The following is a 54029-nucleotide window of genomic DNA, read 5'->3' as shown; positions in this document are numbered from 1 at the left end:
ACTCCATAGCTGCTACATCTTATGACTCGATATGAGACTCAATAGCTGCTACATCTTATGACCCAATATGAGACTCAATAGCTGCTACATCTTATGACCCAATATGAGACTCCATAGCTGCTACATCTTATGACCCAATATGTGACTCCATAGCTGTGTTGGGGTTCGTTTCCTTGTTTCTTGTCTATCATTGGCTCATTGGTGAAATTAGCATTATGACAATATCTTTAAGTAAATCATTAAAAAACCTTTATTAATGCAATTGCAGACAGAAATTGACAACAGGAACATAGCAGACATGTTTCCGAGTAAGTTCTGCAAAATAGTCAAGGGTCCAAGTTATTTTATTAAACCCAAAGTCCAGCCTTAGTGATGTCACTGCCTACATCATTACCTTCTACTCATGAGACCAAGCCCATGCATCCACAGCGACACAAACATAGAGTTTCAGTGTTATCTAGAAACTTAGCAGTAAATGTCCACTCCTCAATTTGATTTATAGTGGAATGTCTGACTAGTCTCTTATCTCTTACACTCTCTGGGGAGTTCTGTGTCTCTGCATCTCTTTTATCTTTTAGGCTCTTCTCACAGACACCCTGAACTCACACATTTCTCAGACAGTTTCTTTATATGAGGCAGAAACTAGAAAAGTACTGTGGAACAATATTACACCTCATAATATATATATATTGTTAATCTGTAGTCTAGGACCCTATAAATGTAAGAAGGGAGGGGTCTTATAACCCCTCCCCTTCTATTAATACAACATAAGCATAATCAATTACTATAATACACCAATCATTTAGTACAGCCCCTATCATGACCCCTAGGTGAGCCCCTGACAGCTGCTACATCTTATGACCCAATATGAGACTCACTAGCTGCTACATCTTATGACTCGATATGTGACTCAATAGCTGCTACATCTTATGACCCAATATGAGACTCCATAGCTGCTACATCTTATGACCCAATATGAGACTCAATAGCTGCTACATCTTATGACCCAATATGAGACTCCATAGCTGCTACATCTTATGATCCAATATGAGACTCAATAGCTGCTACATCTTATGACCCAATATGAGACTCAATAGCTGCTACATCTTATGACCCAATATGAGACTCCATAGCTGCTACATCTTATGACCCAATATGAGACTCAATAGCTGCTACATCTTATGACCCAATATGAGACTCCATAGCTGCTACATCTTATGACTCGATATGAGACTTAATAGTTGCTACATCTTATGACACGTTACATGACTCAATAGACAGAAGTGTTTACTTTCCTGTGGTGGACAGTGATGGCCAGAGTTTATGCTCAAGTGGTCCGAATGGATGGCAAAGATAAATCAAGGAATGCAGAGGGAGGAGGAAGAGGAGAATGAAGGCTGGTGTAAATAACTGTTGAGTTGAGGAGGGAAAGGAGAATGAAAGGCTGGTGTAAATAACTGTTGAGTTGAGGAGGGAAAGGAGAATGAAAGGCTGGTGTAAATAACTGTTGAGTTGAGGAGAATAAAGGCTGGTGTAAATAAGCGTTGAGTTGAGGAGGGAGAGGAGAATGAAAGGCAGGTATAAATAACTGTTGAGCTGAGGACTTCCGGCGCCGACAGAGATGGCCAGAGACAGAGATGGCCGCCTCGCTTCGCGTTCCTAGGAAACTATGCAGTTTTTTGTTTTTTTACTTGTTATTTCTTACATTAGTACCCCAGGTCATCTTAGGTTTCATCACATACAGTCGAGAAGAACTACTGAATATAAGATCAGCGTCAACTCACCATCAGTACGACCAAGAATACGCTTTTCGCGACGCGGATCCTGTGCTCTGCCTTACAAACAGGACAACGGAGTGGATCCCATGCAGCGACCCAAAAAAACGACTCCGAAAAAGAGGGAAACGAGGCGGTCTTCTGGTCAGACTCCGGAGACGGGCACATCGTGCACCATTCCCTAGCATTCTTCTTGCCAATGTCCAGTCTCTTGACAACAAGGTTGATGAAATCCGAGCAAGGGTAGCATTCCAGAGGGACATCAGAGACTGTAACGTTCTTTGCTTCACGGAAACGTGGCTTACTGGAGAGACGCTATCCGAAGCGGTGCAGCCAACAGGTTTCTCCACGCATCGCGCAGACAGGAAAAAACATATTTCTGGTAAAAAGAGGGGCGGGGGCGTATGCCTTATGACTAACGTGACATGGTGTGATGAAAGAAACATACAGGAACTCAAATCCTTCTGTTCACCTGATTTAGAATTCCTCACAATCAAATGTAGACCGCATTATCTACCAAGAGAATTCTCTTCGATTATAATCACAGTCTTTGCAAACTGGAAACCATTTATCCGGAGGCTGCATTCATTGTAGCTGGGGATTTTAACAAGGCTAATCTGAAAACAAGACTCCCCAAATTTTATCAGCATATCGATTGCGCAACCAGGGGTGGAAAGACCTTGGATCATTGTTACTCTAACTTCCGCGACGCATATAAGGCCCTGCCCCGCCCCCCTTTCGGAAAAGCTGACCACGACTCCATTTTGTTGATCCCTGCCTACAGACAGAAACTAAAACAAGAGGCTCCCACGCTGAGGTCTGTCCAACGCTGGTCCGACCAAGCTGACTCCACACTCCAAGACTGCTTCCATCACGTGGACTGGGACATGTTTCGTATTGCGTCAGACAACAACATTGACGAATACGCTGATTCGGTGTGCGAGTTCATTAGAACGTGCGTTGAAGATGTCGTTCCCATAGCAACGATTAAAACATTCCCTAACCAGAAACCGTGGATTGATGGCAGCATTCGTGTGAAACTGAAAGCGTGAACCACTGCTTTTAATCAGGGCAAGGTGTCTGGTAACATGACCGAATACAAACAGTGCAGCTATTCCCTCCGCAAGGCTATCAAACAAGCTAAGCGTCAGTACAGAGACAAAGTAGAATCTCAATTCAACGGCTCAGACACAAGAGGCATGTGGCAGGGTCTACAGTCAATCACGGACTACAGGAAGAAATCCAGCCCAGTCACGGACCAGGATGTCCTGCTCCCAGGCAGACTAAATAACTTTTTTGCCCGCTTTGAGGACAATACAGTGCCACTGACACGGCCTGCAACGAAAACTTGCGGTCTCTCCTTCACTGCAGCCGAGGTGAGTAAGACATTTAAACGTGTTAACCCTCGCAAGGCTGCAGGCCCAGACGGCATCCCCAGCCGCGCCCTCAGAGCATGCGCAGACCAGCTGGCCGGTGTGTTTACGGACATATTCAATCAATCCCTATACCAGTCTGCTGTTCCCACATGCTTCAAGAGGGCCACCATTGTTCCTGTTCCCAAGAAAGCTAAGGTAACTGAGCTAAACGACTACCGCCCCGTAGCACTCACTTCCGTCATCATGAAGTGCTTTGAGAGACTAGTCAAGGACCATATCACCTTCACCCTACCTGACACCCTAGACCCACTCCAATTTGCTTACCGCCCAAATAGGTCCACAGACGATGCAATCTCAACCACACTGCACACTGCCCTAACCCATCTGGACAAGAGGAATACCTATGTGAGAATGCTGTTCATTGACTACAGCTCGGCATTCAACACCATAGTACCCTCCAAGCTCGTCATCAAGCTCGAGACCCTGGGTCTCGACCCCGCCCTGTGCAACTGGGTACTGGACTTCCTGACGGGCCGCCCCCAGGTGGTGAGGGTAGGCAACAACATCTCCTCCCCGCTGATCCTCAACACTGGGGCCCCACAAGGGTGCGTTCTGAGCCCTCTCCTGTACTCCCTGTTCACCCACGACTGCGTGGCCACGCACGCCTCCAACTCAATCATCAAGTTTGTGGACGACACAACAGTGGTAGGCTTGATTACCAACAACGACGAGACGGCCTACAGGGAGGAGGTGAGGGCCCTCGGAGTGTGGTGTCAGGAAAATAACCTCACACTCAACGTCAACAAAACTAAGGAGATGATTGTGGACTTCAGGAAACAGCAGAGGGAACACCCCCCTATCCACATCGATGGAACAGTAGTGGAGAGGGTAGCAAGTTTTAAGTTCCTCGGCATACACATCACAGACAAACTGAATTGGTCCACTCACACAGACAGCATTGTGAAGAAGGCGCAGCAGCGCCTCTTCAACCTCAGGAGGCTGAAGAAATTCGGCTTGTCACCAAAAGCACTCACAAACTTCTACAGATGCACAATCGAGAGCATCCTGGCGGGCTGTATCACCGCCTGGTACGGCAACTGCTCCGCCCTCAACCGTAAGGCTCTCCAGAGGGTAGTGAGGTCTGCACAACGCATCACCGGGGGCAAACTACCTGCCCTCCAGGACACCTACACCACCCGATGTCACAGGAAGGCCATAAAGATCATCAAGGACATCAACCACCCGAGCCACTGCCTGTTCACCCCGCTATCATCCAGAAGGCGAGGTCAGTACAGGTGCATCAAAGCTGGGACCGAGAGACTGAAAAACAGCTTCTATCTCAAGGCTATCAGACTGTTAAACAGCCACCACTAACATTGAGTGGCTGCTGCCAACACACTGACACTGACTCAACTCCAGCCACTTTAATAATGGGAATTGATGGGAAATGATGTAAATATATCACTAGCCACTTTAAACAATGCTACCTTATATAATGTTACTTACCCTACATTATTCATCTCATAGGCATACGTATATACTGTACTCTATATCATCGACTGTATCCTTATGTAATACATGTATCACTAGCCACTTTAACTATGCCACTTTGTTTACATACTCATCTCATATGTATATACTGTACTCGATACAATCTACTGTATCTGCCTATGCTGCTCTGTACCATCACTCATTCATATATCCTTATGTACATATTATTTATCCCCTCACACTGTGTACAAGACAGTAGTTTTGGAATTGTTAGTTAGATTACTTGTTGGTTATTACTGCATTGTCGGAACTAGAAGCACAAGCATTTCGCTACACTTGCATTAACATCTGCTAACCATGTGTATGTGACAAATAAAATTTGATTTGATTTGATTTGATTTGAGGAGGGAGAGGAGAATGAAGGCAGGTGTAAATAACTGTTGAGTTGAGGAGGGAAAGGAGAATGAAAGGCTGGTGTAAATAACTGTTGAGTTGAGGAGGGAAAGGAGAATGAAAGGCTGGTGTAAATAACTGTTGAGTTGAGGAGAATAAAGGCTGGTGTAAATAAGCGTTGAGTTGAGGAGGGAGAGGAGAATGAAAGGCAGGTATAAATAACTGTTGAGCTGAGGAGGGAGAGGAGAATGAAGGCAGGTGTAAATAACTGTTGAGTTGAGGAGGGAGAGGAGAATGAAAGGTTGGTGTAAATAACTGTTGAGTTGAGGAGGAAGAGAACGAAGGCAGGAATAAGTAATATAAGTAATATAACAGTCCTGGAAGACCGGGGTTGGGAACCACTGTCCCAGACCAATGCCTGAATGAGAGAGGGAGTACTTGATGTGTACTATACATGACGTACCTTCTCATCTGTATGTAGACTCAACATGTCTACCCCTGAGCAAGTCAGGGGGAGGAGGATCCAATCACTATATCACAATCAATACCATATGTATTTGTTTATGTGTGTCATGTTAATGTGTTAATGTGTTTATGTGTGTCATGTTAATGTTTTAATGTGTTTATGTGTGTCATGTTAATGTGTTTATGTGTTTATGTGTGTCATGTTAATGTGTTAATGTGTTTATGTGTGTCATGTTAATGTGTTTATGTGTGTCATGTTAATGTTTTAATGTGTTTATGTGCGTCATGTTAATGTTTTAATGTGTTTATGTGTGTCATGTTAATGTTTTAATGTGTTTATGTGTGTCATGTTAATGTTTTAATGTGTTAATGTGCGTCATGTTGTGTTAATGTGTTAACCTCTCATGGATCGGCCCCTTTTTTTTCAGTTTTGCCCAAAATGTCATACCCAAATCTAACTGCTTGTAGCTCAGGCCCTGAAGCAAGGATATGCATATTCTTGGTACCATTTGAAAGGAAACACTTTGTGAAGTTTGTGGAAATGTGAAAGGAATGCAGGAGAATATAACATATTAGATCTGGTAAAAGATAATTCAAAGAAAAGAAAACAACTTTTTTGTATTTTTTTTGTACCATCATCTTTGAAATTCAAGAGAAAGGCCATAATGTATTATTCCAGCCCAGGTGCAATTTAGATTGCAATTTGGCCACTAGATGGCAGCAGTGTATATGCAAAAGTTTTAGACTGATCCAATGAACCATTGTAACTGTTCAAAATGTTTTATCAAGATTGCCTAAATGTGCCTAATTTGTTTATTAATAACTTTTCAAGTTCAAAACTGTGCATTCTCCTCAAACAATAGCATGGTATTCTTTCATTGTAATAGCTACTGTAAATTGGACAGTGCAGTTAGATTAACAAGAATTTAAGCTTTCTGCCAAAATCAGATATGTCTTTGCCCTGGGCAATGTTCTTGTTACTTACTTAATCGCATTAGACTACATTAGCTCAACCGTCCCCCAGGGGACCTGAAGAAATGTTAATGTGTGTTGTGTTAATGGGTTAATGTGTTAATGTCCGTCATGTTAATGTTTTAATGTGTGTCATGTTAATGTGTTAATGTTAATGTGTTAATGTGTGTCAAGTCAATGTGTTAATGTGTTAATGTGTTAATGTGTGTCAAGTTAATGTGTTAATGTGTTAATGTGTGTCATGTTAATGTGTTAATATTAATGTGCTATTGTGCGTCATGTTAATGTGTTAATGTGTTAATGTGTGTCATGTTAATGTGTTAATGTGCGTCATGTTAATGTGTTAATGTGCGTCATGTTAATGTGTTAATGAGCGTCATGTTAATGTGTTAATGTGTTCATGTGTTCAGGTGTTAATGTTAATGTGTTAATGTGTGTCATGTTAACGTGTTAATGTTAATGTTTTAATGTGTGTCATGTTAATGTGTTAATGTGTTAATGTTAATGTTTTAATGTTAATGTGTTAATGTTAATGTGTTAATGTCGATGTGTTAATGTTAATGTTTTAATGTGTGTCATGTGTTAATGTGTTAATGTGTTAATGTGTTCATGTGCGTCATGTTAATGTGTTCATGTGTTCATGTGCGTCATGTTAACCTCTCTGGGATATATATACTAGCGTCCCACCTGGCCGAAAGCCAGGAAAATGCAGAGGACCACATTCAAATAAATTACTATAAAAATCAAACTGTCATTAAATCACACATGCAGGATAGCAAACTAAAGCTACACTTGTTGTGAATCCAGCCAACATGTCAGATTTCAAAAAGGTTTTTCGGCGAAAGCAAACAATGCTATTATCTGAGGATAGCACCTCCGTAAACAAAGAGAGAAACCCTTTTTCAACCCTGCAGGCGCGACACAAAACGCAGAAATAAAAATATAATTTATGCCTTACCTTTGACAAGCTTCTTTTGTTGGCACTCCAATATGTCCCATAAACATCACAAATGGTCATTTTGTTCGATTAATTCCGTCAATATATATCCAAAATGTCCATTTATTTGGTGCGTTTGATCCAGAAAAACACCGGTTCCAACTTGGTCAACATGACTACAAAATATCTCAAAAGTTAACGTAAATAATCTATCAAATTGAAGACCGGTTGATCTGTGTTCTCGTTAATCCAGCCACAGTGTCTGATTTCCAAAAGGCTTTACAGCGAAAGCACCACAAACGATTATGTTAGGTCACCACCAAGTCACAGAAAAACACAGCCATTTTTCCAGCCAAAGAGAGGAGTCACAAAAAGCACAAATAGAGATAAATTTAATCACTGACCTTTGATGATCGTCATCAGATGACACTCATAGGACTTCAGTAACACACTACGCCGCCAGGGACTCAAATCCTGCAGTGCCAGACGTATTCCCCTGCTTAAGCCAGTACATGTCCAGGCCCATCTGAAGTTTGCTAGAGAGCATTTGGATGATCCAGAAGAAGATTGGGAGAATGTCATATGGTCAGATGAAACCAAAATATAACTTTTTTGTAAAAACTCAATTCGTCGTGTTTGGAGGACAAAGAATGCTGAGTTGCATCCAAAGAACACCATACCTACTGTGAAGCATGGGGGTGGAAACATCATGCTTTGGGGCTGTTTTTCTGCAAAGGGACAAGGACGACTGATCCGTGTAAAGGAAAGAATGAATGGGGCCATGTATCGTGAGATTTTGAGTGATAACCTCCTTCCATCAGTAGGGGCATTGAAAATGAAACGTGGCTGGGTCTTTCAGCATGACAATGATCCCAAACACACCGCCCGGGCAACGAAGGAGTGGCTTCGTAAGAAGCATTTCAAGGTCGTGGAGTAGCCTAGCCAGTCTCCAGATCTCAACCCCATAGAAAATCTTTGGAGGGAGTTGAAAGTCTGTGTTGCCCAGCAACAGCCCCAAAACATCACTGCTCTAGAGGAGATCTGCATGGAGGAATGGGCCAAAATACCAGCAACAGTGTGTGAAAACCTTGTGAAGACTTACAGAAAACGTTTGACCTCTGTCATTGCCAACAAAGGGTATATAACAAAGTATTGAGATAAACTTTTGCTATTGACCAAATACTTATTTTCCACCATAATTTGCAAATAAATTCATAAAAAATCCTACAATGTGATTTTCTGGATTTTTTTTCTCAATTTGTCTGTCATAGTTGAAGTGTACCTATGATGAAAATTACAGGCCTCTCTCATCTTTTTAAGTGGGAGAACTTGCACAATTGGTGGCTGACTAACTACTTTTTTGCCCCACTGTATATCAAAAATCTAATTTTACATTGGCGCATTATGTTCAGTAATTCTAAAACATCCAGTGATTTTGCAGAGAGCCACATCAATTTACAGAAATACTCATCATACATGTTGATGCAAATACAAGGAATTAGAGCTATACTTCTCCTTAATGCAACCGCTGTGTCAGATTTTAAAAAACGGTACGGAAAAACCAAACCATGCAATAATCTGAGTACAGCGTTCAGACAACAAAGCAGCCCAAAAGATATCATGTTAATGTGTTATTGTGCGTCATGTTAATTTGTTAATGTGCGTCATGTTAATGTGTTAATGGGCGTCAATGTGCATCATGTTTGATTTTTAAAGACACTGTGGTTTACTGGCGTATTGTTTATGTCAAATTTTGGCCTGAATGTTGGCTGTATGGTTCATATGCGAGTCCATTTCTTATCCCAATTCAAACATATGATTTTGCTCATCGGTGTGGGGAGATGTGTCCCTTTCTGTCCAATTAGGTCGTATCTGGACCAGTCCAGTTTGGCAACTCCATGATGCTAATGTAGCGGAAAGCCTGTTTAAATGGACAGGTCCTCAGACTGCATGCCTTGTGTGTGTTGTAAGTGAATGGTAGTCAACATCAAGAGATCAGCAGAGCATTGATTACCTGACACCTGCCTGCTGTAACACTAACCCTTGTCTTTTCTCCAAGGACTTCCTGACATGAAGGCCTTCTCCGGTTACCTGTCCCAGAGGAAGAGGCGAAGCGAGAGGGATAACTGGGTGCCAAAATCTGTCTTCTCCAGCAGGTGGCATTTAAAACATTTAAAAAACGGTTTTAAAAATGTGTTGCTATATGTGGCTTGATCGATCGAATAGAAGTTTGGTAATGATTAGACTGTTACGAGTGTACTGATATAAGTAGGACACGTGACATCCTGGTAACTTGGAGAAAAAACACTTGATATTGGACTTGTGGCAGTTATCACAAGGGTATCTGCCCACCCATTGGCTAGAATGGTTCCACCTGATCTTGCCTCCTCCTGACTGCCTTCCATTTTTAAATACATTTATTTTCATTGTTAGACTGAGCAATGGAGAATCGGGTCAATATAATGGATAATCTGTGCCTATCATTTAGATTGGAAAATGTTCCTGTTTGTCTCTATTACATTGTCATTATAGTCATTTAGCAGACGCTCTTATCCAGAGTGACTTTCAGTAGCATTTACAGTTAAGTGCCTTGCTCAAGGACACATTGACACACATTTCTTTCAGCTCGTTGGCTTGGGGATTTGAACCATGAACCGTTCAGTTACTGGCCCAATGCTCCTAACCTGGCACCCCATTACAACTGATCTCTGTGTATGTTGGTTTAATTATACTGTATCATACAGCAGCCTACTGCATGTTTACCCCTTTATACTGTGTTATATACTGTAAGTCTGTGCAGTAGGTTGTTAAATAGATGTTTTAGATGTTATATACTGTATATGCTCTCTCCCTCTTCACTCGCTCCCTCTTCATTCGCTCCCTCTTCCCTCTCTCCCAGGAGTCATCTCTCACTGTAATCATTCATTGTTGTCTCTCACTGTATTTCTGCTTCAACCCAGCATAATCCACCTCTATAATCTCAGGCCGAACAAGGGACACAATTGTGGGATGACGCAATTGATCTAACCTATGTACTGTAACCTGCTGGAGAATGAAAAGCAGTAGTATAATACACACACACACACACACACACACACACACACACACACACACACACACACACACACACACACACACACACACACACACACACGCAGTAACATTCATTATGGTTAGGAGTAGGGTTGCACATAGCCGTTTGACTGATGATTAAACACACCCCATGGTGGTTTCATTCAGAACAGTTGCACTACCACAACAATACCGTTACTGTTGCTTTTCCTCTGATTTATGGCATTATTAGGATTGTAAAATAGAATCATAAACCACTGTTGGATCACACAGTGTTCATTATGACACCCATGATCTGATGAATTCTTCCATACTAGCTGGATTAGGTTTTTCCTATTATTTATTTATTTGAACTTTATGAGTTATTGAAAAGATTTGAAAACATACATTGAGTGTACAAAACATTAAGAACACCTTTCTGATATTGAGTTGCACCCCCTTTTGACTTCTGAACAGCCTTAATTCATCGGGGCATGGACTCTACAAGGTGTCGAAAGCATTTCACAGAGATGCTGGCCCATGTCGACTCCAAAGCTTCCCATAGTTGTGTCAAGTTGGCGAGATGTCATTTGGGTGGTGGACAATTCTTGATACACACAGGAAACTGTTGAACGTGAAAAGCAGCGTTGCAGTTCTTGACACATACCAGTGTGCCTGGCACCTACTACCAGACCCCGTTTAAAGGCACTTACATATTTTGTCTTGCCCATTCACACTCTGAATGGCACACATACATGTCTCAGTTGTCTCAAGACTTAAAAATCCTCCTTTAACCCGTCTCCTCCCCTTCATCTACACTGATTTTAGTGGATTTAACAAGTCACATCAATAAGGGATCATAGCTTCAGCTGGATTCACCTGGATTCACCTGGTCAGTCTATGTCATTCTTAATGTTTTGTACACTCAGTGTATATTACAATGATGACCTGGTTATTAGGGTTGCGGAGTAATATCATATCATCAGCAACCAGCGCTCTGCCCCTGAGGAGCCTCACTACACCCACTGGGCCAACTGTTTCCTTGCACTGAGCAGCCTGTCACCGTGGGAACGTGGTACTAATCACCCACCCACCAGGCTGGGTAGGCCACCTTCACATTTCACATTGATGGGAGAGAGGAGGGATAATCGTATCTATAAAAAAAAGGAGGAGGTAATATCAACCATCTGCCTGGGCGAGGGGATTTCTGTTCATCTGACACGACACAACACTATGATCAGGGTTCCAGTAACCCGTTCCCTCTCTGCCAGTGTTTGGGCTCAATCAATGTTACCACTTGATTGGATCCTTTAATCTTGTTTGTTCTGGTTGAATTCAATCTAAAGTCAGAGGGAGGTGGATCAACTCTGTACTCACGTGATCTGGTGCTCCTGTGACTGTTACCCTGTGACCGGGGGTTCAATCCCCACGTCCACCCTTCATGCCCCCTCTCTGTCTGTTGCTCATGAGGCTTACCTCTAGTGAAAAGGATTCTCCATTTTTAAAGGGGAAATACACAGGTGAAACAGTAACAAAGTGTTTTCCTCACCACTGTTTCAGTAAAAAGAAGAGGGACGGGGCTGGAGAAATGTAACCACCCTCAAATTCATAGACAGAGCAATTGATGCAAGGACTGACCATCCATGATATCAACACTACGTGTTTATTAAATATGTTTTAACGCCATGAAGTGTTTATTTACCTTTACTTTGTTTACAAACATTGGAGGTAAACAAGCTTATATTCTGATGGGGTACGACAGTTAAACTAAGCTCGTGAAGCATTTATAAGTTATATTATTAAAAAATAAATTGGAACATGTCATTAAATTGATCTAGCAACTGCAGATTGCCTCTTTAAAGGAATAACTTTCAAAATAAGGTATGTTTCCATGGTGATAGCAGTTAATAGCAGTTTCCCACTCCTATAGAATTCTATGGGTATGAGAAGATCACACATTACAGGGAGTCTCTTAACCTTGGGCTTAGCAGATTACCTATCATGGTCAAGTTCAGGGGAGTAACATTTGTTATGTTTGGCTTCAAGTAAAGTATTATTGCTGTTTATTTGCAGCTACTATGCAGTGTTGCGTTGCTTCCCATTTTAATGAATTAACAATCCAATAGCAGAAGCTGTTCATTTCTTGTCCAATGATAGAAAAGTCCTTGATCTGAGCATCCAATAAAAATAGTCCTTACAAGGCTATCAATGTGGTCAGTGGTCGCCTCTGGAGAGACTGACCAACAGTGACCATTATAGCAGGCAGAAAGGGAGCAACAGAGGCATCTCAAGTGACAAACAATGATTTGGCAAACCCCAGTTGCTTCAACCAGCTCCACTTACTTCCTGATTGGTCGCCAACACCAATAGCCCCCTAAAAATAGTCATGAAATGGCATATGAGTAACTTTCAAACATCAACAAGGACAATGGGATCCCCACATACAGACACAGCAGACAGTAGACATAAACAACGTGTAAAAAACTCTTACTCACACCCTTCCTTCTCTCCTCCTTGTTGACATGTTCACCTGAACCTCCACACACACCCATCACATCAACACCTCCACATTACTCTAGGCAGGTTGGCATTTATTGGGATGAATCTTTTCCTGGAGGCAGCTCTGCAGAGTGGTCACTAGCTGTCCTAACCACAAAGTCATAACATCTGATTTTAAACATAACCCTAACCTTAACCACACTGCTAAACTTAAGCCTAACATTTTGGTTTTCATGCATGTTTTATGATATAGCTGGCCCATCTAGTGGAAACCACTCAGCTCTGCCTCCAGGACAAGATTCATCCCAATAAACGGCAACCTGCCTTATCTACACCCCTCTGCGCAACCCCCCCCCCCCCCCCCCCCCAACCACTGACGTCAGCGGTTGCCAGGACCGTGATAACCCCAGATGGCCCGGTGGGCCTGGCTTTGTGCCACTTTCAGGTGTAGAGAGAAGTTTGGCCTCAGAGGGGTTGTGTGGCACTGTGCAGTGGAAATATCACATGTTCTTTCACAATGAACAATCTGAACATCTACACAACATGGTGTGACAAACATGGCAGGTCATTTCACAGGATGTTATGACCACTTGGTTATTATTTAAACTGCCTGCATAATGCCCTTCTGAGGAGTGTTCAAGCCTGTAGAATGCCCTTCTGAGGAGTGTTCAAGTCTGTAGAATGCCCTTCTGAGGAATGTTCAAGTCTACAGAATGCCCTTCTGAGGAGTGTTCAAGTCTACAGAATGCCCTTCTGAGGAGTGTTCAAGTCTACAGAATGCCCTTCTGAGGAGTGTTCAAGTCTACAGAATGCCCTTCTGAGGAGTTTTCAAGTCTGTAGAATGCCCTTCTGAGGAGTGTTCAAGTCTGTAGAATGCCCTTCTGAGGAGTGTTCAAGTCTGCAGAATGCCCTTCTGGGGAGTGTTCAAGTCTGCAGAATGCCCTTCTGGGGAGTGTTCAAGTCTGCAGAATTCCCTTCTGAGGAGTGTTCAAGTCTGCAGAATGCCCTTCTGGGGAGTGTTTCAGGTCTGTAGAATGCCTCGTTGAGGAGTGTTTCAGGTCTATAGAATGCCTCGTTGAGGAGTGTTTCAGGTCTGTAGAATGCCTCTTTGAGGAGTGTATCAGGTCAGTAGAATGCCTCGTTGAGGAGTGTTTCAGGTCTGTAGAATGCCTCGTTGAGGAGTGTATCAGGTCTGTAGAATGCCTCGTTGAGGAGTGTTTCAGGTCTGTAGAATGCCTCGTTGAGGAGTCTATCAGGTCTGTAGAATGCCTCGTTGAGGAGTGTTTCAGGTCTGTAGAATGCCTCTTTGAGGAGTCTATCAGGTCTGTAGAATGCCTCGTTGAGGAGTGTTTCAGGTCTGTAGAATGCCTCTTTGAGGAGTGTATCAGGTCTGTAGAATGCCTCGTTGAGGAGTGTTTCAGGTCTGTAGAATGCCTCGTTGAGGAGTGTATCAGGTCTGTAGAATGCCTCGTTGAGGAGTGTTTCAGGTCTGTGGAATGCCTCGTTGAGGAGTGTTTCAGGTCTGTGGAATGCCTCGTTGAGGAGTGTTTCAGGTCTGTAGAATACCTCTTTGAGGAGTGTTTCAGGTCTGTGGAATGCCTCGTTGAGGAGTGTTTCAGGTCTGTAGAATGCCTCTGAGGAGTGTTTCAGGTTAAAACACATATGACTATGTGTCCTCACTATACACTCAATGCTATTTGCTGCTGGTGCTGCTCTAACCGGTATTTCAGCAGGCCCAGGGAATGGAAACAGCCTGATGTGTCCAACACACTGTAGCTGTCATTGGATTCTCTTTTTACTCCCCAGAGTCATGATACCCTCAGCTGGCAAAGACTGGGCCAATGTAAGTGTTGACAGGTGTGTGTGTGTGTGTGTGTGTGTGTGTGTGTGTGTGTGTGTGTGTGTGTGTGTGTGTGTGTGTGTGTGTGTGTGTGTGTGTGTGTGTGTGTGTGTGTGTGTGTGTGTGTGTGTGTGTGTGTGTGTGTGTGTGTGTGTGTGTGTGTATTTGTGTTTGTGTGTGTGTGTGTGTGTGTGTGTGTGTGTGTGGGGGGTTGTGTTTCAGACTTGTCAGACCTCTTTCCTATATCCAATATCAAAATGTTCCAGTGTAAGTGAAAGCCTCTGTAAATAGCTTTATCCCCCCCCCTCTGTATATCTGGCACAAGCAACAAACACACACACACACCTATGCTGTGTGCTGGGTCATCCCATCAACTCAGTGATATTGACACATGCCAAGATGTCTGCCTTCCATTAGAGCCCTCTTTTAGTGTCTTCTTTTAATCCCCCACTGAAACCACACTACACTAGCCTCTATCCACACTAGCCTCTATCCACACTAGCCTCTATCCACACTAGCCTCTATCCACACTACCCTCTATCCACACTAGCCTCTATCCACACTAGCCTCTATCCACACTAGCCTCTATCCACACTAGCCTCTATCTACACTAGCCTCTATCTACACTAGCCTCTATCCACACTAGCTTCTATCCACACTAGCCTCTATCCACACTACACTCTATCCACACTAGCCTCTATCCACACTAGTCTCTATCCACCCCTCTTCATCTCTCACCCTGGCATGGAGGAGCCCAGTGGGTCAAGTCCCAGAATGTTGTTTTTACAAGGCCTAACTACAGATATTTGTTGCTGCTGTGTTCCCCTAGGTACCTGAACCCCAGGGGACAAAACTGGCTGAAATTATGCAATTAGAACCAGATTCCAACCAGTTCTGGTTGGCAACTTGTTGTTATTGACTGGTTGTGTAATCTGATTATAATGATGTCATCACAGCCAGCTCCGACCTCTGGGACCTGACCTCTGTGTTCTACTGTATAGCGACCAGAAAACAGTTGGTGAATCTGAGTTAGCTTGTATCTCTTGGCAACGCTACTTACTGCAGGGCGAATGCAACTGAAAGGGGAGCGGCAACTTGATCAGACTCGAAGATGACAGCTGAGGACCCCATCAGCACACGGCGACGTTGAGCGGTTCCCAATCAGTCAAAATGTCAGTCCACAACTATCAGCAGCACATGGAAGGTGCTCACACACACACGCACGCACGCACGCACGCACACACACACACACACACACACACACACACACACACACACACACACACACACACACACACACACACACACACACACACACACACACACACACACACACACACCATGAAGAAGACACTACACATTGTAAAACAAAAAGAGGACCAAGGCACTCTTCATATAATGAATTAAAATGCCTTTATTTGTATGGCATGTTCACTGGAAACTAAGTTTAAACACTCTGACGTGTTTCGGCTGCATGGCCTTCATCAGGGAGTCCTCTTTTGAACAGCTTTTTCCAATCAACCCTGATTTAAAGAGGGAGTGGTTACATAATTCATTGAACAACACCTAGTAAGTTATACTATAGACATTAAAAAGTGAAATATTGTAGATTAGTTATAAAAAATGCAAATCAAGGCTAGAAGCATCACAACCCCTAGAAAGGTAGTTCTAACCTTGAATGGGATTGGGCAAAGTGGTCAGAATAGGAGAGCTGTCTATTTTATAGTACACTAGAACACAGCAAACATGGACCACAACAGTCTAAACATAGCTGTGGGAAATAGAGCAATATGTCCATTACACAGAGTATCTTGTAGGAGTTGTGACCTGGTCATCAGCAGGGCCATCAAGTGGCTCCCTTACAGAAGTGTCGTCTTTCATCTGTCGAGAGAGGAAAGACGAGGAAAGACGAGAGAGGAAAGTCGAGAGAGGAAAGACGAGGAAAGACGAGAGAGGAAAGTCGAGAGAGGAAAGACGAGGAAAGACGAGAGAGGAAAGTCGAGAGAGGAAAGACGAGGAAAGACGAGAGAGGAAAGTCGAGAGAGGAAAGACGAGGAAAGACGAGAGAGGAAAGTCGAGAGAGGAAAGACGAGGAAAGACGAGAGAAGAAAGTCGAGAGAGGAAAGACGAGAGAGGAAAGACGAGAGAGGAAAGACGAGGGAGGAAAGTCGAGAGAGGAAAGTCGAGAGAGGAAAGTCGAGAGAGGAAAGTCGAGAGAGGAAAGACGAGAGAGGAAAGTCGAGAGAGGAAAGACGAGAGAGGACAGTCGAGAGAGGAAAGTCGAGAGAGGAAAGACGAGAGAGGAAAGACGAGAGAGGAAAGTCGAGAGAGGAAAGTCGAGAGAGGAAAGACGAGAGAGGAAAGACGAGAGAGGAAAGTCGAGAGAGGAAAGACGAGAGAGGAAAGTCGAGAGAGGAAAGTCGAGAGAGGACAGTCGAGAGAGGAGAGACGAGAGAGGAAAGTCGAGAGAGGAAAGTCGAGAGAGGAGAGACGAGAGAGGAAAGTTGAGAGAGGAGAGATGAGAGAGGAAAGTCGAGAGAGGAAAGTCGAGAGAGGAGAGACGAGAGAGGAAAGACGAGAGAGGAAATTGCTGCCTGCAGGTCTGGTGATACGGAGGTAGGTTGGCCTTCTGTAAAAATATCTGTTGGGATCACCATTTGTTCATCATTCCAAGACTAAGATTCCATGTATCATTCTGAAAGGTTGAAGGTTCAATTCCCACAAGGATCACATACCAAACATGCATGAACTCCCTGTGCGGTGTGTCGCGTCCAATAAGAGCGTCTGCTAAGTGGCATATATTCCCTTCTGGGAATTTGCTGAGAAAGCGCAGGGCCTTCAGGAAGTATTCATACCCCTTGACTCATTCTAAAATGTTTTGTGTTACAGCCTGAATTCAAAATGGATGAAATGTATTGTTCTCTCTCACCCATCTACCCACAATACCCCATAATGACAAAGTGAATACATGTTCTTAGGAATTGTTGCTAATTTATTGAAAATTAAAAACAGAAATATTTAATTTACAGAGGTATTCACACCCCTGAGTCAGTACTTTGTATAAGCAACATTGGCAGCGATTACAGCTGTGAGTCTTTCTGGGTAAGTCTCTAAGAGATTTCCACATCTGGATTGTGCAACATTTGCCCATTATTCTTTTCAGAATTCTTCAGGCTCTGTCAACTTGGTTGTTGATCATTGCTTGACAACCATTTTCAGGTCTTAGATTTTCAAGTACATTTAAGTCAAAACTGTAACTTGGCCCCTCAGGAACATTCACTGTCTTCTCTAGTGTAGATTTGGCCTTATTTTTAGGTTATTGTCCTGCTGAAAGGTGAATTCATCTCCCAGTGTCTGGTGGAAAGCAAACTGAACCAGATTTTCCTTTAGGATTTTGCCTGTGCTGATCTCCATTCCGTTTATTTTTATCCTGAAAAACTCCACAGTCCTTAAAGTTTACAAACACACACATAACATGATGCAGCCACCACTATGCTTGAAAATATGGAGAGTGGTACTCCGTAATGTGCTGTATTGGATTTGCCCCAAACGTAACACTTTGTATTCAGGACAAAACGTTTTTAAAAAGAAGCTTTGCAGGAAGTGATTTGATGCAAACAGATGCATGCAATATTTTTGAGTCTGTTCAGGTTTCCTTCTTTTCACTCTGTCATTTAGGTTAGTATTGTGGAGTAACTACAATGTTGTTGATCCCTCCGCAGTCTTCTCCAATCACAACCATGTAACTGTTTTAAAGTCACCATTGGCCATATTGTTGAAATCCCTGAGTGGTTTCTTTCCTTTCCAGCAACTGAGTTAGGAAGGATGCCTGTATCTTTGTATTGACGGGGTGTATTGATACACTATCCAAAGTGTAATTAATAATTTCACCATGCTCAAAGGGGTATTAAATGTCTGCTTTTTTATTTATAAAAACATAATTCCACTTTGACATTATGGGGTATTGTATGTAGGCCAGAGACGACATAAGTATACATTTAATCCGTTTTAAATTCAGCCTGTAACACAACAAAATGTTGAAAAAGTCGAATGGTGTGAATACTTTCTGAAGGCACTGTCAGTAAGTGAAATTTTAGCCCAGATTTCATATCTGTCACATGTTGTTATTTATATCCTCTGACCAAGTGTATTTGGTCTGATTTAAGATTTTAACTGGAACGCAAGATCAGACATTCTAATTTGGTGGTTGGGTGACATGGGTAAGATCTCTGAAGAGGGATCCTTATCACTGATGCTGTTGAATCACTTTCCCTTTGCACTTCTCCCTGATGCCTCATCTGGGTCAGTATCAGTCAATTTGAGAACAGAGTCAAGGTGCAGACAAAATACAACATTCACATGGGAGGGAAACAGGCACAGCTCTCCTTTATTTGGAGTAGCTAAAAATCATTGACATCTGTCGTCATTGTCTGTCTTCACAGAGATCCAAAGCTCTGCTGCTATCAGAATAGAAAAAGCTCAAGTCTGAAAGTTTAAGGGATGGATTCAATGCGGACCAAACAAGATCCACATCATAGCATGATTGAAGATTAAAGGTAATTTCTGATTGAGCCGACATATCCAGTGTTACCTTAAATGCAGTCTCTGCGAATGAGGGAACATTGCCTTTAAATTTCAATCACGCTATAGCGCGGATCGTCTGCAGTCCGGATTGAATCTAGGCCTAAATCAACAGCAGCAGGAGGCCACACACAAAGACAGAAACAAGGTACAACAGCACTGTTGGACTGATTCTTGCTTTGACCAGTTCCGTGTCAGTCAGTCCCTCGGGCCGTCTTCAATACACCTGCTGCAGAAAGGATGATTTGTCTGTAATCCATGGAGCGTTGCCCCTGTGGCACAGCTTTACTCCGGCCCAGCATATCTGAATCAGACAGGCCCAGAGGTCATGACACCAATAAACCTGGCTCATAAGCAATGGTTTATTATGTAAAAAGCCGAATACGTCGCACTTTGCAGGGGGCAAAACTGTGAAAAACAGGTTGAAATGACCTCACAACCCAGCATCTGCCCGCTGGGTTAGTACTGAAGATGTTCAACCATCTGCCCGCTGGGTTAGTATTGAAGATGTTCAACCATCTGCCCGCTGGGTTAGTATTGAAGATGTTCAACCATCTGCCCGCTGGGTTAGTCCTGAAGATGTTCAACCATCTGCTCGCTGGGTTAGTATTGAAGATGTTCAACCATCTGCCCGCTGGGTTCGTACTGAAGATGTTCAACCGTCTGCCCGCTGGGTTAGTATTGAAGATGTTCAACCATCTGCCCGCTGGGTTAGTCCTGAAGATGTTCAACCATCTGCCCGCTGGGTTAGTATTGAAGATGTTCAACCATCTGCCCGCTGGGTTAGTACTGAAGATGTTCAACCATCTGCCCGCTGGGTTAGTACTGAAGATGTTCAACCATCTGCCCGCTGGGTTAGTATTGAAGATGTTCAACCATCTGCCCGCTGGGTTAGTCCTGAAGATGTTCAACCATCTGCTCGCTGGGTTAGTATTGAAGATGTTCAACCATCTGCCCGCTGGGTTAGTATTGAAGATGTTCAACCATCTGCCCGCTGGGTTAGTACTGAAGATGTTCAACCATCTGCCCGCTGGGTTAGTATGGAAGATGTTCAACCATCTGCCCGCTGGGTTAGTACTGAAGATGTTCAACCGTCTGCCCGCTAGGTTAGTACTGAAGATGTTCAACCATCTGCCCGCTGGGTTAGTACTGAAGATGTTCAACCATCTGCCCGCTGGGTTAGTATGGAAGATGTTCAACCATCTGCCCGCTGGGTTAGTACTGAAGATGTTCAACCGTCTGCCCGCTAGGTTAGTACTGAAGATGTTCAACCATCTGCCCGCTGGGTTAGTACTGAAGATGTTCAACCATCTGCCCGCTGGGTTAGTACTGAAGATGTTCAACCATCTGCCCGCTGGGTTAGTACTGAAGATGTTCAACCATCTGCCCGCTGGGTTAGTATTGAAGATGTTCAACCATCTGCCCGCTGGGTTAGTACTGAAGATGTTCAACCATCTGCCCGCTGGGTTAGTACTGAAGATGTTCAACCATCTGCCCGCTGGGTTAGTACTGAAGATGTTCAACCGTCTGCCCGCTGGGTTAGTACTGAAGATGTTCAACCGTCTGCCCGCTGGGTTAGTACTGAAGATGTTCAACCATCTGCCCGCTGGGTTAGTCCTGAAGATGTTCAACCATCTGCCCGCTGGGTTAGTATGGAAGATGTTCAACCATCTGCCCGCTGGGTTAGTACTGAAGATGTTCAACCATCTGCCCGCTGGGTTAGTACTGAAGATGTTCAACCGTCTGCCCGCTGGGTTAGTACTGAAGATGTTCAACCATCTGCCCGCTGGGTTAGTACTGAAGATGTTCAACCATCTGCCCGCTGGGTTAGTACTGAAGATGTTCAACCATCTGCCCGCTGGGTTAGTACTGAAGATGTTCAACCATCCACGTTTCATGTCCTTCATACACACATATTTATTAGTGTCTGAATCAGCAGTATTAGTTTATCAGACACCTTTATTAGTGTCTGTATCAGCAGTATTAGTTTATCAGACACCTTTATTAGTATATGTATCAGCAGTATTAGTTTATCAGACACCTTTATTAGTGTCTGTATCAGCAGTATTAGTTTATCAGACACCTTTATTAGTGTCTGTATCAGCAGTATTTGTGTATCAGACACCTTTATTAGTGTCTGTATCAGCAGTATTAGAGTATCAGACACCTTTATTAGTGTTTGTATCAGCAGTATTAGTTTATCAGACACCTTTATTAGTGTCTGTATCAGCAGTATTAGTGTATCAGACACCTTTATTAGTGTCTGTATCAGCAGTATTAGTTTTTCAGACACCTTTATTAGTGTCTGTATCAGCAGTATTAGTTTATCAGACACCTTTATTAGTGTCTGTATCAGCAGTATTAGTGTATCAGACACCTTTATTAGTGTCTGTATCAGCAGTATTAGTTTTTCAGACACCTTTATTAGTGTCTGTATCAGCAGTATTAGTTTATCAGACACCTTTATTAGTATCTGTATGAGCAGTATTAGTTTATCAGACACCTTTATTAGTATCTGTATTAGTTTATCAGACACCTTTATTAGTGTCTGTATCAGCAGTATTAGTTTATCAGACACCTTTATTAGTGTCTGTATCAGCAGGATTAGTTTATCAGACACCTGAATTAGTACCTGTATATTATATTGGGATATGTACAGTGTCTGTATCAGCAGAATCAGTGTATCAGACACCTGAATTAGTACCTGTATATTATATTGGGATATGTACAGTGTCTGTATCAGCAGAATCAGTGTATCAGACACCTGAATTAGTACCTGTATATTATATTGGGATATGTACAGTGTCTGTATCAGCAGAATCAGTGTATCAGACACCTGAATTAGTACCTTTATATTATATTGGGATATGTACAGTGTCTGTATCAGCAGAATCAGTGTATCAGACACCTGAATTAGTACCTTTATATTATATTGGGATATGTACAGTGTCTGTATCAGAAGTATTAGTGTATCAGACACCTGAATTAGTACCTGTATATTATATTGGGATATGTACAGTGTCTGTATCAGAAGTATTAGTGTATCAGACACCTGAATTAGTACCTGTATATTATATTGGGATATGTACAGTGCATTTGGAAACTATTCAGACCCCTTCCCTTTTTCCACGTTGTTACATTACAGTCTTTTTCTAACCTTGATGTCATCCTTTGGTTATGGACCAATGCAGTCCTGTGCTCAGAAACTATGGCACAAATAAATACTTGTACATTTCATGGAGCAAACTGTATGTTTTGAAAGGGGCAACCCGAGCTTGGCGACCCGATATCTCAACTCCACACACACACATTGACTAGTCTTCGTTAGAGCTGGTGTCTGGTGAGCATGGTCTAGAACAGGGAATTCTCTGACCTTAAAATTCCTGGTAAAGAGTTCAGGATCCCCCCCTTGAATGACACATTTAATTCAATCTAAATATGTCAGGACAAGAAATTGTCCAGATATCTGTCTCTTCCTGCGTAATAAATGTGTCTGTGATTTCAACACGGTGTATAAATATGTCAAAACGAAATGAGCCAGATGTATTCACAACTTTCACATAGAAGTAAAAGTGGAGCAGGAAAGAAACATGATTTATTGAGATGCTTCTATGGCATTTTGGGTCACAGCATTTTCTTTTCAAGACGACCCTGGCGAGCCACGTCATATCGGTTCCAGAGGGGCCAAATCTGGCCCATAGGCCGCCAGTTAAAGAACCTTGTTCTATGGAAAATCAGGTGTCGCCTTTTCCTGATTGAAATTGAGTTTGTCTTTATTCCATTTTAGCTTACAAATTGCAAGTCAGATCAATGTACTTACATTTCACTTGACAAAGACCATGACACAACTGATTGATCAAGACATGAAAGATGAACAGTGTCTATGTAAACTCAGCAAAAAAAGAAACGTCCCCTTTTCAGGACCCTGTCTTTCAAAGATAAAAATCCAAATAACTTCACAGATCTTCATTGTAAAGGGTTTAAACACTGTTTCCCATGCTTGTTCAATGAACCATTGCTGAGTTTATATAGACACTGTTCATCTTTCATGTCTTGATCAATCAGTTGTGTCATGGTCTTTGTCAAGTGAAATGTAACTACATTGATCTGACTTGCAATTTGTAAGCTAAAATGGAGTAAAGACAAACTCAATTTCAATCAGGAAAAGGCGACACCTGATTTGCTTAATGAACATGCACCTGTGGAACGGTCATTACGACACTAACAGCTTACAGATGGTAGGCAATTAAGGTCACAGTTATGAAAACTTAGGACACTAAAGAGGCCTTTCTACTGACTCTACTGACTGAAAAACACCAAAAGAAAGATGCCCAGGGTCCCTGCTCATCTGCGTGAACATGCCTTAGGCATTTGTCTCACCAAGGGTGATGGTCAGATTTGCGTTTATCGTAGAAGGAATGAGTGTTACACCGAGGACTGTACTCAGGAGCGGGGTTGATTTGGAGTTAGATGGTCCGTCATGGTCTGGGGCGGTGTGTCACAGCATCATCGGACTGAGCTTGTTGTCATTGCAACGCTGTGCGTTACAGGGAAGACATCCTCCTCCCTCATGTGGAACCCTTCCTGCAGGCTCATCCTGACATGACCCTCCAGCATGACAATGCCACCAGCCATACTGCTTGTTCTGTGCATGATTTCCTGCAAGACAGGAATGTCAGTGTTCTGCCATGGCCAGCGACGAGCCCGAATCTCAATCCCATTGAGCACGTCTCGGACATGTGTGATCGGAGGGTGAGGGCTAGGGCCAAACCCCCCAGAAATGTCCAGGAACTTGCAGGTGCCTTGGGGGAAGAGAGGGGTAACATCTCACTGAAAGAACTGGCAAATATGCAGTCCATGCAGTCCATGAAGAGGAGATGCACTGCAGTACTTAATGCAGCTGGTGGCCACACCAGACACTGGCTGTTACTTTTGATTTTGACCCCCTCTTTGTTCAGGGACACATTATTCAATTTATGTTAGTCACATGTCTGTGGAACTTGTTCAGTTTACGTCTCAGTTGTTGAATCTTATGTTCATACAAATATTTACACGTTTGCTGATTTTGCTGAAAATAAACGCAGTTGCTCAGTTTAGATACATACTCTGTAGTATGTGTCCCCGAAGGTTCGAATCTTAACCATAGATTTGCACACATGTAAGCTCAAGTTGTCTAGTGACATTGATGCATGCATTCGGCCAGGGTTGCCCTAACTCGGTCCTGGGGCCGCCCCCTGGGTGCACATTTAGTTTTTTGCATTAAGCGATGAGATCAGCAACTTAAATGTGTGCATGTCAAGTTGGGATTCTTCCCGTCTTTCTGCCACATTTACTATGTGTATGATCTATGGGCAGGGATCATTAACAGAGCGACTGAAGGGAAAAACAACTTCTCTGTTAGAAAACGACCCATGTTGCATCGGTATGTGCCAGAAACTTTTACTCTGTCAAAATTGAGTACAAAATGTAAATTGGATTATTTTGGTTATAAAGTCAGTATTGTCCAAAAATGGAGATTAGTGAGATGTAAGGAATCTAGTGTACGTCACAGTTGAGATGTAAGGAATCTAGTGTACGTAACAGTTGAGATGTAAGGAATCTAGTGTACGTCACAGTTGAGATGTAAGGAATCTAGTGTACGTCACAGTTGAGATGTAAGGAATCTAGTGTACGTCACAGTTGAGATGTAAGGAATCTAGTGTACGTCACAGTTGTCCTTGAGTTGGGTTTATATTCATTTCCATCAAGCCCACAGCTGGCAGCACTGAAGTCATCATCAATTCAGACCGCAGCCCCCCATGACCCGATCATAATGCCTTTGGGTGCAGAACTCTTCCCACGTGTCGAACACACACACAAGAGCATGCAGGACCCAAATCTCGTTCTCAGGCACATTTCCTAATGTGGAGGTTTGAAACGGAGGCTAAATCAAGTCAGTTCAGCTCCTCTATAAAGTCTGTGGGCAATTGGCAGCCGTATTGATACCACCCCCATCATGCTGTGTTGAGAGGTGAAGAGGTTAGTCATTGACACAGGAAGTCTGCCAGTCACACACACACACACACACACACACACACACACACACACACACACACACACACACACACACACACACACACACACACACACACACACACACACACACACACACACACACAGCACATATCCTCAAATCGTCAAATCGTCTGTCAGCGATGGGAAGTGGTAAGCTAAACTTGGCAATGATGTCACAAATTAATTTACAACATGTTTGTGTGGCTAGAGGCAGGGTAGCCTACACTGCTAAATAAGGTGATTTCTAGATCTAGAACCTATATTTATAGAACCGTTTCTTCTAATATATTTTCATATTATAGTCATATTTTTGTAACTTCTGCCACAGAAGTGACCGGGCAGAAGTTTCGGACCAGTGACCGGGCTGAAAACACTCCCTGTTCTGTAGGGATCAAGTCAGAGGGAGGTACAGTAGAGGTATGACCCAGGACACTCCCTGATCTGTAGGGATCAAGTCAGAGGGAGACACAGTAGTGGTATGACCCAGGACACTCCCTGTTCTGTAGGGATCAAGTCAGAGGGAGACACAGTAGTGGTATGACCCAGGACACTCCCTGATCTGTAGGGATCAAGTCAGAGGGAGACACAGTAGTGGTATGACCCAGGACACTCCCTGTTCTGTAGGGATCAAGTCAGAGGGAGACACAGTAGTGGTATGACCCAAGAGTAAGCAGACAACTACTTCTTAGGAGAGTTCTCTATGTCAGCTTTTCTCTTTCACAGTGAAAGAGAAGCAGAGCAGAAGGCTGTGTGTCAGGGTTGCCCTTTTCAGTTTATTGAGATGTAATTTTTTCAATCATTGAATTTTAATTTCAGTTTACTTCCTGAATTGCCTGCCTTCCATTTGAATTGACCCCAACCCTGCTGTGTGTGCAATCCGTTCTCATTCTCCTGCTTAGACTTCCATCTGATTCATACGGAGGGCTACAGCCTCTGTCAGCATGCACAGCACAGAGCCAGGGGCCTTGTTCCAAACTATGCCTGAGGGACAAACTGAAATACCACATAGTCAATGTTTTACGGTGACATCAAAGGTCATGAAGAGGCTGTGGGTTGTTTGTCTTCTAGGCAAACAGAGTGTTAGTGTTCCTACTCCTGAACGCAGAGGGTGGAAACTGAATCCCTCTAACATGATGGTTAACACTCACTCACAACTAACAAAGTGCTCAGATGTAAGCACTGGAATTGACCCAGGGCCTTACTCACATACCCTGCTGTGGCACGATCACATGTCAATATCAATGAGTTGTTGGGGTGACCCAGCACACAGGACCTAGGACCTGGGACCTCCCCTCATGGTTGTGACAATCCTGATGCTGGATATTTTGGGAAACTAGTATAAGTCTAGTAACACATGGCAGGAAGTCTAGCAATGTGAGGTTCTTGATCCATGTGAGGGCAATGTGAGGTTCTTGATCCATGTGAGGGCAATGTGAGGTTCTTGATCCATGTGAGGGCAATGTGAGGTTCTTGATCCATGTGAGGACAATGTGAGGTTCTTGATCCATGTGAGGGCAATGTGAGGTTCTTGATCCATGTGAGGGCAATGTGAGGTTCTTGATCCATGTGAGGACAATGTGAGGTTCTTGATCCATGTGAGGACAATGTGAGGTTCTTGATCCATGTGAGGGTGGTCTAACGGAGTATTTTCTCAGAGGATCTGTAAAAGTAAAGAAGTCAAACAAAAGGTAATGTAACACGATTACCTTCATCATTCAGAGCGTGATCTCTGGTGATGTTTTATTAGATAATGTGGAAAAAGCCCCAGGGCTGTACCCACTCCATAAGTAGAACCAAATCAAATGGACTCACTGCCTCCCTGGCTGTCTGATCGATCTTCTGACTTCCCCTCATGCTGTCAGACTCCTGCCCACAGTTGGAAACTCATCTGAATTGTGTTGACTAAATGTGTTTCCATGGAAGATAGGAACACTCTTATTTCCAGGTGTACTGATGATGAATGAATATATTTGGAATGTCTTCCTGAGTCGATGTAGGGGTTGTCTCTTTCTACTGTGACTCTAACAACCTCTCAGTAGCCTTTCTATCCCCTCTGGAGTTGTGGACTATGGGGAGGTGGTTACATAATATGTGCTTGCCTGTAGTGCAGAGGATAAAACGGCATCAGAGCCCACAGCTGCTATTATCAACACAATCTATGAATTAAGCGAATGACCTGTGAATGTAATATGAACCTTGAATGAAGAGTCATCATAAAAAAGGTTTAGGACTGTTCTCTTTCGGAGTCTCTCTGTCCCCTCTCTCTTTTAGACGTTGACTATATGTTAAGGTTCATATCAACATGCTTGTGTACCAACAATACAATTTACAAATTAGCACAATATAACTCCAAAGAAAGCTTTTGGTACAACTGAATTCATTGTAAAAGCATGACATTGTCCCCTGTCAGTAGTCTGCAGTTCAGGACCACATTATAATTGTCCTCTTTTTCCATAGTTTACCAAAGTGAAGCGTTCCTTCCATGCCTGCCGTTCAAAATGACATCCAACAGAGGAGGGGGATTAAAATAGCTTGGTGTCTCTGTGGGCTTCGCTTAACTTTTCAGTCAGTCAAGTTTGGTGAATAAATGGATGGTGTGAGCTCTGACAGCGAATGGCTTGGAATCTGGGCCATTGGTCTAAATTTGAGGGAGCCTCCAACACAACCAGCCCCCGTTCAGTTCATTCTATCAGGGCTCCTCTCTCTCTCTCTCTCTCTCTCTCTCTCTCTCTCTCTCTCTCTCTCTCTCTCTCTCTCTCTCTCTCTCTCTCTCTCTCTCTCTCTCTCTCTCTCTCTCTCTCTCTCTCTCTCTCTCTCTCTCTCTCTCTCTCTCTCTCTCTCTCTCTCTCTCTCTCTCTCTCTCTCTCTCTCTCTCTCTCTCTCTCTCTCTCTCTCTCTCTCTCTCTCTCTCTCTCTCTCTCTCTCTCTCTCTCTCTCTCTCTCTCTCTCTCTCTCTCTCTCTCTCTCTCTCTCTCTCTCTCTCTCTCTCTCTCTCTCTCTCTCTCTCTCTCTCTCTCTCTCTCTCTCTCTCTCTCTCTCTCTCTCTCTCTCTCTCTCTCTCTCTCTCTCTCTCTCTCTCTCTCTCTCTCTCTCTCTCACTCTCTCTCTCTCTCTCTCTCTCTCTCTCTCTCTCTCTCTCTCTCTCTCTCTCTCTCTCTCTCTCTCTCTCTCTCTCTCTCTCTCTCTCTCTCTCTCTCTCTCTCTCTCTCTCTCTCTCTCTCTCTCTCTCTCTCTCTCTCTCTCACTCTCTCTCTCTCTCTCTCTCTCTCTCTCTCTCTCTCTCTCTCTCTCTCTCTCTCTCTCTCTCTCTCTCTCTCTCTCTCTCTCTGTGTGTCTCTCTCTCTCTCTCTCTCTCTCTCTCTCTCTCTCTCTCTCTCTCTCTCTCTCTCTCTCTCTCTCTCTCTCTCTCTCTCTCTCTCTCTCTCTCTATGTCTGTCTCTGTCGCTCTGTCTCCCTGTCTCTCTCTCTCTCTCTCTCTCTCTCTCTCTCTCTCATGTATTATGTAGGTCATAAACTGACATCTTTGGAAAAATCAACCCCCTTAGAAATCCGATATTTTCCACACCTTATGTAAACATAGATAGCGTAACAAACATAGCTAGATGCTTTGTCTTTCTGACTGGATTGCATAGGCCGGGGCCTGCTGTTGTGAGACAAAGGCTCAAATGTGTATATACCTGCACTGTAACTGAACCACTTGTAGTTGATGTGGTAAGGGTTCACATTCAACAAACACCAGTCATTCAGAACGGATGTTTTTGAGGATTTATGTTACTTTTTATTGAAAAAGACTCAACAAAATTGTCACAGACATAATAATATTATTATCAACAACTGCAATATTAATATGTATCTACAATATAATTCACAAAATAAAAAAAATCTGTACAACTTCTGGTTTGTGCAGGACATTATAGGAAGACTCTGATAGAAAAATAGACTCAAAAGAAGAAGGAACATAGAAGGGAAGAATGAAACGGGGCGTTCCAGTGGCTGACCTGGCATCCCCGTATGACAACCCAATACACACTGACCTGGCATCCCCGTATGACAACCCAATACACACTGACCTGGCATCCCCGTATGACAACCCAATACACACTGACCTGGCATTCCCGTATGACAACCCAATACACACAAACTCAGTGTATCAGACCTCCATGGACATTCTCTTATATATCATCTGATACACATTTTCTTATGAAGAATTTGCTAACAATAAAAAATACAACATTTGTATTTGTCTATGTTAACGACATAGGCAATAAAAAGTGACACTTTTGAGCAAGTTGCAAACAATTTCAACAATAAACGTACATTCGGAGTAGAATTTGTGCATGTCTACGGTAACAAATTGTGAAGATTCGTTAGGCCTACTGTATATAGCCAGAATAAAAAGCTCCATATTTTTGTATGACTATAGCTCTTTAGTGCGTGTGCATTAGTGTGTACGTTTGTGTGCCTGTGTGTGTGCACACATTTCTGTCTGTCTGTTCAGCTTTTGTGTGCCGCACTGTCTGTGTCTGAAAGATAAGAGAACTTGTCCGCCTCGTTCTCTATGCACCATGCCTTAAAGCAATGTGACAACACAAAGTGCTGGTCCTTTCAGAAGTGACAAAACAACAGCTTTGCTCCCTCTTCACAAGACCCAGCACACACTAGTCTTCCCAGACCTCGGGCAACAGCACTGAACATTGTGGGAGGTAAACCGGTCTGCCTAAGGAGACTAATCACACACAGCAAAGTAACAAGGTTTGTAATGTCCCCAGTCAGACAAGGCCAAAACACTGATCTAAATACACAGTAGTAGTCGACATTATGTGATAACAGATGGTTTCAAATCAACAACAACAAAAAAGAACAGACAAAGGTTTTATGTACATTTGGCTTTACGCAAAAACTGAATAAATAAAAGGTTTCTAGTGTCAGTGTCATGGAATTGGAGGGGGGGAGGGGGGGTTCTCTTGAAGAGGAAAGTGCACTGTAGCTTTGGATAACTGATAACACTGATAGAATCAGGTCTTTCTACATGGTTTTCAATGAAATAAGTACCTCCACATTTTTACTGTTGTTCAGAATGGATACTTTTAATAGACAAACAATACATTTTGACTCCTACGTTTCATTCTAACCATATGTACACATGTAACTTAGCAGCACTTTATTACCTACATTCACCTGCACACTCCCTTCCAGCTTTCTAGCTCAGGGTGTCTGGATCCTGAGGGGTCTGGATCCTGAGGGGTCTGGCCTGACACACAAGCCCAGGCTGACATACAGAAGGAGACAGAGATGATGTCAAAAAAGATGGGAACCAAGTGTTCTAATCCAATTCATTCGTCCATAGATGCGGTAAAGGAGTCAATGGAACGCAGATGTGTTGGTGAGAGTCTCCCCTTTCCACAGTGGGGTCATATTAGTTTGTAGCCCAAACGGTTTGGACACTACCGATAGAAGTTGGCACATCAGCTTTACTGACTTCAGACAAGTCCCATGGGGATTATGGGGGTCGTAGAGCAAAACGGAGATCACCATTGTGTTTCCATAGAACGGTCATATTAGTTTGTAGGCCAAACCATTCAGATGCTACAGACGTTTTCTGCTACAGCCGTTTTCGTGAAAAGACCGATTTTCCGTCTTACAAAAAATGTATCTCTAGTTTAAAGTGAGGGATTTTGATGTGGTTTTGTTTATTATGTTACTTAGATAGACAAACAGGTGAAATACTTAGATTGACGCAAGGATTAAGTCCGATTTTGATATATTTGGCTGTTTTCGTAGAAGTCTGGAAGAAGTGACTTCTAAATGCTAACTCCCGTTCGTAATAAGCTGATGAGCATAGCTAGCATACAGAAATCTGTGCTGGTAGTCAACATGTTTTTTAACTGTAATGCAGTTGATTGGTGACGATGACATCAACATGTGTTGGGGTTGACATCCATACAAACAATATACTCTGATTATTACCTCAACACAGGGTGAAATACAGAGCCTTCAATAAGTATTCACACTTTTCCCACATTTTGCTGTGTTTAGCCTGAATTGTAAATTGATAAAATGTTGATTTTGTCTCTCTGATCTACATACAATACCCCATAATGTCAAAGTGGAATTTTTAACAAATTAATTCATTTGTAATCTGATTCTGAAATGTATTGACTCAGGGGTGTGAATACTTGTAAATTAGATATTTATTTATTTAATTTTCAATAAATTAGCAGACATTTCTAAAAACAAGTTTCACTTTGTCATTTTGAGGTATGGTGTGTAAGGGAAAGGGGAAGAGGGATAGTAGATGGGTGAGAAAAAAACATATATTTAATCAATTTCGAATTCAGGCTGTAACACAACAAAATGAGAAATAAGTCAAGGGGTATGAATACTTTCTGAAGGCACTGTACACATAAAATATTGCCTTAATGTAGGCACATTTTGCTGGGGGGCAATGAGAAGACTCGGGAGCTTTCCCCCACGGCTCTTTCCCCCACGCATTTCCATGGCAATTCCATTGTTTTGGTCCAGTTCAATTGACCTATTTAACACATCTATTCAGTGGGAGTTCCGTTGAATGAAATCACTGTCTTATCCTTCTTCATCTCATCCTAGGTCAGCGTTTACCTAAGTAGGGATTGCTACCTGGGTTGCCTGATTTTAAAATGGGGTCATGAGAGAAACTGAAATTAAATTAACTAAATCGCGCTTGGTTCATAGAACCGAGGTTAGGTCAGTAACCTCCGTTTGGCGCTAGATGCGGTTGTAATAAGCAGAGCGGTTTGTGTTTTCTTCCTACAAATGAGGCTCTATCTTTTTACACAATATTATGACCCCATCACTGAGAGATAAGACACTCAGGAGCACATCCTGCATGTGTCTTATGTTTACTTCTGACCAAAATCAGCGCAGGACTCATTATGACAAGACCAGGCACTAAATCAGACTGGGTGAAAAGAACATCTTCAATGAAATGTTCTTTTCTACACAGAAGATCGTACAGAATTATTGCCTGATGATCTTCTGAACTTCCCAATACCGTTATGATGCATTTCAGTCACTTCAAACTATACTGCCTTCAAAAGTCCTGTCAGACTGATTTGTAATAGACTGTCATAGCCCAAATTTAAAAAGTAAACATTGGCCGCTGATTACATCACTTTTTTCACATGGTGGGGTTGTGGGCCAAAATATCAAAATGGGGTCGTGGGCCAAAATATCAAAATGGAGTCACGGGCCAAAATATCAAAATGGGGTCGTGGGCCAAAAAGGTTTGGGAACCCCGGTACTAGACATCCCTGGACCGTTGAGATGTATCTTCCTGACGGTTTATATGACACCTCTTGCACTGTGAGCTGTTTTAAAGCCAGATCTCAAGTGATGGCTCATGTTACTGAGACTTGAGTTAAGGCTCACGTTGCAAAAGATGCTATAAATATGTAGGATCTTAATTTGACCACTCTGTTGCCTCTGAAAATATTACTGCGCTGGAGGAACGCAGATGAGCTTGCCGATTTACATACATTCACTGAAAACCCACACTAACATATTATCAGTATTGCACTTTTCATGTAGCCTAACTTTGGCCAGCTAATAGCCTAACCACATTACATTGGCGAAAAAGACTAAATGCTCAAATCTGGTTGCTGCAGGATTATTTTGCTGTGACAATACCGGTCAAATTAAGATCCTACATCTGTACTAAGACAACAAGAAGATGGACTGAAGCATAATGTACAGTACCGCACTAATATGAGCTATGCAGCGCTAGATACACACATGCACAGATGCACGCCCCACACACACACACACGCACACACACACACACACACACACACACACACACACACACACACACACACACACACACACACACACACGCACACCATAGATGGGGGTTGTTTTCATGGAGGAAGACTAACTGTTGGAAAACTGTGGCCAAATTAGTGGTATTACATGTCATCTTCAAAGATTATTTTCAAAGGGTGAAAAATGAAATATACTTTTTGTACAGAGATTAAGCTGTGTATAATTTTAGATTCTCAAACTGTGCAACAGTAAAATGAAGAAAATAACTACATGCTGTAGCTGCATCTCTTCAAATCTAACTGACACAATCTTTTACACAACAAATGATCTCTTCCCTTTGTTCTGGATGACATACATTTCCTATATTTCCACAGCTATTTGAAAAGTTGAGAACACAATAGGATAGGCTGGTTGATTGGGAATACAACACTCCTTCCCTGCTACGAACACTATCCCTCTCCAGCCACCCTTAATTAGTCCAAGGAAACAACACTAAGCTAATTCACTAAGCTAATTCAAAATATCGGGGCAGCTCATATTTACAAAATATGCAAATAGAAACATCTCTTTGGTTGTTGCGTTTACAGCGATTAAACTGTAGCAAACTGTAGTATACTGTAGAATACTGTACTCCACACTGTAGTATCCCTTGATCGTATAGTGTGTACTACGGAATGTTGTAGTATAATGTAGAGTACTATACTATACACTGTAGTATCCCTCGATCATGTAGTGCAAGGAGAATAGTTGGCAACAGATTTCCCAAATAAAAATAACTTGTAACTGATTTCCTGGTGTTTTTACAGTCTTTTATGTCCAACAATGAAAATGATAAATAATGAAAACTTGGGGGGCCAAATAAATTCGGCCCAAGGGCCACTAATTGGGGAACCCTGATTTAGTGCTTACTATATAATTTTTTTAAATACAGTAGAATACTACAGTACACATGGTATTGGTATGCTAATATTGCATTTGCATATGTCCTGCACATTCCCTTCCCCCACATCCCAATTTGTGCCACAGACAGATAACAAAAGAGAATAGAAATGAGAATAAAACAAAAATACTATAGTAAATACTACAGTATACTACAGTAATGTCTGCAAAACACTACAGTAAAAACTACAGTATACTACAGTAATGTCTGCAAAAACACTATAGTAAATACTACAGTATACTACAGTAATGTCTGCAAAACACTACAGTAAAAACTACAGTATACTACAGTAATGTCTGCAAAAACACTATAGTAAATACTACAGTATACTACAGTAATGTCTGCAAAACACTACAGTAAAAACTACAGTATACTACAGTAATGTCTGCAAAACACTACAGTAAAAACGACAGTATACTACAGTAATGTCTGCAAAACACTACAGTAAAAACTACAGTATACTACAGTAATGTCTGCAAAACACTACAGTAAAAACTACAGTATACTACAGTAATGTCTGCAAAAAACACTATAGTAAATACTACAGTATACTACAGTAATGTCTGCAGAAATACTATAGTAAATACTACAGTATACTACAGTAATGTCTGCAAAACACTACAGTAAAAACTACAGTATACTACAGTAATGTCTGCAAAAACACTATAGTAAATACTACAGTATACTACAGTAATGTCTGCAGAAATACTATAGTAAATACTACAGTATACTAGAGTAATGTCTGCAAAACACTACAGTAAAAACTACAGTATACTACAGTAATGTCTGCAAAAACACTATAGTAAATACTACAGGAATGTCTGCAAAAACCCTATAGTAAATACTACAGCATAATACAGTAATGTCTAGAAAAACGCTACAGTAAATACTACAGTATACTAGAGTAATGTCTGCAAAAACACTACAGAAAATACTACAGTATACTACAGACAGATCCACAAAAACACTACAGTAAATACTATAGTATATAAATATAGTAATACTTCTAAAGTATAGGTATATATAATTTTTTCATGTGGAGTGTCTCAATGTGACAACTTTCCAATGTTCTCTTGCAACTTTCAAAGGCTCACGCACGCACGCACGCACGCACGCACGCACGCACGCACGCACGCACGCACGCACGCACGCACGCACGCACGCACACACACACACACACACACACACACACACACACACACACACACACACACACACACACACACACACACACACACACACACACACACACTGTATAAAATGCTACCTAACCCGTCTCATTCCTATAGTGCCACGGGCCAGAAGAGCCATCAACTCCTCTCAGTCAATCTACCATCGCTTCCCACCAGATGAGGGACTTGTGTAAAGAGAATAAATAATATTGCATCATTTTCTCTGGTCTGTTAATTCTGTATTCGCTTGTGCCTGAGTGTCTTCCTCAGAAAATGACACTCACCTCACAGTCAAGCCATCCTGCAGTAGTACAGACAGACGTTAGGAGCAAAGGTCAAACCTATCATAATAGTATTTCATGTAGTATTTCCCCCCTAACATCTCTGCAGTCATATTTCTGATTCTCGTCTTAGAGGCCTTGCTTCTGAAGGCATCGTCAGACTCCTGGTATCCTGATTGTGTTCAGAATGTACAGAGACTGTGTCTGTGTTTGTCTCCTCCAGTGTTGCGTTCTCAATGCCGTTCTCAATAGCACCCTGATCCTCCATTTTTACCTCCTCCTTCTCCTCCCCATCCTCCTCTTTCTCCTCGTCAAACGTCTCCTCCATCTCCACTTTTTCAAGGGCCACCTCGTTCTCGTAACAGAAGGAGTTGGAGCAAGAGACCAGAGACTTCTTCTCGGCCAGGTCCCTGGCACTACACTGGGGCGTGCTGCTCACCTCGTAGGTTTTCTCAAAGCGCGAGTAGTCCACCTTGTAGTAGTTATTCTCCTCGAACAGGACTGGCTCGAAGCGGTGGCCCCAGAGAACCTCGCTGGCCACGTAGGAGCTGCGGCACTGGGTGGTCATGGCCGTGGCTTCCACCATACCTTCCAGGATCACCACCATCTCAAACTGGGACGTTTCCAGCTCCTGTTTGCTCATCTCATACAAGGGGCTGTCCTCGTCGATCTCATGGACAATGGTGATGGGCGACACCAGGAAAACGCGGTCGACGCCGCTGTCGAAGCCCACGTCGATGTCCATCTGGTCCAGGGGGATATACTCGCCTTCGGCCGTGGTTCGCGACCTGAGGAGGTGGGCGCGCACGTGGGCCTCCACCAGGTGGCTCTTGCGCAGGTTCCCCACGCGCCACATCAGGCACAGCTTGCTGTCCCGCATGGCCACCGTAGCATAGTGGCTGAAGATCAGCGTCTCGTTCCTCTTCTTGGGCTTGGCCATCTTAGCCATGACGGCGCCAATGATGAAGGCGTCGATGATGCAGCCGAAGATGCTCTGGAAGACCACCATGAAGACGGCCACGGGACACTCCTCGGTGACGTAGCGGTAGCCGTAGCCAATGGTGGTCTGTGTCTCCACGGAGAAGAGGAAGGCGGCAGTGAAGCTGTTGACGTTAGACACGCACATCTGCGTCTCGTTCTCCAGGTCGCCGTAGGAGAGCGCTACCAGCCAGAAGACAAAGCCGAAGAAGAGCCAGGAGAGGAGGAAGGACAGGCAGAAGATGATCAACATCCAGCGCCAGCGGATGTCCACACAGGTGGTGAACAGGTCGGCAAGGTAACGCTGGCCCTTCTCGCTCATGTTGATGAACTGCACGTTGCAGTGGCCGTCCTTCTGGACGAAGCGGCTCACAGCCGGCTGCTGCGCCACGTGAACCTTGGCCACCGTGCCGTTGGCGTAGCCGTTGGGCACGGCAGCGATGGCGGCCAGCTTCATGCCGTCTTCCTCGGAGGAGACAATGCTGTAGCGGTGGCTTCGCACGCTCCCCATGGCTTCCCCCTGGGAGGAGGAGCAGCTGGGCCCAACCGCTGCTTCTGCTCTGGAAAACAGTCTGAGTTTTTGGTAGAAGCGTTGGAGAAACAGTTTTGAACGCTCGCGGGGACCCACTAAGAGAGGAAATGTGGAGTTTAGGACTTTTGGGTCCTAGGGAGTCGGATGGGGAAAAGCTGCCCCTGCTGCTGTTGCACCTGGGCTTCTCCAGAGGAGAGCCGTGCTGGCGAGGGGCCTGCTCAGTCCTCCTCTCTTATGGGTGTCTCGGACCTCATCAGTGAAGTGGGCTGTGGAAAGGACAAGCAAAAAGAAAAGTCTGGGTTAAGACTAATCGGTGGAACCACAAGGAAAGATCAGCGGCGTTCAACCTGTTGTCTAAATGATGCATTCAACACTCAAATGTGCCAGCGCCACAACCTGACCATTCACACGGAAGTAAATACATTCTACTGTACATTTTAGAATATTTAAGTAAATGTTGGGCTCTGGGATTGTAAACATGACAGACATGTATTATTCCAGTTCTGTGTCAGCTGACAAGATAACAGATCCTCTCAGCTCTGCTTAGTGCTGGTATTAATTAGGCTAGACCAGCCAATTGAAAGTCACATTACAGATCAGGTTCATGTTAATCAAACAAGTCATTGGAGCACAAAGGAACCACTACAGTGCCTTGCGAAAGTATTCGGCCCCCTTGAACTTTGCGACCTTTTGCCACATTTCAGGCTTCAAACATCAAGATATAAAACTGATTTTTTTTGTGAAGAATCAACAACAAGTGGGACACAATCATGAAGTGGAACGACATTTATTGGATATTTCAAACTTTTTTAACAAATCAAAAACTGAAAAATTGGGCATGCAAAATTATTCAGCCCCCTTAAGTTAATACTTTGTAGCGCCACCTTTTGCTGCGATTACAGTTGTAAGTCGCTTGGGGTATGTCTCTATCAGTTTTGCACATCGAGAGACTGCATTTTTTTCCCATTCCTCCTTGCAAAACAGCTCGAGCTCAGTGAGGTTGGATGGAGAGAATTTGTGAACAGCAGTTTTCAGTTCTTTCCACAGATTCTCGATTGGATTCAGGTCTGGACTTTGACTTGGCCATTCTAACACCTGGATATGTTTATTTTTGAACCATTCCATTGTAGATTTTGCTTTATGTTTTGGATCATTGTCTTGTTGGAAGACAAATCTCCGTCCCAGTCTCAGGTCTTTTGCAGACTCCATCAGGTTTTCTTCCAGAATGGTCCTGTATTTGGCTCCATCCATCTTCCCATCAATTTTAACCATCTTCCCTGTCCCTGCTGAAGAAAAGCAGGCCCAAACCATGATGCTGCCACCACCATGTTTGACAGTGGGGATGGTGTGTTCAGGGTGTTGCTTTTACGCCAAACATAACGTTTTGCATTGTTGCCAAAAAGTTCAATTTTGGTTTCATCTGACCAGAGCACCTTCATCCACATGTTTGATGTGTCTCCCAGGTGGATTGTGGCAAACTTTAAACGACACTTTTTATGGATATCTTTAAGAAATGGCTTTCTTCTTGCCACTCTTCCATAAAGGCCAGATTTGTGCAATATACGACTGATTGTTGTCCTATGGACAGAGTCTCCCACCTCAGCTGTAGATCTCTGCAGTTCATCCAGAGTGATCATGGGCCTCTTGGCTGCATCTCTGATCAGTCTTCTCCTTGTATGAGCTGAAAGTTTAGAGGGACGGCCAGGTCTTGGTAGATTTGCAGTGGTCTGATACTCCTTCCATTTCAATATTATCGCTTGCACAGTGCTCGTTGGGATGTTTAAAGCTTGGGAAATCTTTTTGTATCCAAATCCGGCTTTAAACTTCTTCACAACAGTATCTCGGACCTGCCTGGTGTGTTCCTTGTTCTTCATGATGCTCTCTGCGCTTTTAACGGACCTCTGAGACTATCACAGTGCAGGTGCATTTATAGGGAGACTTGATTACACACAGGTGGACTGTATTTATCATCATTAGTCATTTAGGTCAACATTGGATCATTCAGAGATCCTCACTGAACTTCTGGAGAGAGTTTCCTGCACTGAAAGTAAAGGGTCTGAATAATTTTGCACGCCCAATTTTTCAGTTTTTGATTTGTTAAAAAAGTTTGAAATATCCAATAAATGTCGTTCCACTTCATGATTGTGTCCCACTTGTTGTTGATTCTTCACAAAAAAATACAGTTTTATATCTTTATGTTTGAAGCCTGAAATGTGGCAAAAGGTCGCAAAGTTCAAGGGGGCCGAATACTTTTGCAAGGCACTGTATGTGTATCCATCATATGAGGTTGGTGGCACCTGAATTGGGGAGGACGGGCTCATGGCAATGACTGGAGCTGAATCGGTGGAATGGTATCAAATACATCAAACACATGGTTTCCATGGTTTCCATGTGTTTGATGCCATTCCATTCGCTCCGTTTCTGACATTATTATAAGCCGTTCTCCTGTGGTGTCCATGTATGTGGGTTTCTGCAAAAAAGATCAGTGATCATACCTTTTCCCAATATCTTTTTACTTGATATTTTTCCCCCAATTGTTTATTTACATAGTGCTAATGTCCAATGCTTGTCCCCCACTGTAACAGTTAAGTAGACATATTTTAGTCCATATTTTCTGTGGGATCTTTCAATGATCTACTAGGGGATAGAATAACACCTGTTCAGTTTCTTCTTCTACTCTTAACTCAACAACTTCTACAACGTAATCATGTAATCAGGTTTAAAGGGCCAGCCTGTAAACGAGCTCCATACAGGATGGTCTCTTTTAAAGCAACAATAACCTTGCAATGCATGCAACAGAGCAACAAGGACAACTGAACTAGAAAACCCAGTAACTATCGACTGCATCTGTGTGGCCTGAGAGAGCCATTAGAATGCACCACAGGGTATGAATTATTGTCTGCCGGCTTACTTCCACCCTAATGCCAAAACAACTAACAGTGATGTGAACCACTGTCACAGAGAGAAGGTCAAGATGTCATTTGGATGAAGTCCCGTGTGAGAGGCAGTCGGTTGCACACTATGGTTATTTTGGTTGGCCCTTGCGGGTTGAAAAGACACATTTGTGTCTCGTTATGAAGTGTGATCTGCCTTGTCCAATGAAACATATTGGATAGTGAATACGTGTCCACACTCTCAAATTCCCTTGGTGTAAACGCTTGGTATTTAGAGTAGGCTGTTACCAATTGATGTACACTAAGTCGGCCTTTTGATTGTAAAAGATAAAAGCTCTAAAGTAGAAGAAATCAGCGTGTATCATTTAATTCATTTTATTATCCCTTGAAAATATTGCACTCTTCACTGAATGTGACTTTGAAAACGCACAGAGGTGCGTTCAAGACAACAGGGAACTCTGGGAGAAAAACAAGCATCCAACTTGGAATTCCAAGTCGGGAAACTCAGGCATCTTTCTAGAACTCTGACTTTCCAACATGAAGATCACTGACATCATGATTTTTTTCCCAGAGTTCCCAGTTGTCTTGAAAGCTCCATCTCATCCAAGTCCCTCATCTCTGTTTTACTCATCCAGTGATGTCACTGTCAGGTTGACTAGGAATAGAAACTAGTGTTGATTTGCATGATGCATTATTGGGGAGTTTGGGACTTAATTTGTTCTAACTCCTGGGGAGCTATGCATATATACTGTTCCCCCCGGAGACTGGGGTTTAGTCCCCAACTCCACCTCCCAAACTATCCCTCCCACCTTTCTGCATCCCCTTTTAATTCCATATACAATACTCTCTTTCAACAACAAAAATGTAATTCAACAAGTATTTATTTTAAATGGACAAAGTCCTACTTAAAATGTAATGTATCATGATGAATCCATCATGTTTGTGGTGAACACACAAGACAGCTGAACTCTTGAGATACCACTAGATCAGTGAAACACCTGGAATAAAACTACAACATGAAAGAACTTGGATCTATTTTGACATCTGCACTTCATGAGGTTATCGGTGAATATTTCATGTAGCGACGTATGACCCATAGGTCAGGCCTACTATCCTGAGAGAGATGGAGGCTGGTTCACTGTGAATGAGCTTCCTATGGGACGTCCTAATCTTCTCCAGCTAACTAACTACACCACCACACATTACAATTAACAGGCCAAATCAGACCGCAACCACCTCATAATCACTATGCTTCCTTGCTATCTAACAAGTCCTTTGGCCCCACTGACCATCTACCAATACCTGCGTTGTATCACAACACCACTAAATACATTCAAGGCTAAAACAAGCGTAATGATGAAAGGATAAACCAATGGAACGATATCCTGTATACACACTGACATAATATGACAGACCAAGAACATGAACATCAGACACCGGCAGAGACGCTGGCTAGAGTATCAAACTGATACTGTCTACCGAGTCCAGAAAGTCAGGGACAACAAATAAGACTGGGCTGGAAATCAACAAACAGCACGCCTCAGTTACACCCAATCTGTTTCCTGAAATGAAATCTGTCATTGTGAAGTCCATTCATTAGATTCCACATCAACCCTTATCTAACCAGGTCATCAGAGTGTGACTGTATGCACTGGGCTTAGCTGCACCACACAGACTGCAACTGTTTATTTTGTCTGCGTGCAATTAGGACCAGCTGAGACAGGTGGAAACTGGTTGCATAAACCTGCTCCTTTAAAAAATATATATTATTGCAAAGAATAGATCAATAATTTCTATCCAATATTCAGCAGCACTGCAGCACCATTCATTATGGAATGACCTGTTACTATGGGATGTCAGGGTTGACAGTTGGCTTTAATTCATTGTTTTGAATCAGGGTTGTCAGATTTAACATTATGATTGAGAGAAATATTTTTCCTAGTCTAACTTTAAATTCGAATCTTAATCAAATAAGTGTAGCCTAATATATTTAGGTAGGCTAGGCCGACTGTCATAATTCATGCATAGGTCTATAACCGCCAATTGAATAATCAAATACAGAAACACACTATAAGAAACAGTGATGAATAAACACTGTTCAATGAATTATATATATGTATTTATTTATTTTCTGAAGCAATGGGTGTAGGCTACTGGGCATAATCATATCAACCTGGGCTGACCTACAGGCTCCTTTTTTCTCTGCGTGACAGGTGGAAAGGCAGAAAGTAACGGTTTATGTTTCGTTGTCAAGTCAAAACACTTTCCAACTGATAAGGGAGCATTACCTCGGCTATTCATTGGATATGAGTAGCTTAAATTAAACATGCTTGAATCTCGCTGACGCATCGATACCCACACAATTAGTAGCCTATAACCCACAGAATACTTCATTAACTCCCTAACTCTCTGAAGTATATCGAAAAAAGTGCTTGTTGAACACTATACATATGAGACAGCCTCATCAAAGACAGTAAAACTGAAATAAATAACAATATTTTTGCATGAACACTGTCTGGGCCTCTTTGGTTATATTTTAGATGATCACTCTTTGTAGAAATAAAGTAGGGTATGTCCGGTTCAATTTGTAGGCTAACATTATACAGAAGACTCGTTATTCACGGTTGAACAGTTATTCCCACGTAGACTACACCGTTAGAACGAAGTAACGGGACATTGTTTACCTGTTGATCTTTCGAGAGCAAATCAGCGGTAATTTATTCTAATACATCCCATGCATCCAGGTAGGTTTTTGCGTTAATATCCATATTTGGGTTCCACCGTTCATATTTGATATCCGGATAGACATCGTAATTACTGCCATCAACCTCTTCAGCTGAAGAAGATACTTTGCTTTGCACGGGCGGACTTTGAAAACACATGTGCCTATCCCCCGCCCTGTCGTTGTAGTCGACCAATAGAAAGCTACAGCGCTTGTTTGGACTCCAGCATCAAATAGTTCATCATGTTCAAAGCCCATGCGCGCACACGATAATAATAATAATAGACTGATAAAAGGGCTATTAAAAATAATACTACAATTTTGTTATAATAATATACATTATTTAAAAAATATATACTTTATTTTAATCAACCTTACACTAAGTAATCCGTTTATTAGGTCATCTCATTTACTTTGAGTATAGTTGTCTACAGTACAGCACGCACGCACACACACACTGAACACAAGGTGGTGATATAGAGGTACTGGCGCAGTCGTCAGTGATGACTAACAGCTCTGTGATTTAACCCCAGTGTAGAATGTGATGCAGGTTGAATTAAACACATGGTTTACAATGGAACTGTAAATATATTGCATATGACTTCACTACAATGCACAATAATCAATCTTCATCTTTTTGACTTTTCACTAAAGGTATTTTTGTATTTGAATAAAACTTTACGACCAACACATCAGGAAAAAAAGTATATTCATTTTAGATTTGGTGCAGTCTGTCCATCACAACAAAGACATTCCAATGAGGACGACCTTTTGGACGTCAGATGTGACTTCAACAACGTACGCTTTGTTTATTTATTTAACAACAGTTCAATTATTACATTCATAAAGGATATAACAAAGGAGTATAAAATATGATATAAAATAGTTATTTACAATGAAACTACCCTATTACACTTACTCAAGTCCTTTCCTGAAGTCCTGTGTGATAATGTACTATATAACGATAATGTAACAATGTAGTTATCTGTCTCTGCTGTTTTGGGATTATCACAGCGTCATCAGAGCCACGCCTCCTGAACCACCTCCTCACTGACATCAGCCAAGGACCTCCGGAATTTCCTGCTCGATCTCACAAACGGCTGCTGCGATTGGACGATAGACTCCGTGGTCGGCGGTCTCCCCCTGTCACCCTCCTGGGCGCTGACCATGGGTGTCTGCACCCAGGTGGTCTGATGAAACAGGGCATAGTCTACCTTGTAGTGCCTCCTCCCCACCTGCACCATGTCCTGGAAGCGCTGGCCCCAGCGGATGTCTGCTGGGGTGTAAGACGTGCGTGTCTGGTGCAGGATGCCTGTGGAGTCACCGGTGTAGGTGAAGGACACTACCAGGTCAAAGTCCTCCTCTGTCAGGCTGTCCGGTCCCAGGCTGTAGAGGGGGCTCCCAGGCTCCAGCTTGTGAACGATGCTGGCCGGGGTGGCCAGGATGAGGTGTCTACTCTGGATGTCTAGGTCCTGGTAGGTCACGGAGATCATCCCAGAGGGGTGCTTCGTGGGGCGGACCAGCTGCGCCCGGGCGGTGCCTTCCAGGATGTGGTTCCTGCGGAAGTCGGCGATACGCCACACAAGGCACAGGGCGCCGTTGCGCGCGTTGATCACGGCGGAGCTGCTGAAGCCCACTGTCTGCGCCCTCTTGCTCGCGCACGCCATTTTGGCCACGGTGATGCCGATGACGACTGTGTCGATGAAGCAACTCATCAGGGCCTGGATAGTCACCACCACGATGGCCACCATGCAGTTCTCCGTCATCACCCGGAAGCCGTAGCCGATAGTCGCCTGGGTCGACATGGAGTACAGGAAGGCGGAAGTGAAACTGCGGACGTTCGCCACACACGGAGCCGTGTCATGGTCCTCCAGGTCTTTGTGGACGTAGGCGATCAGGAAGTAGAGGACGCTGAAGAAGAGCCAGGAGAGGATGTAGGAGAGGCAGAAGATGAGGAGCATGACCCTCCAGCGGAGCTCCACCAGCGTGGTGAAGATGTCGGCCAGGAAGAAGCTCCACTGGCCCGGGGACTGGTGGAACACCACGGGGCAGCTACCGTCCTTCAGCATGTAGCGCAGCTTCTTCTCCCCCTCCCCCCGGCCAAGATCTCCTCTGCCCATGGTGTGTGTCGTGATGTGTTGGGTATCAATGATACACTGCTGCTGGTCCATGCCTGGACTTATTTTAACAAGGGCTCTTGTGCCGTGCCTCCCCCTGAAAAATATATATATTTGTGAGGTTAGTGTGATTAGCTAAACAGAAAATAATATATGCTGTACACAGTCCTATAGGTAGAAGTACACGTAAAGTAAAGCGCTTTTATTAGGTCTAGTTTAGTCTCTTTTTACAAGGGTTTAGGTTAGGAAAGGATGTTATTGGTGAGAGACCATCTCCATTACAAGCCAGCTTAATGTCATCAGGTTGCTCTGTGTTTGTTGAAGAGAAGCCTCCATGTTTGAGGAAACAGGCTAGGTCACACCTTGCCTGAGGCTATCAGCACCTGAATGACCGTGACAATGTCATGCCCATGCTGTGAAAACACATTATCTTGTTGGCTGATTATTTACGAGAACTGTGATTTGCTAGGGGGAACACAGTAAAAAGCTGTGCGATTACATTTAATGATAGTCCAAATTATATCCACATTCATTCATTTCAATAAATATTTTCCATAATTTTACAGAAATGAAGACAGGATGAGTCAAAATGAAAGGCAAAATCAGATGTCAAATTAACATGCCTTTGTGAAACTTCATGTGCAATATGATTGCTGTAACCAAGACAGCCAAAAGGAGAGAGACTTCTGGGTTTTCCCTTCCTTTGTGTTTGCTTCACTAGTCGTCCAGAAAGTTCCATTAATTTGTCCTAACATGCTATACAACCATAACACATGCATTGCCTATTCCCATTGGCAACAAAAGTTTAACGTCATGTTTAACGTCAAAGTTGTACTTTCCTTCATTGCAGGTTTCTCTAGATGGCCTACTTTGAAAAACTGGAGCCTTCTTCATTGTGCCCTCAAACTTGATCTAGTGACTCTCAATGTAAACATTGAAGAGTTTTCTGGAGAAAAAAACAAGCCTTATACAACCTTTCCTTGTTTAGTTTCACCATGCCAGCTTACTGACCTAGTACGGATTCTGTTATACCTCACAGATCAACAGTAACCAAGGAAATAGACCTTAAATCCCTCACCTAGTCCAAGTATTGATCCTTTCACCCTTTGATCTATATCTGGGCATTATCAGAACACATCTATAAAGATTCAACTAGGATTTAGGCTGGGTGGGACCTTCGATCTATATCTGGGCATTATCAGAACACATCTATAAAGATTCAACTAGGATTTAGGCTGGGTGGGACCTTCAATCTATATCTGGGCATTATCAGAACACATCTATAAAGATTCAACTAGGATTTAGGCTGGGTGGGACCTTCGATCTATATCTGGGCCTTATCAGAACACATCTATAAAGATTCAACTAGGATTTAGGCTGGGTGGGACCTTCGATCTATATCTGGGCCTTATCAGAACACATCTATAAAGATTCAACTAGGATTTAGGCTGGGTGGGACCTTCGATCTATATCTGGGCATTATCAGAACACATCTATAAAGATTCAACTAGGATTTAGGCTGGGTGGGACCTTCGATCTATATCTGGGCATTATCAGAACACATCTATAAAGATTCAACTAGGATTTAGGCTGGGTGGGACCTTCGATCTATATCTGGGCATTATCAGAACACATCTATAAAGATTCAACTAGGATTTAGGCTGGGTGGGACCTTCGATCTATATCTGGGCATTATCAGAACACATCTATAAAGATTCAACTAGGATTTAGGCTGGGTGGGACCTTCGATCTATATCTGGGCATTATCAGAACACATCTATAAAGATTCAACTAGGATTTAGGCTGGGTGGGACCTTCGATCTATATCTGGGCATTATCAGAACACATCTATAAAGATTCAACTAGGATTTAGGCTGGGTGGGACCTTCGATCTATATCTGGGCCTTATCAGAACACATCTATAAAGATTCAACTAGGATTTAGGCTGGGTGGGGAAAGAGATCATCATTTTTTCTTACCAGGAAAGGACCTCATTTTAATCAGACAGACTTGGCCTGTCTGATTAAAATGTTTTACCCTGCTCTGCCCCAGAACAATGGAAAACAGAGGACAATGTGCATGTCTATTTAAAACACTGCTACAATTTAAGATTACTTTAGGTGGATGACACACTGAACTGAGAATTTCACTAAAACCTGTGTTTCTGTGTCAAGCATCATTATAATTTTTACTTTGTAGATTTTTTTTGTTTTTACTTACTACATTTTTTTTACTTACAAGTTACAACTTCAAAACAGCTAACTACGCCTTTCGTTAATTACTCAGCACTTATTCCTTTCTTCACACCTACAGTGTGTTCATCAGACTTTAAATGATTGAGCTAACCTGGTGACTATATTAATGATTAGTCAGCTAACCGGTGCCATTATATCGCAATCAAGGTGCCAATTCATAAAGCAACTGAATATTTAAACACTCAGTCTAGAGTCCGTTCCAACTTCTCTTTCCCTGCATTGAGAATAATTCTATTGGGTCATTAACTGTAACCCTGAGCTTTGTGTAGTTATTAAGCTCTTTTGACTTTGGGGATAAATTATTATCCTGCATTTACCACGAATAGCATTCTCCTCTAAATGTTTCCATAAAAGTCCATCTTTACAGGGATACAACTAGATTCTGGCAAGTAGGTTGTTTTTCTACGTACCCAGGGTCAGATGAACTCGTGGATACCATATTAATGTCTCTGCGTGCACTATGACGTCTCTAGCGTACGCTACCATCCCTGCAGACTTCTGGTCATTGCGCTAACGCTAGCTAGCATTGGCTCGCCAAACTACCTCTAACTTTCTTAATGCTGCACGCACAGACATAAAAATGGTATCCACCAGTTCATCTGACACTGGGTACGTAGAAATGCGGTTTACTCGAAGGCCTTACGTTCTCCAATAACAGTATACCCTTTTATTGCAGCATTTTTGGTTTTCTTGACAGCACAAACAATCTCACCAAACAAAATCCCACTAATGCATACAATGACATGTTAAAAGGGATATTTACCCAAATTACAAAATTACATACTGGTATCCTTACCCAGTAAAAAATGCTAATATCAAGACAATTTACTTGATTTGTGCCACAAAAGCTAAGAAGTTAGCATTTGTAAATAGTGGTAAACAAAAGCAACAGATTGATTGCTGTCATACTTTGTCCATAGACTGTTTACAGCAAGTGTCAAACTCAATTCACGATTGTCTGTGGGGTTTCCCTTGTACTTGATTGATGAATTAAGGTCACTGATGAGTAAGGAACTCCCCTCACCTGGTTGTTTAGGTTTAAATTGAAAGGAAAAAACACCCCTGGTTTACAGGGTAAGGAAACCAATATGTCATTTTTTTATTTGGCTGAACTATCTCTTTTTTTATTTTTTATTTCACCTTTTATTTAACCAGGTAGGACAGTTGAGAACACCTTTATTTAACCAGGTAGGACAGTTGAGAACACCTTTATTTAACCAGGTAGGACAGTTGAGAACACCTTTATTTAACCAGGTAGGACAGTTGAGAACAAGTTCTCATTTACAACTGTGACCTGGCCAAGATAAAGCAAAGCAGTGTGACACAAACAACAATAAACATGGAATAAACAAACATACAGTCAATAATACAATAGAGAAAAAAAGTATGTATACAGCATGTGCAAATTATGTAAGATAAGGGAGGTAAAGGCAATACATAGGCCATAGTGGCGAAATAATTACAATTTAGCAATTTAACACTGGAGTGATAGATGTGCAGAAGATGATGTGCAAGTAGAGATACCGGGGTGCAAAGGAGCAAATAAATAACAGTATGGGGATGAGGTAGTTGGATGGGCTCTTTACAGATGGGCTATGTACAGGTGCAGTGATCTGTGAGCTGCTCTGACAGCTGGTGCTTAAATTTAGTGAGGGAGATATGGGTCTCCAGCTTCAGTGATTTTTGCAATTCGTTCCAGTCATTGGCAGCAGAGAAATGGAAGGAAAGGCAGCCAAAGGAGGAATTGGCTTTGGGGGCGACCAGTGAAATATACCTGCTGGAGCGCTTGCTACGGGTGGATGCTGCTATGGTGACCAGTGAGCAGAGATATGACATTTAGTTCTGATTATTGCATATGTACAGCACTCAAAAGTATGACTTGTAAATATTTAAGATAATTGTTGATATTCTAATTGTAGATGTATGACCATGCTTCCATGTCCTTTAATTGCATTATAGTTACAATGCTGTCCTTTATAGGTAGACTCATCGATATGATGGTGATGCAGAAAGTAAACCATTTATTGGGTACATTACCACAACAACTAACAGGGTGACGCATGAGGCTCAACTTCTCTGCTGTTTTGGTCCCGTGGCTACCACCCAGTGGACAGCATGAAGAGAACCCCTGCACATACTGATACTGTGTTTGACTGTGTGAGAGCAAAGTCTACCTTTAAACATATGTAATAAAATATATTTTAAAAAGTGTTTCATCTAGTGGATTTATGACTTTATTGAGTCTGAACACTTATGCTTATCTCTGGTTTATAATCATTAATGGCAGTGATGTAAAGTACTTACATTGCCTTCTGAAATTATTCAGACCTCTTGAATTCTTCCACATTTTGTCACTTTACATAAAATTGTTCCCCCCCTCATCTACACACATAAACACCCCATAATGACAAAGCAAAAACAGGTTTTTAGATTTTTTTTGTGCACATTTTTTACAAATAAAAAACGAGAAATATCACATTTACATAAGTATTCAGAACCTTTACTCAGTACTTTCTGAAGCACCTTTGGCAGAAATTACAGCCTCGAGTCTTCAAGCTTGGCACACCTGTATTTGGGGAGTTTCTCCCATTCTTCTCTGCAGAATCTCTCAACCTCTGTCAGGTTGGATGGGGAGTGTCGCTGCACAGCTATTTTCAGGTCTCTACGGAGATGTTAGATCGGGTTCAAGTCAGGGCTCTGGCTAGGCCACTCAAGAACATTCAGAGACCTGTCCTGAAGCCATTCCTGCGTTGTCTTGGCTGTGTGCTTAGGGTCGTTGTCCTGTTGGAAGGTGAACCGTCACCCCAGTCTGAGGTCCTGAGCGCTCTGGAGCAGGTTTTCATCAAGGATCTCTCTGTACTTTGCTCCGTTCATCTTTCCGTTGATCCTGAATAGTCTCCCAGTCCCTGGTGCTGAAAAACATCCCACAGCATGATGCTGCCACCACCATGCTTCACTGTAGCGATGGTGCCAGGTTACCTCCAGACGTGACGCTTGGCATTTAGGCCAAAGAGGTCAATCTTGGTTTCATCAGACCAGAGAATTTTCCTTTTGGCAAACTCCAAGTGGGCTATCATGTGCCCTTTACTGAGGAGTGGCTTCTGTCTGGCCACTACCATAAAAGCCTGATTGGTGGAGTGCTGTAGAGATGGTTGTCATTCTGGAAGGTTCTCCCGTCTCCACAGAGGAACTCTGGAGCTCTGTCAGAGTGACCATCAGGATCTTGGTCACCTCCCTGACCAAGGCCCTTCTCCCCCGATTGCTCAGTTTGGCCAGGTGTCCAGCTCTAGGAAGAGTCTTGGTGGTTCCAAACTTCTTCCATTTAAGAATGATGGAGGCCACTGTGTTCTTGGGTACCCTTCCCCATATCTGTGCCTCGACACAATCCTGTTTCAGAGCTCTACGAACAATTCCTTCAACCTCATGTCTTGGTTTTTGCTATTTTTTAAAACATTTTTAATTTTTATTTCACCTTTATTTAACCAGGTAGGCTAGTTGAGAACAAGTTCTCATTTACAACTGCGACCTGGCCAAGATAAAACATAGCAGTGTGAACAGACAACAACACAGAGTTACACATGGAGTAAACAATAAACAAGTCAATAACACAGTAGAAAAAGAGTCTATATACATTGTGTGGAAAAGCATGAGGAGGTAGGTGAATAATTACAATTTAGCAGATTAACACTGGAGTGAAATGATCAAATGGTCATGTGCAGGTAGAGATACTGGTGTGCAAAAGAGCAGAAAAGTAAATAAATAAAAACAGTATGGGGATGAGGTAGGTAAATTGGGTGGGCTATTTACCGATGGACTATGTACAGCTGCAGCGATAGGTTAGCTGCTCAGATAGCAGATGTTTAAAGTTGGTGAGGGAGATAAAAGTCTCCAACTTCAGCGATTTTGCAATTCGTTCCAGTCACAGGCAGCAGAGAACTGGAAGGAAAGGCAGCCAAATGAGGTGTTGGCTTTAGGGATGGTCAGTGAGATACACCTGCTGGAGCGCGTGCTACGGGCAGGTGTTGCCATCGTGACCAGTGAACTGAGATAAGGCAGAGCTTTACCTAGCATGGACTTGTAGATGACCTGTAGCCAGTGGGTCTGGCGACGAATATGACATGCACTGTCAACTGTGGGACCTTATATAGACAGGTGTGTACCTTTCCAAATCATGTCCAGTCAGTTGAATTTGCTACAGATGGTCTCCAATCAAGTTGTAGAAACATCTCAAGGATGATCAATGGAAACAGGATGCACCTGAGCTCAATTTCGAGTCTCATAACAAAGGGTCTGAATACTTATGTAAATAAGGTATTTCTGTTTTTTATTTTTATTTCTAAAAACCTGTTTTTGCTTTGTTATTATGGGGCATTGAGTGTAGATTGATGAGAAAAAAAACTATTTAATCAATTTTAGAATAAGGCTGTAACGTAACAAAATGTGGACAAAGTCAAGGGGTCTGAATACTTTCCGAATGTACTGTATGTAAAAATAGTTTAAGGTACTACTCTGTACTTTACTACTTACATTTTTGACAACTTTTAATTTGACGTCATTACATTCCTAAAAAAAATAATACATTTTTACTCCATATATTTTCCCTGACACACAAAAGTACTTGTGCCGTCTAGTTTGCTTAAAGGAAAACTCCAAACAAAAACGATGTTTTGGTATTTCAACATGTTTTGCCTGTCAGCAGTAAAGTTTTCAAGATATGTATCTTTCAAAATACAGAAATCCTCCCGTATGATGCATTTTGCATCAAATGATGCTGCGTTTCACATCACACGATGCATTACACTTTTACTTTTGATACTTAAATATATTTAAATCCAAATACTTTTACTCAAGTAGTATTTTACTGGGTGACTCTCACTTTTACATGAGTCATTTTCCATTACGGTATCTTTCCTTTTACTCAAGTGTGTCAATGGGATACTTTTCCACCACTGATTAATGGCATCACAAAAAAACTATTTTACAGCTCCTGTTTTGCAACTGTGTATTAATTTCCAAGAAATATCACCTTTGGAAAGATCTTCAGGTTCCAATAGCCTACAGTCGTGGCCAAAAGTTTTGAGAATGACACAAATATTAATTTTCACCAAGTCTGCAGCCTCAGTTTGTATGATGGCAATTTGCATATACTCCAGAATGGTATGAAGAGTAATCAGATGAATTGCAATTAATTGCAAAGTCACTCTTTGCCATGCAAATATACTGAATCTCCAAAAAACATTTCCACTGCATTTCAGCCCTGTCACAAAAGGACCAGCTGACATCATGTCAGTGATTCTCTCGTTAAATGAGTGTTGACGAGGACAAGATCACTGTCATGCTGATTGAGTTCGAATAACAGACAGGAAGCTTCAAAAGGAGGGTGGTGCTTGGAATCATTGTTCTTCCTCTGTCAGCTGTGGTTACCTACATCATCATTGCTTTGCACAAAAAGGGCTTCACAGGCAAGGATATTGCTGCCAGTAAGATTGCACCTAAATCAACCATTTATCGGATCATCAAGGAGAGCGGCTCAATTGTTGTGAAGAAGGCTTCAGAGCACCCAAGAAAGTCCAGCAAGCGCCAGGACCGTCTCCTAAAGTTGATTCAGCTGCGGGATTGGGGCACCACCAGTACAGAGCTCGCTCAGGAATGGCAGCAGGCAGGTGTGAGTGCATCTGCATGCACAGTGAGGCGAAGACCTTTGGAGGATGGCCTGGTGTCAAGAAGGGAGGCAAAGAAGCCTCTTCTCTCCAGGAAAAACATCAGGGACAGACTGATATACTGCAAAAGGTACAGGGATTGGATTGCTGAGGACTGGGGTAAAGCCATTTTCTCTGATGAATCCCCTTTCTGATTGTTTGGGGCTTCCGGAAAAAAGCTTGTCCGTAGCAGACAAGGTGAGTGCTACCATCAGTCCTGTGTCATGCCAACAGTAAAGCATCCTGAGACCATTCATGTGTGGAGTTGCTTCTCAGCCAAGGGAGTGGACTCACTCACAATTTTGCCTAAGAACACAGCCATGAATAAAGAATGGTACCAACACATCCTCCAAAAGCCACTTCTAACAACCATCCAGGAACAGGTTGGTGACGAACAATGCCTTTTCCAGCATGATGTAAGGCAAAAGTTATAACTAAGTGGCTCGGGGAACAAAACATCAATGTTTTGGTCCATGGCCAGGAAACTCCCCAGACCTTAATCCCATTGAGCACTTGTGGTCAGTCCTCAAGAGGCGGGTGGACAAACAAAAACCCACAAATTCTGACAAACTCCAAGCATTGATTATGCAAGAATGGGCTGCCATCAGTCAGGATGTGGCCCAGAAGTTAATTGACAGCATGACAGGGCAGATTGCAGAGGTCTTGAAAAAGAAGGGTCAACACTGCAAATATTGACTCTTTGCATCAACTTCATGTAATTGTCAATAAAAGCCTTTGACACTTATGAAATGCTTGTAATTATACTTCAGTATTCCACAGTACAAAATGTACAACAAAATCTAAAGACACTGAAGCAGCAAACTTTGTGAAAATTAATATTTGTGTCATTCTCAAAACTTTTGGCCACGACTGAATTTCCACACAAAACTTACTGTCCCACTTTATTTGGACAGTCCAGATTTTCCATCTGTAGATGCTCGACAGATGGTCATACTATCAACAAACTCTGTTGATTATCAATTGCTTGCTAAGGTTACGGTTACGGTTAGAATAAGCGTTAAGGTGAGGGTTAAGTTTAGGGTTAGGATAAGGGTTAAGTTTAGGGTTAGGATAAGGGTTAAGTTTAGGGTTAGGATAAGGGTTAAGTTTAGGGTTAGGATAAGGGTTAAGTTTAGGGTTAGGATAAGGGTTCAGGTAAGGGTTAGAGCTAGGGTTAAGTTTAGGGTTAGGATAAGGGTTAAGTT

The 54029-nt window shown here is 42.6% G+C and overlaps 2 protein-coding genes across 2 annotated transcripts; both read right to left on the bottom strand.

Annotated features, from left to right (window-relative positions):
• Positions 1 to 35343: 35343 nt before the first annotated feature.
• LOC139398564 (inward rectifier potassium channel 2-like) lies at positions 35344 to 42890 on the bottom strand. Its single transcript, XM_071144497.1, has 2 exons — positions 42716 to 42890; positions 35344 to 37403 (listed from the first exon to the last, which is right to left on the bottom strand). Exon 2 carries the CDS (start codon positions 37114 to 37116, stop codon positions 35737 to 35739), a length of 1380 nt encoding a protein of 459 aa, XP_071000598.1. The 5' UTR covers positions 37117 to 37403; positions 42716 to 42890; the 3' UTR covers positions 35344 to 35736.
• Positions 42891 to 43750: 860 nt separating this feature from the next.
• LOC139398565 (inward rectifier potassium channel 16-like) lies at positions 43751 to 44924 on the bottom strand. Its single transcript, XM_071144499.1, has one exon. It carries the CDS (start codon positions 44922 to 44924, stop codon positions 43773 to 43775), a length of 1152 nt encoding a protein of 383 aa, XP_071000600.1. The 3' UTR covers positions 43751 to 43772.
• Positions 44925 to 54029: the final 9105 nt, after the last annotated feature.

The sequence above is a fragment of the Oncorhynchus clarkii genome, unplaced genomic scaffold (assembly GCF_045791955.1).
Source record: "Oncorhynchus clarkii lewisi isolate Uvic-CL-2024 unplaced genomic scaffold, UVic_Ocla_1.0 unplaced_contig_13439_pilon_pilon, whole genome shotgun sequence".
Taxonomy (NCBI): domain Eukaryota; kingdom Metazoa; phylum Chordata; class Actinopteri; order Salmoniformes; family Salmonidae; genus Oncorhynchus; species Oncorhynchus clarkii.
This window is presented reverse-complemented; position numbering and strand designations above follow the sequence as displayed.

Excerpts from the sequence above, each read along its gene's own strand:
- LOC139398565 (XM_071144499.1), bottom strand. The coding sequence starts at position 44,924 with ATGGACCAGCAGCAGTGTATCATTGATACCCAACACATCACGACACAC.
- LOC139398564 (XM_071144497.1), bottom strand. The coding sequence starts at position 37,116 with ATGGGGAGCGTGCGAAGCCACCGCTACAGCATTGTCTCCTCCGAGGAA.